Source organism: Vicia villosa, linkage group LG4 (genome assembly GCF_029867415.1).
Source record: "Vicia villosa cultivar HV-30 ecotype Madison, WI linkage group LG4, Vvil1.0, whole genome shotgun sequence".
Taxonomy (NCBI): Eukaryota; Viridiplantae; Streptophyta; class Magnoliopsida; order Fabales; family Fabaceae; genus Vicia; species Vicia villosa.
The window spans coordinates 167,564,299-167,627,842 of record NC_081183.1 but is presented as its reverse complement, the minus strand read 5'-3'; the positions used below and the strand labels follow the sequence as shown (position 1 = coordinate 167,627,842).

The following is a 63,544-nucleotide window of genomic DNA, read 5'->3' as shown; positions in this document are numbered from 1 at the left end:
TGGCGATATATGCTTGAGCTGAGGAGAGCTTCACACCCCACTTCTCAAATGACTCTACATTGAATCCTTTTGGCCTCATCTCAAGTGTATGTCTTAGGATTGGTATAAACTTCTTAGCTAGCCACTCAGTTTTAGCTTATTTATTCTTGGTTGTCCTACGACACGTGTGATCATTAGTCCGGCTCACTAACTGCCATAATTGATTGCCAACTCTTTTACTAAATCTCATGTGAAATGGACAATCCTTGTCACACCTGATAACTATTCTTTTGCTGTCATTTTTCTTGAAGTGCAATTTTTTTTCTCTCCATTGCAAATGTCTTCACAGCATCTCTAACAAACTGTTTTGTGGCGAATGTCATTCCAATCTCAAATCTCACTTTATCACCACCATCAGGCATTTTGAATTTAGGAAACCTATGTTCATCACATTCATCTTCACTTCCTTGAGGAGTATCAAGGTCCTCCGATTCAACATCATGGCCTTCCTCAAAATCAGCTACTATTATTGGTTCTACGCCTGAAAACTCATTGTTTGCATCATTAGCTTCTTGGATAAATGTATGCCTAGGTACTTCGTGAGTCCAATCCCAATCATCTTCGTCCAAGCCTTCAAATTCACTATCACCCAAATCATCATTATCATCCATCACAAAGTCTTCATCTTCCTCGCTGACTTCTTCTTGAACTTCTGCCATATCCGTAGCTTGGACATCTTCCCTATCTCCACCAAGGTCTTCGTCCTTATCCTCACCATGTACTTCATCATCTGAGTCAATGTTTATAGTTTCTTGTTGAGCTTCAACAAACTCGCTCACTTCATCTTCAGTTATAACAGTGGGTTCATCTATCGTATGCTCAACATAAATATCAGCACATTCATAGCTAGTCATGTCTTCTCCAAATTTCAAAACGTCTGTATCATTGTTAAAAGGTCTAAGCCCACGCTCAAGAGAAAAATTTGGATTGTGGTACCACATACATTTGATTCTTACATAACCCAACGACTTGATTACTTTGAGAATCTCCATATATGACATAAAATCGACACCCCATTTACAATTAATTTCACAAACCTTTCCATCTACATATAGCTTGCAAGGATCGTGAATCAAATTCCTTCCATGATTAATTCTAATTTTAACGGAATTTGTCTTAGCTGGCCTACACAATACCCAGATGAAAATACATACTCAGGTCAGAATCATAAAATACTCAGTATTCTTCAACTTTAAACAATTTCTTACTTCAACATCATAAAATACTCAATTCGACAAAATCAAACAATATCATAGTTATGAGTGGGAAAATTCAACATAACTTGAACAAAATTTTGGATCCTCCTTAGTCCAAGACGAGGGTGGACAAGGGAACGACATTTCACTACTCTAGAAATTAGGGATTCGTATCGGGCTTCCACTGATGAAAGATTTGGACATCAAAAAACAGCTTCACTTCCACTGATGTTGAAATTAGGGCTTTGTTTTAGGGATTTGCGGTTGGTTTCATGTTTTCGGGTTCGTCAATCTCGTCTTCTGAAGGTAGGATATCTCTTGGGTTCGTCAATTTGTTTTAGGGATTTCTGATTAATGTTATTTCATTATATTACTTTAATATTCCATAATAAATTCATAATTTTATTAATGAATAAAAAATAAATATTTCTCGTGCCACATCACCAAATAAAATGCCACATATTAAAATAGATGACAACTCAACGTTTCCTGGAGCAAAAGTGAGAAAAGGGCACCAAAACTGTTTAAAAAAATAGGGGGACTATTTCCGTGAGTTGGGACAAATAGGGGGACAAAAAAAAAATTCTTAATTCTATTTTCTGTAAGTTTTCTATATATTTTTTATTTTATCAATCCTTATCTAAATAAAAGAACAAAATAATTTAAATAATAAAATACATAAAAAATATAAAACAAAGAGAAAAGGGTGATGCACTGACAGTGTAAAAAAGTTTTACACTGTCAACCAATCACGACTTTGTTAAGCACCAAGTCATACTTTAAATCTTAAATTACTGATATGATGTGGCAGAATAAAATATTTTTATTGGATGACAGTGTAAATTTTTTTTATACTGTCAGTGCACTACCTTTTAACTCTAAAACAAATGGCACGTTAATTCTAACTTGGATGCTTATTTTTTTTTTTAAATGTAAACTTTATATTATAATGTTAAAATTTTATCATATAAAATTATTATTTTTAAATGTACGTTTGTTTAGCAATTCTAGAACTAAAAAATTAATTTTGAAGATAAAATTTATTTATGTTTGAATTATCTTTTGGAACAGTTAAAAATATTTTAGAGATGTAGAATTGATTTTAGAGAGATTTTGAAGTGTTTGTTCTTTTAAAATTGAATTGATTTTACTTCTAAATTGATTCTATATGAATTTTAAATTTTTTAGTTTAAATGTAATTTTTTATTAAAATTTATTATTCAACTCACTTCTACAGAAATTTATCCAAATATAAATTATTTTATTTTTAATTAAAATTAATTTTAAAAAATTATTTCATTTAAAATCAATTATTTTAATTGCATAATCAAACACACTTTTTGAATTTAAACATAATTTTTACCTTAAAATTTATTGTCATTTCAATTTTATATAAATTTATTCAAACATAAATCACAATGTAAGTATGAGTTGTTAGACTCACATTGTTTTAAACAATGAAAGTTGAGCATTTTATAAGTGAGAGAACTCGTACATCTATTACCATAAAATTTTGGATGAATATGTGATATTTCACTCGCTTGTGTGTTGCTCTTGATTGAATATGAATGTTTTCCTAAAAACCTAAGGTAAGTTACTTTAAATCGCAAGAATCATGAAAATCAATTCTTTAACTTAAAATCCAACTCAGGCTAATAAAATTTAAATTTTTTAGTTTTACATAAAAAAAATTAAGTAATTTATTTTATATTATTTCCCATTTTTTCTTCATACCAATATTAAAATATTTAAGTAGAATACACAATCAATATTAAAAATCTTTTATACGTTTAGTCTATCTTTGTAATGATGTGGCAGTTGATAGCATGATGTAATTAAGAGCATTGATCCTCTGCTGCCCTTTTCTCATTATGCTGCTCCAAATCAATGGTTGATAGACAATAATAAAAAATATTTTAGAAAATTAATATGGATAGGATGTAATCTAAAGGTTCACTTAAGGCAGAAGAGAAAGCAGTATAGAAACGGCTGCAGAGAATCACGTCCTGTAATTAACTATTTGTTTGACTGTATATAAAATATTTAATATATCCAAATTAAAATCCTACACAAAATATATATATTATACGTTATTATGAATTTTTGGACAAAAAAATAATAATTTATATTTAAAAAAAATATATTCCCCGTAAATTGGGTAAGCTTGAAATTGAAACCATTGATTCCGCGTAAAAACGCGTTTTTATTTTCATTTTTTATTTATATTAATTATTATATTTTGAAGAGTGCTTTCAACTTTTTTTTTCAAAGCGAAAACAAAAACCAAAAAGCAAAAACATTTGTTCATAAAAATCTTCAATTTCATAGTCACAATCACTGCAACAACCGTAAATTTCATCTCTTTCATTACACTTTACTCTTCAAACAACAACAACAACATCACACACAGACAGAAACACACTCTTTCAGTTTCAGCACAACCTTCAGATTCATCAATCTTAATTCAAGGTTCATTGAATACCCTTTTGTTTATTTTATTCAAAAGTTTAATTTTTTTGTTTTTGTTACTGTTTCTGGATTAGTATTGACTTGGATTTGTATGTTTTTTTGAACGGGGCCTTGTTGCTATTATTGGATTAGGTGAAGACATGTGGGGTTACAAAAAGATGTGTTTTTTTTCTTCTTTTTATGTGATTAGACATTTTGGGTGTTGAAAAGATTGTATTTTGATTAGTTTCCTTGAAGCTCACAAGAGTTGAGTTATTCAATTTGAATCCCAGTGTGGTGTGTTGATTAGTGTTTCAAGGTTTTAACTTTAATTCAGTTGTTCTTGTGTTTTTTTTTGTGTGTTTGTGTGATTTGAGAGAAACCTAGAAGTTTTGAATTTCACTTTTTGAATTGTTTTGTACTGCATAGTGAGTAGTTGATCAGTTTTCAAATTTTCATCTGTTTTTTTACCAGGTTTTATACCCCGATTGTGGTACTAGAGACATTGAAAACCATTATGTTGCAGCCTAGATAGCTGTCTTTAGTGTTTGGAAAAATCTAGTCTTTTTGGTGTTTGGCGAAGTGGAAGGTACGGCGCAGCAACTTAAGAGGTGAAAGTATAAAATGGAAGCTACGAGGCGTTGGTTTAGTAAGTTCAGGTCGAAAAATAAGGAAGCTACAAGCAAGGCGAAAGAAGGGTCGAAACCACCGATCAATGAAGATCCGCCTTCGAATGCAACCCAACAGAGGGTTGAAGCTGCAAAGCATTACATAGAGAATCATTATAAGAAGCAGATGCAAAGTCTGCAGGAGAGGAAGGAAAGGTATAACTTATATTTTGGGTCATAATTGCAATCCAATCAAATGTTGTTGAAGAGCATTTTACCATATAAAATATTTATTTTTGTGTAGTTGGTGTCATGTCTAAGCTGATCAAAATAAATTATTTCCTTATTGTCTGATACTGGATTTTAGAATATAGTTATGTGTCGAAATGGAAAATGTGTTAGGTCTAATAGTTCTGAATTTATTACTCTTGGCAGACGTAATATGCTAGAAAAGAAATTGGCTGATGCTGAAGTCACCGAGGAAGAGCAGAACAATTTGCTCAAGTATTTGGAGAAAAAGGAGACAGAGATCATGCGCCTTCAGAGACATAAGATGGGTGCTGATGACTTTGAGCCTATGACTATGATTGGGAAGGGGGCGTTTGGAGAGGTATACATATGCGTCCAAGTGAAATGGTTTTTATTGCACAGTCTCTTTTGGCGAGTATTTTTTTATTGTTCTCTTTTCTTGCTGCATAAATAGCTCACATTTCTGTAACAGCGTAACTTGAATATTTTAATGTTGCTCATATGTATGTTTTATCAGATGATCCGTTAAGATTTTGCAATTTCATCTTTTTGTAGGTTAGAGTCTGCCGGGAGAAGTCAACTGGGCATGTATATGCAATGAAGAAGCTTAAGAAATCAGAGATGCTTCGTAGAGGACAGGTATTGGAATTAACACATTGTTACAAAGCGTAAATATAAATTTCATATACTTATTGGATGCTTTTATATATTTTAGGTTGAACATGTCAAAGCCGAGAGGAACCTTCTTGCAGAAGTTGACAGCAATTGCATTGTAAAACTTTATTGTTCTTTTCAAGATGACGAGTATTTATATCTCATAATGGAGTATCTACCTGGTGGAGATATGATGACGTTGCTAATGCGGAAAGATATACTGACTGAAGATGAAGCTAGGTTCTATATCGGGGAGACTGTGCTAGCCATAGAGTCTATTCATAAACATAACTATATTCATAGGTAAACTTAAGCTGTAAGCTATAACACCTAATGGTAGTATACTTGTGTTGTCAAATAGCAACTATAGTGGCACTACAGCGTAGTGGAAGTTGAACAATTGCGAAATTTTAACAAACCCTTTATTTTTTGCCACCTGCATTTGACATTAATGCATTATACTTAATTTTATGACATGGATCTTGAAACACCCGTCTTACGGAGGTATTCTTGTTGATCAGAAAATATTTGGTTTTCTGATTTTCAATTGCATTTGCAGAGATATCAAGCCTGACAACTTGCTGCTGGATAGAAGCGGTCACATGAAGTTATCAGATTTTGGATTATGTAAGCCGCTCGACTGCACTAACCTTCAAGAAAAAGACTTATCTGTTGGAATTAGTAGAAGTGGAGCGCTTCAAAGCGACGGGCGTCCTTTGGCTCCTAAACGATCACAACAGGAGCAGCTACAGCATTGGCAGAAAAATCGCAGAATGTTGGTAAGTCTCTCAATAAGTGTATTCGTCATTAAGCATGGTTTCTTTATTCTTTATGAACCTTTGTATTAACACCCTTTTTTCAGTTTTAGTAAATAGTCAGTGCTTATTCTTTCATCTTGTTTGGACTTTGGTTCCCTATACAGTATACCATATTTCTGGAAGTAAACAAATAATGTAGACACTGAAAGATATTACCTCTGTTGTTTTGGTCCCCAAAGGATATGTGTGGATAATTATGTTATCTTGTTTTTAGGAATCATATAATCTTTGCAACCTTATCTTATTCTAATGGATTTAATTTCATCTTTAGTAAGTTATTTGTTCCCTTTCCTTATTTGGTTAGTATCTTAGATTCTAGAATTAACCTAATTCCAAGTAGAACTGAAGCTATTGCTTTTCCTTTTATAACACATCATTTACACCACATATCAATTTACTACTTTGCTCATTTGGAATCTCTATTCTCTTTTACCCCTCTCCTACCTTAGACCAGCATAGTATCTAATGAATGCCATCATCATTGACCTATATCACTATTGAGTTCCCTAATAATCTAGATGAGTCACATCATTGATGAATTCTCCGCAACTGTGATACATACCAGCTTTAGTTTCTATTTCGAAGTTACATTTTTCAACATTTTAATCTTCAAAATATTTCTCTGGAAACTTGGTCATAGCTATACATGATTACTTTCCTAGAAATTTTTTGTTGGACCCAAAGATTGCTCCAGCGATCTAATTGAGTTACATTTTCTGCAATTCTCTTCTCTCTTAACGTAAGCTATTTGTTCATTTATACATTAGAACTAGATTAGGCTTAAAAGTCTTGCAATTAACCTCAGTCTTAATATACATAGGGGTTGTTGTTATATCTTTTGTAACACATCATTTACATCATATATCATCTGCTATTTTTTCATTTAGAGTCTATTCTCTCTTGTGAGTGCATGGCTGCTCGACATAGATTGATCATTGATGGCATGTTAAACTTTTCAATCTTTGCATTATTACAGGCCTATTCTACGGTTGGAACGCCTGATTATATTGCTCCAGAAGTCCTGTTGAAGAGAGGATATGGAGTCGAATGTGATTGGTATAATACTATATGTTTTTAATTGCTTGTTTTTTGAATATATTCCTTCAAATATATTCTGATTTCGTGTCAATGCTTCCAGGTGGTCTCTAGGAGCCATAATGTATGAAATGCTTGTGGGGTATCCGCCATTTTATTCGGATGAACCAATGGCAACTTGTAGAAAGGTAATGTCCGGACTCTAGAACACCTCTTGATGGATGGCAACGCTTAGTTTATTTGATTGACTGGTGTTTAGCACATAAACTATTCATAATAATATAACAATGTTGATTTCCTGCTCGGATTCCTTTTATCACATCATTTTTTGTCAATATCGGTAATGGTAATGTTCCATCTCACTTTCGATATTCAGATTGTAAATTGGAGGACAACTTTAAAATTTCCAGAAGAAGCTAAACTATCACCAGAGGCAAAGGATCTTATTTGCAGACTCCTATGTAATGTGGAGCAGAGGCTAGGAGTCAAAGGAGCTGATGAAATAAAGGTGTTGTGCTGTGTTTTTTTCCCTACTAATTTCCGTAATGTACTTGGGATACTGTTGCATTTTTACCAATAAATTATTGATCGTTTTAATTCCAGGCTCACGCATGGTTCAAAGGCGTTGAATGGGACAGGTTGTACCAAATGGAAGCTGCTTTTATGCCCGAGGTCAATGATGAATTAGATACTCAAAATTTTGAGAAATTCGAAGAGGTATCTTATCTATTTTTTATGTTGATGGATATAGAAAGTTTATTATCTTTTGTCACGAAATAATATTACGCTCGATTTACTAATGATGTGTAGGCGGACAAGCAAACTGAACCTTCCTCAAAGGCAGGGCCATGGAGAAAGGTTGGTTTTTGTTATTCAAAACTATAATTCTACAAGAGTTTATGTAATTATACTACTTGTTAATATCACTGCTGGAGATTAGGCTATTATTTTTGCATTATATTATGGTTTTCAATCACGCAGTTAAGAGTTTCTATTTGGATTAGTTAAATTGGCCTCTTGCAAGTGCAAGATAAGCCTTTTTATTTTTGATCGACAATGGTTCTGACTCTTCCCTAGACCGTGCCATCGTTGGAAAGCTTTGTCGCACCTGAAATTTTACTGTTTATGGATTTTATTCTATTTTGGATCATCTTATTCCAATTTTGAATGGAAAAACTTGTTAGTATGTTTGTTTGTCATAGACGCTTAATTATATTTCAACAGTAATGGAATTTACTTTGGATGAAACTCAAATCTGACAAGTTTTGTCCTTCCTTTGTTGTAGATGCTTCCATCTAAAGATATTAACTTTGTTGGTTACACATACAAGAATTTAGAAATTGTTGGTGAAAGTGTAATACCTGGAATTGGTATGCTTATCTCTCTCTCACTCTCTCTCTTACTGTTATTTTCAATACATTATTCATTGCTATGTTCTTCTTAAGTAATTTGGGTATGTTTACTTTATCAGCTGAATTGAAGAAGAAAACAAAACCGAAAAGGCCATCTATTAAGTCCTTATTTGGTAAGAATATCATTTACTATTTTCCTATTCTTATGTCTTTTTTTCTTGGGTCAGTAGACAAACCACTAGAAACTCACACATAACCGTGATTGTCCAACCTAGCAACATCGGCTTCTGCCAGTTGAGCTAGGATTTGCGGACATTCTTATGTCTTTCTATCTAATAAAAATATTGACGAAACCATTGAAATGGTTTTGTTGTATGATGATACAGATGATGAATCAGCTAAGGCTTGTTGTAATCAACCTGTTAGAGGGAGCTTCTTAAATCTGCTACCTCCTCAGATGGAAGTTCCAGAGAAAAATGAATCACAATGATTCTAAAAACTAATACTATATATCTTACAGGTTTTATAGTAGAGACCATGACTTCTGATTTGGGTACATTCTTTGTTAGTTTGGTTCTGAAAACTTCTGGTTTTTATGGCTGACTGGGATATTTCTTGTGTAGAGAAAAATTGTTTAAGGTGTTTATTCTTTTAATACACCTTTTGTTAAGCTACAATATACTATTAAATATAGTTAATTTATTCTTGTTGTAACTTTTATTAGTCAAATGATGTTAAAAATATGCATTTGTATATTTTCTTAGTATTCTTTCTTATTTGGTATCTTGCATATTTTTGTGCAATGTATAGAGAGATTAGTTATTGGTTTGTAGGAACTTCTTTTTGGTTAGAACTGAATTATTTTTGAACTGGTTTTAAAGCTGTTTTATTGATTTTATTTAAAAAAAAAAATTTATTGATTTTAATTTGGCCATACAAATTTAAGATACTGTTAATTTGATTCCTCGATACATTGAACTAGTATTTGTTTAAAAACACTGATGTGAACATTATTTTAATGTCATGGCAGTGGGTGACATGTAAATATTTTCAAGACGATTCATTGAAAAAAATAAATAAATGAGGGAATTAGGTTCTTCAAATTAAAGTGCATTATCTTAAACTCCAAGACATTTGAAAGTCATGTTAGGTAGTTGGGAATTAAATTCTATCTAAAGTGATTTTCAAACCTTTTTATATGCAAATTCAAGTCAACATCACTATAATAAGTTCAATAAGTGGAGTAATAATGATGTCAAAATTTCCAGCAAAGTTTCCAAAGTAGCATTAGGCCTGTAGAATAAGTAAGCATCTTTGAAATTAAAATTTTTATAAGAAAGCTCATAAATAAGCCACATAAAGCATCATTACGACAAAAATCATGAAGCACTTTAATCTGAAAGTGAGTATCAATTTTCAAAGCAACATTACCCCGGATATCTTTGATTAATAATGTTGAAAACATTTGAGAAAAGACAAATGCAACAACCAATATTTCTACCTTGAATAAAATCTAAATCTATCCAAAGAGCAAAAGTAATCTTTGGCATGATAGTAGCAAGCTAGTCAGCAAAGTAATAGGTATGTAATGCTCCATTTTGATAGTACTCAAGCAATTGATCATGTTATTATGTTATTGTAAGTCATAAGAGGCAATAGTTTTTAGTACTTTAATCGACTTATTTATTAATAATAAAAAATATTTATTTATTTATTTATTTATTATGTTTGTTTTTCTAAAAATAATAAAGTCCCTAAAAGAACTTGTCTGTTTAATGAAACATTGACTGTGACTTAATTATGAGATTCTATTAAACATAAGAACATTATTATTAAAGTATCCAAAATCTAGCTTTATTGTGAAGTGGGATAACATTAAAACATTGAGACTTTTATGTGGATAGAATAATGATCACATCTCTCGGTCCAAGGTCGAAGAAACTAAGACCTAAACTAATGTCAATCAACTCCACATGACCCAACGTATAAAATCCATCACACGAGATATTCAAGATACACTTTCTGATCTTCACTTTTACTACACGCACTTTGAATTCTAAACTGACTTAGGTGTTAGAGTGCTAACCTTGCAGGTTCACCCCTGCCCCGCCATACCGCAGATCAACACCACCAGTTTATGATTCCTCACCATCATCATACACATAATTTTGGTTCTAGAACAAAACAGTGGCGCGGTTTGTGAGAATTTACTCCTAATTCTTGCAAAAAATCCACGAATAGATCGTCCAAGATCCAAAATAGGATCTCTAGCAATATTTGTCGAGAAATGGAAACAGTTACCTATAATATTACGTTGAGGATCTTCAATCAACCTTCTAATATCGTATCACCACAACTAAAGAGTGATATTGAATCAAGTAACAAAGATCGAGATGTACTAGGATACTCGAGAAACGAGAAAATAGGAAAAATCTCCAATACATAACTACCGGTGGTTTTGACAGTCTCCACCGTCGGTGAACCGCTTACGAGATACCTTGTCGATGATAAATTTTCCGTGATAACTTCCGATCCGGTATAGTGAAACAATCGAACCTCTGACAGTTAAATCTGAACATACAGGAGAGCGGAGATCCTCTGACCTTCAATAATTTAATAGCTTACTCTCACAAAATAACATAGATTGCATTCTCACTAGGAAAGAATAGGCGAGAGGAAGGTTCCTCGCAATTTTGATAACCTCAAAGGAAAACACCGTCCAAGACCCCTCCGATCGACAGTCTTATCAAGCTAAATGTCAGCTTCGCCAATTCACATACCAAGCACCACCCACAATGACTAGAAAAGACCTCAATGGATATGATCTTAAAAAACCTCATCCCCATTCAGCAACAATCTCAAAGTAAGCTAAATTCAACCAGATCACTGGGGATAAACTTCCATGTCCCAGACGAGCACACTGCTGACTGAATTTCAGAGCATTATGGAAAATGACGTCTATCTCAAAAATAAAACATCGTCGTGGGGTGTGAATGGTGTGGAAGACCTCATTTCAATATGCATTGTGGGCTGGAAGCAGTCAACTTTCTATCGCAGGACAACCATTACTCACATACATATCCTAGTGTCATACCAGACACCCCAACAAAATTACAACCAACAAAATCATATACCAAATCAACCAAAGAAGGTAGATTGGAAAATAACTATTCATGAAGAAAGCATTAATACTCAAAAAATACCTCAACGTCTATCAAAAACCACGATATACAAGGGAGACATATGGCTTGGTCAACAAGCTCAATGTAACATGACCAACACAACAATAAAAAGTCCAAGGGATCACAAAAATGTAAGTGTGGTGACAACCAAAAGCCAAAAGATTAATGAACCAAATGAAAATAAAGGAGAAAAGGAAGAACCACTACTAGAAGTAGATATGGAGGTTAATGTATGTTGTCATAAACTCTATTTGCTTAAACTAAATTCATTGAAGTTTCCATAAACTCAATTCACTTAAACTAAATTCATTGACGTTTACCGAAACTCAGTTCACAATCCATCTTTTAATTTTTAATTCTAGATCCTACAAAAACTCAGTTTAAATATATTTAGATAAACTCAGTTTATATACTACCTATAAATTTAGTTTCCTATCTTTTTACCTTAGTCTTGGACATACTTACAAACACATTCAAGAATCAACACCTGAATGTATACTTTTATACTATATTGCAAATACTAGAAATAAATAAGAAGTTTGAAACTTGGAGACAATTAGCTTTCAATTGAGTAGAATAGAAATGGAATATATGGAACCTATGCTTAACAAAAGGCAAAACACGCCAAGCTAAACAATAATACAGAAGTTTCGAATCACTTTTAACATCAATTACTGCATAATTAGCATTATCTTAAAAATGTATAACTTCATAGCTGCATGCAAAAACTTTAAACCTAAGGAGGCTCCAAACAACTTAGAAATTGAACAAAAGTTCGTTTCCACTTGTGCACTAATGTCATGGTTTAAAAATTAGGAGCCAAATGGTTCCAATGATGCAATGGAATGGAAGTGTGCAGAAACTTGCAAAGCATATTAGACCTTTGCAGTTTTTTTCCTTTGTCCAGCAGAAAAACATGTAGAGAATGTGTATTTATTACAAGTAGCTATCTCTCATGTATATAAACAAATTCCTAAAGATGGAAACTCTTCATGAATGGAACAATGCTTAGATAATCATGGAAGAACAAACATCTGAAGAAGCGTATGAGGGGTCTCTGCCAAAGCTTCATTGAGAAATTTCAATTAGCTTTTGGCATTGATTGGACCACAACACAGGATGGAAATATACCGAGTAAAATGAACAGGTGTGAAGGGCGGATGTCTCAAAAAAAGGATAAGACAATGCAACCATCGACAGTTTTCACTCATTTCCTTTTACCTGTACCAATTGACAGGAGCTCAAAGCTCTTGAGTGTATCATCGCGGCTACCTCGTGTCCCTGCGGTGGCGGCACGGGTGAAGGATGATTTGGATTCAAAACCTGGTTGAACCCTCTGAGTAGAAGATAGACGACTACTGCTAGAGACCAGTCGGCTAGATCGACCTTCACTAGGCTCCCCGGAAGAGCTTGGTCTGCTGTTAGATATCATAGGCCTTTTTGAAGAACTTCCATTACGAGTAGAACTGCGAGCCCTGTCAGAATCAGGTTGCTGCAAAGATTGTGTGTTGGACCAAAAAAAGATTTTTAGAAGTCGGTCACTAGTAAGAATAAATTGAACCAAAAGACAAACCATATAATAAGAAAATAATTTGAAGAGACACTAACCACATCTTTGGGAGATGGCATATTATCTAAAGACCTATGCTTGGAAAGATCCTTATGCAGTCCATGCCCAGAACCATTCCTTCTTGAAAATGCCCCCACTGCACCAGATAATCTATCTCGAATCTCTTGTCCGACTAAAATAAAAGGTATTAGGAGTTAGCCTATGATGAAAGGCTTTAGAATAATACTAAATTTGCAGTGTATCGTGTAAACGTCCAAATTATTTAAACAAGCGGATATAATAATACTTAATCTCAAACATGATATGAGAATAAAAACTACAAGACTAATGAATCTATGAGAAATCAAAACCATTAATCAAATTATCAGTATAGAAGTGAAATGCTTCGGAAATGAAACAGACTCCAGAACTGGCGATAGGAATAAACCTGAAGGCCGTTCTAATCGCTCTCCAGATGGTCCTGGGTTTAAGGCGGCTGGTTTCACACTCGGCTGTTGAAAATGCAACGTAAAATTAAATCAGTGAGAACAAGAATCATTACTGATAGATGAAGATGAAAACTATCTATAAGAAGTACTCACCCGTGTTCTAGAGCTGGATCCGGCTTGGGGATACTTCAATATAGTCCAATCAAATACATAGTCAAATTGATAACCTGCAAAAGCACCATTTCCAATAAGGTACTTTCAAAGGTTTGGAAGAAGTTCCAACTGAGGAAAATAAAGCTTATGCATCTACAAGATAACCTTCTCTAATGAATAGGTCCCGAAAGAGCCTCTTAAGATATGAATAATCTGGTTTATCTTCAAACCGCAATGATCGACAATAATGGAAATAAGATGTGAATTCTGTTGGATGTAACTTGCACAAAACCTGTTTCAGAAATCCATACTGTAAACTCTTTGCAAAATGCAACAAATAAAATTTGAAGAAAATAATCAATTAATTGATTAGTTTGCTGCTTAACCACAACTTAATTTAAGTGAAGATTATGGTGCCTAATGTTCTATCAAAACCATGATTCTATCCAACTCGTCAATCTCAAGATCTTTCCTAATAGTTTCTCTTATAGTTTTTCTAAGTTTTCCCCTACATTTAGTTGTTAAACTACCCTCCATCTGACCTACTCTTCTTACTAGATTCTCCAGATCTACTCTCTGCATGCTCAACCAACATAAACCTATATTTCACCATCTTTTCTACTAAGAGTGCTACCCCAACACTCTCAAATATTGTCATTTCTAATCTTATTTTATCTAGTCTTACCACACATCCAATGCAACATCCTCATATCTGCTACACTAAATAACCAATTATCAAAATCATCGAAAAAGAATATTTTTCATGAAAAGCTTCTTGCAAGGAAATACTGGTACCTCTATTGGAGTAAGCATCTTCTTTTCACTTATCTTGTCATATTTCTGCTTTTTAGTGCCAGCTTTCAAGCCTTGCCATGGAAGACTGGGGAAAAAAATGCTACCAAGTTAGAAAGTAGAATGACAAGGAAATGGAAGAAGCGAGAATATCGGTGTCCAACAAACCTTCCTCTCAAAAAGTACATTAGTACATAACCAAGTGATTCTAGATCATCTCTTCTGCTTTGTTCTGCAAGATAATCAAAACAAGGGATGTAAATGTACACACCCAATTTATTTAAACAAGAACATGAAAAGGAAAACAAAAAGGGAGCTTATTCATGAGTATCTAAATTAAATTGCATCACTCACCAACTCCAAGATGAGTATTAACACTTGCATATCGAGCAGTTCCAGTGAGGTTCTTGTTTTCCCTATTGAAAGAAAAATAGTGCAAAAATTCATGCAACAGTGGAAGAATGTGTATGACAATAATTATTGTTTTAATTTATAGAAAATAAAGAAATATAATTCTACAAGTAACTAAGGCATGTTAGAAAAAGTCGATATATCCATTATTGCACATTCATTGGCACATAGGTCAATGAAAAACTGGCTTTGAAGTTGAAACAAATGTAAAGAATGAAAATCTAGATATAAAGGAAGCAACACTTGACAGCAGTAAACTTCCAAAATAGCAAAAACAAAAGGGAATGCAATACAAAGTGTGCAAAATTTTAAAAAAATTAAAAACTTGCAAACTTTAAGGTAGCTGTAGAGAGATGGGGTACTTGTATGGTATATGCTTATGTGTCTGAAGATCACGATACTTTTTTGCAAGGCCATAGTCAATAATGTATACCTGTAAACAATTACAAGAAAATCAGGAAATTTGGCATAATAGCATACACAAGAATACAAAATATTTTAGTGAATGAGATTAAACAGTGCTGCCCGTTCAAACAATGGCTTAGCCAGTGGGAGAGGTTGGTCATGCTTAAAATCCCTAGTAGATACACCTGAATTACAATAAATACAGGAAAGTAATAGATTAGATACCTGATTTGCCTTGCGGCCTAACCCCATTAAAAAGTTGTCAGGCTTTATATCACGATGCAGAAAGCCCCGAGAGTGCATATACTCAACTCTGTTTATCTAGATAAAATGGTAAAACCATATTGAGGTAAATTTAGCTGTCTGTTAAATAATATGTTTTTTTTAATAAATATTGCTGCACTTACTAGTTGATCTGCAAGCATCAACACTGTTTTCAGAGAGAATTTTCTACTGCAATAGTTAAACAAGTCTTCGAGACTTGGTCCAAGAAGGTCAATAGCCATGACATTGTAGTCTCCCTCGACTCCAGACCATTTTATATGAGGTATGCCAGCTTCAAACAAAAATAAACACATTTATCAGATATATATTGTCAATTCTAAATTGCAGAAAACAGTGATTTGTTCAATTCCACTACGGTATATCCCTATAGCCACTATTTAACAATATTGAATAAAATGAACTCCAACTATGAAGTTTGCTTCATGAAAGTAAACAGATGCAGATTTTGGCTGTATGAAAAGAAATTGAAAGGGTATACATTAGGAAGGAAAAAAGAAAACTTACTTCCTCCTTGAAGAAGCATATACAATTTGGATTCATAGAGAAGTTGAGGATGTTTTGTCTTCACAGGTTCCTGAGAAGTTAATGAAAATATAAAGAAAAGTATTGGCACACGTAGTAAGTTATGCTCTTCTAAAAAAGAATTTGCGGTCACCCACAAATAACAATCATAAAGCACATAACCAACATCTGCAGAATATAAAGCAACCTAGTTTTGAGACAGCATCATAGGCTAATAGCATGCCTAATAGAAGTATGTAAATTTAGAAGCAAGGAAAAGAACATCAAACTAGAGATTGAAGTTCAAGAAGTGAATAGGGTCGAAGTCGAAGTCGAATAAATGACAAAAGAGTTTGCAAGGCTTGGGGTCTTAAGATTGAGTCTGAGTGGTCTTCGGTTTCATTTTTCAGAAATAGGCAACTAAGCCAAATGACTATGAAGCACAAACACCGGAAACATGACACCGGTAATAATTCGAAAAAATGAATAAATTAAACGTAATCACAAGTGTCGGTGTCGGTTTCGGACAGGTACACACCTTTTTTTCAGATGTGTTCTACAGAGCCAAATGATGGGTTATAGCCCACTCCCAACAATGCCACAATCAATCATTACATAATTTATAGTATCCTACCCAAACCCTACCCATCCTCATCCTACATATGGTCAACCAACTAGTAAACAACTACTAACACAATTTAAGTGAAAAATATACCATATCTTCACTACAACAACAATACAATGCATCACACATACACTATCAAATAAACAAAAACAATAGCAACATGAATCATAAAAATTCCAAAACATGCAAAACAAGAGTCCATAACTTCACTCACCAGCTTAACAGCCACTTCCTCTTGAGTTTGCAAATTAACACCTGAAAAAAAAAACAAATTACTCAGAAAACATACAATGATAAAAAAAAAAACAATTACAAAAAATCGATAAAGTGCGTACCCAAATAAAGCTCTCCAAATGATCCACTCCCAATTTTCCTCCCAAGTTTGAATTTTCCACCGATAACAAGATCCATCATACACAGACCCCAAAATTCAGAAAAAACTAAAAATCAAATTTTGATCAAAATAGGATAAATAACGAAGAATCTACACAACACCCATCACTGGTTGAATCGAAGCAAACACGAATCTGAGTCGTGAAAAGAAAAACCCCTATTACTTGGTTCTACTGCAGAGAAGATATTTAGTGAAAACGCGAAAACAGTGAAGGTGGAAAGGGAATCTAATGGGTGCAACGCGATTGTGGTGCAATTAGAGAGAGAGAGGAGTGATTTTGGAAGTGATGAGTTGGATCTGTGCGTGGAGACGAAGGAAAAGATGTAAGCTCCGAAATGGTAGAGATTTTTCTGTAAGATAGTGAATTATTGTATAGGTATGTACCATTATTATCAAATCATTATAGGGTTTTTTTTTTCTTGCACTATTATAAAACTATTGTTTTTATATTGTTTAACTATGGCTATAGATAGTCAATAAATTAATTGAAGTATTTAATGAAGAAAGTTAGATACAAAATTCTCTAGTTGTGATTTATAATTTTTTAATTAAAATATGATGAATATATTTAAATAGTTTTTAAGAAGTGAAAATAAGAAAAAAATTTATATGTATAAGAAAAAATTATATATTTATTATATTTTAATTAGAAAAAAAAATATAAATTACACCTAAAGAATTGTATCTAAATTTTTTATTTTAATTAAAAAAATTATTTAATAATTTAGGCATTCTATATTCTCTTTTATATATTATATATTATGTTTAAATTTATTTTTATTTAATAAAACTATATATAATATATATATATATATATATATATATATATATATATATATATATATATATATATATATATATATATATCACGACGAGTGATAGAGTAGGAGTGACGTGTTTGGATTTGGGCTTGTGTTTTCTCTAATAATTTATTTATTTTTGAGGAATTTAACTTGGCACGTCTCAAGGTGTACCTAGCAACCCCAAAACTCAATGAAAAGAATATAATATCCTTGCAAAATTCACTCAAATCTTGCGCAAATTTTAAAATGTTTTTAGTGATATTGGAAATTTATAGAATCTAAAAAAAATTGTTGAAAAAATGAGTTATTTACCAGAAATTATGGAATTGACGTGAATTTCTACGGAAATTATGGAATTTTTGAGTTTTTACTGTGAATTATAGAATTTCCGAAAGTTTTTACAAGGAATTGTGAAATTTTGAGAATTTTTGGAAACCATATTACCTAATTTTCAAAATTTCCGATAGTTCTAAAAAAAGTGAAAATTTTAGAATTTTCGGTACTAGCTTAGAAACTTGAAAATTGGTTGTAGTTCACTGATTTTAATTATTTTATCATTTTGCAGTGAGGACCGTGGGAAAGGACATGACCATTGTCGGCATGATCACTGATAGAGCGACAACTCGGGCTAGGGCTGGTGCGACAGAGTCTTCCCAGCTACGGGTTGGACGAGTAGCTCCAACAAATTCTCGCAGAAAACGGGTGGTTGAGCAACCCCAAGCCTAGTTATACACACTCCAACGTCGAGCGGTGAGATTAGACAAGAAGCCCAAAGCTGATGTTAAGGTTTTTCATGCTTAGAGGAAACAATATACCGTTGAAGTTGAGGACAGAAACAATGATATCCTTTTTGTATATGTGAGTAGCCTAGAAAAATACAGTTAAGAGATTTGATAGAGAGTTTGTCTTTATTTGGACTAAAATCATGAACAAAGTATGTGCAACCAAAGACCCGAAGCGGAGGTAAAGGCCATGTTGTGGATTCAAGATAAAGTATGGAATCTGATCTTGAAGGACCGGTGAAGTCATTCAATTGATAAGGTGACAGGCTCTCAGGAGAGGATCACCCAAAAAACGAGAAGGTACATTGTGGTGAAGTAAAAGAGTCTGTGCGGTTTCAACTAAATGATGATTCTTCTGTTCAGCAACACCATTCTGTTGTGATGTATGAGCACGTGATGATTGGTGAATAATTTCATGTGATGTTAAAAAAGATTGAAATTAGGATGACATATATTTACGAGCATTATCAGTGCGTAAAATTTTAATGGAAGTGTTAAACTGATTTTTTATTTTCAGCATAAAACTATTGGAATATATGGAAAACATCTTAACAATTTTTCATTAGAAATAACCAAGTACATCGTGAAAAATCATCGATGAAAGTTACAAAATAGTAATATCCTAAGGTAGACTTCCCACGACTAGAACCCCAAATATTAGAATGAACTAAAGCAAAAGATGATGCAACACATTTTTTTACTCGTTGACAGTAAGTACTACAGGTATGTTTGCCTAATTGACATGACTAACACTCAATAGATGAAAGCTTTAAAAAATCAGGAACTAAAAGACGCATTTTATTAAGACTAGGGTGACCCAAACGTTGATTTGTAAGGTCTTGAGAAGCAATCGAACCACATGCCAACTGTGGAGATAGATGGTATAATCCTCCAGATTCACTTCCTGCTCCAATCGTCTGACTTGTATGTCGATCCTAGACATAAAAAAAATTATTATTAAAATGACTGAACAGTCAAGAGTACGAATAAGCTTGTGAACATCTATCAGATTAAAAGAACAACTGGGAATGTAAACAACAAACTGCAAAGACAGGTTTGGAAGTGGGTGTGCCTAACTAAGGCCTTGAACTTTGATTTTAGAACCATCAGCCCCAGTGACAGAAGGCAAAGAATCAGAATAAGACAAATGAGATAAAAGGGATTTATTACCAATCATATGATCAGAGGCACAAGAGTCACGGACTCGAGGACTAAGAGAAGATGTAGATACAGAGGCTATAGGATTACCCAACTGAGCAACAACGACAGATGATGATGGTTGATGGGCTGCTTTGAATTGGAGAAAATGGATATGTAAGTCTATCTGAGTAAGCTTTATGCGTTAAAGGCAAATTTCACAATCCTAATGCCATTTACCAAAGATCCAACAACTTATGCTGAACAACAAAGTAAGTATTTCATGATCGTGACACTTGTTGGACTACCATTAAGCTTGATTCCGTCCCAAACCAGATTTTATCATGATCCAATGTTCCTAACTATGAAGCAGTTAGTGAACAACTATTGCATTTGGCTACACCTCACGCTTTTGGACCGCGCTCCACTCCAGCTTCCACTGAATCATCTGCTCTTACTTCCCATTATCATGGTCGTGGTGGACTAACCCGAGGAAAGGGTGGACAACATCATGGTATTCGTTGTAACTATTGTAAACATTACTGTCACATTGAAGCTGATTGCCGTACAAAGGCAAGAGAACAACAACGACAACCACGGGTCGCTGCCATCGATCAACCGGACAACACTAAAGACATTACAATTCCCTCCGCTGATTACAATGATTTCTGCTGATTACAGCGGCGAAAAAGTCGTCGGGAGCAGTGGTGCGCTCGTGCAGTGCCGTGAATGGTCGGATATTTTGCAGAAACGAAAATGAGTATATATTCACCAAAGCCTCCAACCCTCGACCATTTCATGCATTAGTAGTCAAGCTTGGCCTTGTGGATATCTCCCACCCTCCAGCTTGTGTGTGTGGTGGGATGGGGAGGGTTAACAAGAGTAGAAGATGAAAATGTAGCTTGACTTACTGAATAAGTTACCCGGTTTTTAGTTTTGGTTAGTTAGAATGTTTGTTAGCTTGTTATCTTAACCGACTTGTAACTGCAGCTAGCATCTATATAAATCTATAAAAGCTAGTTGAGTTTTCTCTCTCAATTGAATGAATCATTTGCTTCATTCATTCTAAACATCATTCACTCAATTTTACTGTTACGATCCACATCTAAGTATTTCATTGGAATTTTTTAGACAAACAACAAATTCAGTGAAATATTGATATATTGTTCTATTTGTTGTCGCCATAGATGAAAATTATCTTTAGTGAGTTTTTCAAAAATAATTGTAGTGAGGAATGAGATTCAGAGACAAGCTGAGAATTCAACTATGGTGACAAACATGGTGGTGACAGAGGGTAAGGTATTGCTTGATTGGTACAATGGGTTGTTAACACATTCCTATTTGCTAAAGGGCTATATCACTTATACTATGCATATAATTACTTATTATGCAAGAAATCATAAATCAAAATTACAATGTTTGAGTTACTCCCTTTTGTTCAACCTAGCAGCTATCATTGTAATTCAAACACGCCACTGTGCCGGTTAGTACTGTGATCTTTCAACTTTTCTTCACCATCCCTCTTCAGGCTTCCCTGTCCATGTTTTTGTTTTATTTTTAAAACCATTTTCATTGTAGCGGGCACGAAACTCTGCGACAGCAGCTACATCTGTCTTGTTGTTCTCATGAAATCCATCTTTGGCAGCCGCGACAGTGTTGTACGCATTTGGCCAGCTGCCACTCCCCATGGTACGGCCGCGATCGCGACACAATTGGCCGTGATTAACTTCCTAAGTTGGAGGTTACTGTTGTATGAGGAGGCTGAACTTTGATATATAATGATTAATTTGAATGATTTAGCAAATAGTTGAAAAAAAAATCATACATAATTGTCAAGCTATATTACATTTTACAAATATATTCTTATGCATGTTACATTCAAAACACCCTATAAATTAAAGTATTTTCTAATGAGGATTCCAATCACCCAAACCATCTAACTGTTTAACATCAGTTCTGACACTAAAACCTGTTGTTGTCCTCTCTTTTAGCCTTGTTTCAAGCACTTCTAGAGAATCCGAAACTTCAGCTCTATAGACATAAGATTTTGAAACAAACGTGAAGAAAATGAAGTTCAAGATATTTAGTATTGCCAAAAATGCATAGTAATAATCAAGATGAGAAGCATTAAGGTTGTTCAAAATCCACCCTTGTTGAGTATGTTTCTTGGTGATGTGTGAAACTGTTGAGAGTAGAGAAACACTGAGGAAACTACCAATGCCAGTGGTAGTTAAGGAATATGAAGCTCCAAGGCTCTTCATGCTTTCTGGTGCTTGGTCATAGAAATACTCGATTTTTGCACCTTCTAAGAGTGCTTCAGCTATTCCCATTAGTACAAATTGAGGAGCCAAAACAAATATGCTTAATGGAACCTGTCCTCCATTTTCGATTACTCCATATTCTCTGGCCACACAAAGTCTGTGTCTTTCGGCCGTATATGCAACTATCATTATCACTACATGGATTATGAATCCTATGCTCATTCTTTGAAGGAGAGTAATGCCTCTTGGATTCTTAGTCAACTTCTGCATAATCCGGACGAAGAAACGTTCGTAGAGTATATACGTGATAATCATCGTCAAAATTGTGATTGCGTTTAAACTTGATGGAGGAATATTGAAGTTTCCTATGGCTCTGTCAAGTGTAGTTCCTTGCTTAACAAAAAGTGTATTCATTTGTGCAATCATTGCACTTGGAATAAATGTTGCAACCCAAATGGGGATTAAGGTGAGGATTTGTTTGGTTTCCTCTACTTGTGTTATTGGGCATATCTTCCACTCATTACTAGTACTTGAACCAGTGTCCACACAAGCCTTATTAAGGAACCTACACATGTATTTGTAAATCAGCGCCGATAAAAAAACATCAGGTTAATCATGTGTAAAAATATGATTAATTCAATTGAGCAGATGATTAGTTCAATTCACGTTGTAAAATGTGGTTTATTCATATAGTTGAATTAACCGCAATTTTGATTGTGAATTGAAATAACCATCAACTCAATTGAATTAGCCACATTTTTTCGCATAGCTAACCCGACCCTAAACCCTAAATTGTCGCACGAGTGTACGAAAAAGGGGTGTACATGAATCACTTTCCTTTTAAAAATACAACAATCAACATTTCATAGTAAAACTATACATCAAATGTATGAGAAAGTAGGCTAGAACTTATACCTGAATGTTGTAGTCGGATCGATCTTGAATTTCCCTTTCTTGGTATACTCTTCCAAACTAAGCTCATATAATTCTTTAGGATCTTGAGGAACAACTACACTCCATTTCCTTATAGCTGCCACAATGACTTTAGCAATACTAATAATAGGACTCCCTGAAATTAATTTATGTCTATAGAAAGGCGTGCCGGCCAAGAATGTGATGATTGATATTGCAAACCCAATAGTTTGAAGAGCATAACCAAGAGACCAACTCACATTATCTTGTATATAAACTATAACTGTGAATGCAAATAATGACCCCATGACAATGCATGACATCCACCAGTTGAAAAATGAGAGCTTAAGTCCCTTCTCTTTAGGGTAAAAATCATCAAACTGGTCAGCACCAATGGTGGAAATGTTGGGTTTAGTTCCACCTGTTCCCACTGCTATTACATAGAGTGCAACATAGAACACAACTAGCTGTAATGTGGAAGCTTCTTCACATTTTGTTACGTCCATTTCATGACACTTTGGTGGCTTTAGACATGTAAGGGTAACTGATAGTGTAAGTAGACACATACCCTATAAAATCATAAAAATTCATTGTAGTTTTTTATCGATTTGGACATTAGGTTCTGTTGAAACCGAATCAAATCAGTCTGCGAGCACTCTAATAAAGAATAAAAGAGTAAGGTGAAATGCGTACCGATAAATATATTAGAGATGAAATGACAAAAGTCCAATAGCGTCCAAGGTGAACATCGGCAACATAAGCACCTAATATGGGAGTGATGAAAACAGTTCCAACCCAATTGTTGACACTGTTGGAAGAGGTAACAGTTCCCTGGTGAAGCTTCTTTGTAAGATATAGGATCAAATTTGATGATATTCCATAGTAAGCTACTCTTTCAAATATCCCATAAACTGCAGGACAGATTTAATTAATTTCACTCCTCCTTTTTCTATGATATAAATGAAATGAAAATAATTACTAAGAATTCATGCATACAACTCTGAGATCTCAGATTCTAACCCGAATAATAGTGACCAGCCTAATAATATCAGTATTTATCAATTGAACTAGGAATTACCTACTTTATTTCTCCTTACTACTTCCTTTATACAAATTATCAATGTTCGTTCTATTTACGGATTTAACATGCTTTCACTCAATCAAACTTATTAGATTATATACATATAAATTTCCACTTGTAAAATATAACAGAAGAAGAAGAAAATCAATAAGCTAACCAAGTTTTGCAAGATAATAAGATAAGTTGATGTGAAGCTTATTCTGTTAAGCAAATTAGTTGAATTTGTTTTAGTTTGTTTTGAATTAGTTTCAATTTTGTAACTGCCACGATGATGTTTTGAATTAGTTCATCTACTGCTGCACATTCTGTAAATAAAATGCCTAATAGTGTTCATTCTAGAAACATCATCGTTTTCTAAAACTATGGATCGTTATGATTTTGAAATCCCTTATACACAATAATAATAGATGAAGGATTGTCTAACCAATTCAAAACTTCTACATGTGTTCTTGTAATTTATGAACCCGAGATTCATGACCAATCCCAACCTACTTTAACCAACCAAGACTTGCCCATTATAGAAAAAGAAAAGATGAATAACCACAAATTGACCTCATTCCTCAAAAAACCTTAAGGAGGCCTAAAATTACCTCTACTTATCTAGATGAATATCTTTGTCAGTCACCCATAATCTCTTTATACCATACCACCTCTCTTGTAGACTTTGATCACATTAAAGTGTTATTCATTCTAAATTCTGCATTAAGATTCTATGACACTCAAATAGTTTCTAGGGCTTGAAGAAAGACATTCCTTTCAAGCATTTCAATCACCCAAAGAAATATTTTCTTGAAATGCTTATTGATTATAGAATGGATAATTGTAAGCCTTCAAGTACTCCATTAGACCCTACAGTCAAGCTACACTTAGACTTGATAGTTTCTTCTTCATTGGCCACTCCCTCATTTTATGAAAGTCAAAGAAATAAACCACCATTTACTCCTCATCTGCTGAAAGTTGAGTATCGGACCCTTGATACTTCCACTAAAGAATTGAAATAGATCTTATTTCTTCTTCATGATCTAGCTCAAACATGTGTTAGGTAATCTGCCTTGCATATAATTTCCAAGCTCATAAGATGAAAAGTAGTGAACAATCTTTGATAGCTCAAAAGATAACTTGCTATGCAAGTTATTCTGTAAAGAAAATTAGTTGAGTTAGTTTCAACTTTGTAACTGACATGTCACGTGGATTATGAGCTAGCATTGTTAGTTAATTAGAGCATCTCCAATTGTGCAATTCATTTTTTGATTCTTTGTGGACCCATTAAGACACATCATTTTAAAGCAACTCATCAAATTTTAACTTCAATGATGCAATTCTGAAGAATTCATTTTAGATCCCACAATTTTACTTTATTTATTAATATTTTATTCATTTACAATTTTATTTTAATATTAAATGACCCACAACTTCAATTTTTATCCTTTTATTATATTGGTGCAACGTTACTTTGTGATGCAACGGTTGGCTACGGTGGCCAACTCCAATGGTTCACAAAATGGAAAAACGGTTTGCCGGGATGGAAACTTTCATTGAAGTTACTCTTAGTTGACTCAAATTACGATAAATCACTATAAATAGTTTATTTGTAACTCTATGAAAATCAATTTCTTCACTCTTTCATTTCGACTAATGTTCTATGGAGCAATTACCTATATATAGTGTTGTGAATTCAATGCCAAGAACAAAGTATAATACAAGGGAAGAATAAAGGACAAGGAAGAAGAGAAACACAAGAATTGGTTATAACTGCTATTCTTTTACTTTCTCTTAAAACAAGATTACAAGTTTACAAGAATAACAAATAACCTCTCTCACCCTAAATTAGGATTTGCTGCTTAGCAATGATGAGAGACTAGTATGCTATTTATAATAAAACCTAACATACTAACTAATGGGCTTTTTCCACAAGGCCCATTACACAAGCCAACTTAATAAACAAACTAACTTAACAAATTAGGGTTTAAACACTAAAACCTAATTTAACATGCTAACAACCCTAGCATCTTCGACACAAGCATGTGAACAACCTTCGACTTCATGCTTAACCCTGTCGAACCAAGAAGCTATCCTTCGACCATACTAGAGTTCGATCCAATATCTCACATATAGTGATTTCATTTTAGTTTAAAATATGACGGGTTCAACATGAGATACTAAAATACACAATTTCTAAACGTATATTTATCAATGGGAGTCGTGAAAGGCAGAAAAAAATATAAATAACTGTCATTTATACTTATGATTTTTTTACTTTGACTACAATAAATTCTTTGATATTTATGATCTTATCGGTATAATTTCTTCTTAACAAAAAATATAAAAGCAATATTTTTTTGTGTAATTTTAATCCAATGAACTCTCAAATTGGTTATTGAAATAAAAAAAATTGTTGTCTCTTTAGTGCATTAAACGAGAGAATGTTTCTAAAACAAAATCAGTAAAATTGTAAATTTGTGACTCTTTTTGTTCCCAAAGGAAATTGTCACTCATTTTAGTTCAATATTTACCACATATTGTCAAATATCTGTGACTTAGTTTAACCCAAAAAATATATATATTTTTACGTCTGAATTTTATTTATCAATTTTATGAGAATCTTCTCGGATTCAATATGAACCTCTTGGAAAAGTCTTAAATTAAATTATTATTATTTTAATAAAATATTACTGTAAATAGGACTGGTGTAATTTTAAAAGTGTGCATAAAAAAAGAGAGAGAGAGGTAGAAGCTACCAACAAGGAAGGAGCAAGCTTTCCAACCACCTGTTTTTGATCTGAGGACAGGTTTTCCTTTAAGATCCATACTTCCATCTTGTGTGTACTCATTCACAATCTTATTCTCTTCCATTGGCATAGTTATTTTTTGGAAGATCACAAAAAAAAAACAAATATTACTTTTTTTTTGTTTTGTTTCATCAATAAAATTATATACATGCAAATAATAATTATAGTGACGGTTTCATGTTCCAGAGGCCAAATGATATTCTTGAATTTGATTAACATCAATAAAATTTTGCTGTTTGGCTTATCATAATATTGAGGGACTAATTAAAATGATATTTTTTTATGACTCGGGGTTTATTAAAATTGTACTAATATACAATACGTGGAATAGAAGTTTGCTCAAATATTCTATTGTATGTATATCTTACTAAACAATTGTGTTTCAAAATATTTAGTTTGCTCACATGACTATTTCACTTACATCATGCACTTAATAATGTACATAGGTTTTTCTTTTATTTTTTAGAATTGTGTTATTTGAACATGTAATTTGGTACACATTTATGTATACTATTTATCTCATATAATTTATATATAATTTATATATATTTTGCATATGCGCCAAGTATGGTTGTCCCTAGAGCTGTCAAAATAGGTTAGGTTCGAAAAATTATAGGGCTTTGGCCTTAAAATTAGAGCCCATATTTTTCAGGGTCTTTTTAGTCCAGCCTTAAAAACCCGCTACCCATTAGGACTAGCTCATATGGGTCCGGGTAGCCGATCAGGCCCGCATAATTATAAATTTAAAAAATATATATTAATATTTATATTATCTTACTCCGAAATAGCATATTGATTTTTCTCACTTCACTAAATTTTATCTTTATTTTATTCAATCTTTCTCTTTTAAATATTATACATTAATATTATCAACATTTTTTCATCGTAGTATATTAGTTTTTCTCTTATAATAAATATTCAAGTATTATTTTATACAATTTAGACATATATTGTATTTAGAAACACATTATAGTATTTATAAGAGATAATACAGTACTTAAAAATGTATTATGTTTAAAATAACATGATTTTTAATTTTATTTATAATAAATATTAAGGAGATTTATTTTAATTTTTTTAAATAAAAAAACCCTTTTAGGGCTGGATAGCCCTAAGCCCATCTAGGGCCGGGTTCGGGTAATAAACCTCGAATCCATATTACAAAGGACCTTTTTGGCTCAGCCCTGAAAAGCTCAGGACCCGCTAGGGCCGGCCCGTTTAGGGTCGGGTATCCCATGTTGACAGCTCTAGTTGTCCCTATTTTTTATGTCCAAATATATATTTTCTAGTACTGTTTTGCTTATGAAATAAATGGTTTTTATATGTAAAATTACGAATCTTTAATATATTAAAACAGAATTCATGTTTAGGCGCCAACTTTACACCAAAATCCCGCCTAAACACGTGCATCGCACGGGGTAAAGTACTAGTTTGAATTAAGTAGTAGAGCTTTTTTGGAAGGGAAAGAGAATATAGTTCCATTCGAATAAATGAATACGGCTCAAAACCATTTTTTATCAAAATTCAAAGATGTTGTCCATGTCTTGTAACATTTTGTCAAGGTCGGAAATAGAATTGCAAAACAATACTTGAAATTTTCAGGAAATAGTTTCACTATAATGTAAATGAAAGTATGACATCAAAGTCATTTGGAGGATTTGAAATAAAGTATTAAGATAAACGATCTAGTACTCCCGGATCACTACAAAGAGATAAGAAAATAATATTTCACCAAATCATTTCACATTTTCACACCCTCTAACTTTCCATGATTCCCTTTTTTTTTCCTTATGAATATTTTCGCTCATGACACATCGGAAGGAAGTTATGAATTCAAAAAGAGATAAACGTGATCCTTTCAAATGAAAACCAAAATAAGAAATTTTCAAGTTGATTAAGAGTGGTGAAAAGTCACGCAAAAAGATAAAAATCTCATTGGTACAATGATTAACAATTATGTATGTTACATAGGCAACAAAGCTTTCTTTCAAGAGATTTAATTTAACATTGTTGTATGTTCAACGATAGATTCGAACGCAAGACCTTTGTTTTAGTTGGAATAGACTTTTACCATCTCAATCAAATGTTCTTAGGTTACTTTTATCTTCTTGTTACTATCTATATTCAAAATATTAGTAGTTATAAATTACTTGAATAATAGCCATAATGTGTACTAATAAGAAAACACTATTTAACATGGTTTATAACGCATATGTCATGTTTCCAATTGAGATTAACAAGCCCAAAATACCACCACAAAAAAGAGATGTCATCATAGCTGTAATGATGAATAAATATGAAGAAAAAGAAGGCGATTTTGGAGAAAAGGATCATAGCCATGGTTCATGGACGAAACCTTCATGAGAGGATACAAACCATATTCTCACATTTGTCAATTCTCATTAAGAACATTCTTCACGAAGGAACCTAATAGAATCTTTTCAGATCTTGTACAAGAATTCTACACCAACTTGAACATTCTTGGAAAAATCCAAATATCCTCAGTAAAGAATGTGAAGATAACAATTTATAAAGAACAATTTGGAAGAATGTTTGAAACACCCTTCCTAAGAACACCCTACAAACCTGAAACACCCTTAGAACTCAAGAACTTCAAATGAAATGTGGCTCTAAACTCTCTTGTAACCAATTCCATGGAGAAAATAAGCTTTTCCTTCAAAATAACCCTACTAAAACCAAAAGTTCGGATACTCCACGATCTTCTTACAAGAATCTTACTTCTAAGCAATATTGATATCATGCAAATGTCTACTCGGAAGGAATGGAGATGAAAGAAGAACAAAATCAAATGTCTACTCGGAAGTAGGAGTATGGAAGTGAACATGCAAAGGATTGAATCTACCACTAGAATTTTTTTAGTTATCTGATCAAACTACACACCCAGAGAATACCTAAAGTTATGAAGAGAAAGAGAGAAAAATTTCTCAAGAGGGTAAATAGATAGGTCACCAAAGAAAGCGAAGCCCCTTCAAAGACCCAATAAATTTCCTCGAATGGTTTGAGTGAACATGATCATTCCCCACTACTAACGGTTGACATTTCTTTATGACTATTGAGTTGACACTATAGCACCCTAGGGAAATCATGCAATGACCATCAGAAGTATGAGACACTTGTCAGTCATTGTCCCTTTCATCGACATCTATTCAAAAACCCTTACCTTTTTCAAACAAAAATACAAGGGCTTGAAGGCAACTGTTTAAGGTCGATTGTCTGGGCCCAGTAAAACTCAAAGCCCAACATCAAAAAAGGCAAAGCACGACAAAGACAACAAAAAAAGAAGCATACTAGTTCCTTACGCGTGACTCCAGCTGGAACTCCAACAAAGATTGTTTGATTCATCCTGCGGTCTCCCGCACACTACACCCCTTTTTTTCGCATTTTAGTGGCCAAAAAATGTCTCTATAAAAATGGGATTAACGCGTTAATCACAAGTACACTCTGCTCCATTTGACATTTTATTATTCACTTCCTACATTAATTAGAGTGCTAATCTTGCAAATTAACTTCATCCACCGCATCGGATTCAAAGCTCAACCTTGACACAACACTCAATCCAACTTATTTGATCATCATCTTATTTTCGTGCAGAACAATTTTTATCAATGAATTGGTTCCGGAATTCAATGTAATTAACACATTAAGAGACATGACATGATACCATAAGACCTTGTTTGATAAAATAGTGGTTAAAACTATAATGAATGTGGCTACTAGACATCAATCATACTTGTTTCTTGTGGCGGCTAGACAAATTAGATTTCTCTTCTTTATTTAGGAAACCCACTCACTCAATAATAGATTAAGTGATATAACACCATACGACACGACAAGAACTTGGCTCATATTAATTCAACATTTCAGCTAATCTCATAGCATCAAACACCAAAATGGAACAGAACAAAGCAAGCATTGTGTCACAACTCCAACATTTGAAACACCATTGTGGTAAATCTTATACTCAGTTAGCAGAGGAAACAGGACTCACCAATGTCTATGTTGCTCAGCTTCTCCGAAGACAAGCGCAGCTCAAACCTGAAACTGCCCCGAAACTCCAGGCAGCACTGCCCGACCTGCCCAAACAACTTGTCGATGAGATGATGAAACCACCTTTGAGGTCTTATGACCCTAATATCATCCAAGACCCCACTATTTACAGGTACTTTTCACAAATCCCACTTTTTTTTTTTTTAAATTATTATTATTAGATTAAATTGAATTACCGATTAAGATTTGTTACGGAATCTAATTAAATCCCTGAAATTGAAAACTAGGGTTAGGGTTAATATTTTGTGGGTTTTCGTGATCTTGTATTTCGTAGGTTGAATGAAGCTGTTATGCATTTTGGGGAGAGCATCAAAGAAATAATCAACGAGGAGTATGGTGATGGGATGTAAGTTTTGCTTTATGTAAACATCATTTTTCTCCAAAACATGTGATAATATGTGAAACACGGACACCAGAAACACAATACCGACATTGACATCAATATAGGTAATAATTATAAAAACATGTCGGTGTCAAACAATAACACATGTTTAAACTAAATTAGAGTAGAGGTGTCGGTACTATAGAGTAGAGGTAAATTAAACTAGCCTATTTAAATTGACTTATTTAAACTTATGTATTCACTGGTATAAAAACTATTGAGATTGTTTGGAAGAGCATATGGAAACAACTTATGGCATGACATGTCCATATCAGCTTATTTACATAAGCTCTTCGGAATAGTTTATGAAAAGAGCTTATAACTTGTATAAAGCAGTTTGATTTTATTTTATCTCTTGTTATAGGTATGCATTTATATGAAAAGTGCTTGTATTATAAGTACTTAATTAATAGTTTGCCTAAATGTGAGTATGGATTAGATAAATACTTGCTCTGCATGATTAGTGCTTAAGATGGGCTAAGAAAGTCCTTGATTCAGCATCTTAGTATTAATTATTAAGGCGAGTTCGGGGAATGTTCCCATATATAAAATAACCAGGAACTTACAGAGAGATCATTGTATATCTTGGCTTATTTCTATTGTGTTTTGATGAAAAGACAATTTATTCAAAGAGAAAAAGATCATGCCCATCCTTCATGATGATAAACAGAAGATTTTTTTTCTCTCTGCTAAATTTATGATAGAATGACACGATTCATCAATCATACTGTTTTTTCTATAAATATTAACTTCAAAGATTTTCTTTCCTGTTATTTATGTATTTGTTGATTTTATGTTTAGCATGTCGGCAATAGATTTCTTCTGCTCAGTTGACAAAGTTAAAGGAGTTGATGGGAAGGAACGCGTGGTAGTAACATTTGACGGAAAATATTTGCCGCATACAGAGCAGGTCAGTTGCTTCTTAAATTCTTACAAATATTTTTGTTGCAACCTCTTCCTTCCAACCAATTCTAAGATGAACATCATTCTTGTTGCGGAAAAAAAGCCACCGAAATTTTATGTAATATTGTCAAAACTTTTCTTCTGTGAACAGAAAACAGAGCATATGGTTTCAAGAACAAGGCCACTGGTGAAACAGTGAGTATCTTCAGCCTAGACCAGCATCAAAATCTTCATGCACAAGATGCATTTGATCACTCTACTTATAAAAATAAAACAATAAGGTTTAAATAATTAGAAGTAGCCAACCATGACCATATAGACATTATAATTGTGTATGGCTTTGGGATTTCATGGCACTTCTGCTACCTTTGTGATGTCAATTTAAGACAAAAGATACTTGTGATGGTGCACTTTGTATTGTGTTTTTTATTTTTTTAATAAAATGTGCAATCGTTCATATAGTATATGTGGAAATGTTAAGCAAGTAATTTTTTTTTTCTTCCTTAAATTATATTCTTTCTTTCGGGAAAGGTTCAGAATACATTTATCACTGATTTAAGGGTTAAATATGTTCATTACAAAGAAAATATATAGTTTTTTTTTGTAGTTTTAAAATCTCTGTTAAAGTTTTATTTGTTTAGTACTATATGTAAGTAAGAGTTCAAAAGTTTAATGATTTTAAAAATAAAGTTTTATTTTTATCTCCTCTCTGGTTCTCCCCTCAAGTAGGAAGTGAGTTTCAATAAACCAAAATTTCTTCTTAGGTGATTTGACATCCCCAGAATCAATCTCTTAATTACATCTAAGATTATTCCAGGTCTTTATAAGGACCCTTTCAGCTTCGTGTCCTCGTCAACATAAGTCATTGTAGATATACTTCATGGGCCTTCGAGAAAAAAATGATCTTGCGTCTAAAATTTAGGAATTTTATTTGTGCATGGTGGAAAGGGAGGACCGGGGGAGAGCAGGAGTACTTTGGAGAAGAATACACTTCTCTCTCCGGACTCAACAAGATTGAAAAAGTTGCTAGAAATTGTATGTTCAGAGCTAACCCGCCGCCTTTCCATAGGGTAATCTCTTCATCATCAAAGGCCTCTCTTGGAATCATCTAGAGACTTTTGTAAGTGGCACGATTGAGGTGGGAAACAAAATAATAGTAGTACTTGTCTTTTAAGGTTTTGAATTTATCCATAAATACGTCAAAGAACTTGCGACCTTGCTTCAAGGAGAATTAACCCTAGAGGGAGGGTAATCAAAATTAACAAACTTTCTCAAAACATGAAACAAATGGAAGAACAACTATATGCACACCAATGTTGAAACACCTTCGCATAGGTCTACCCATAAAGGAAATGATCCAAGAAAGGTTGAATCACATCTTAGAAAACAAACACTTGTGCAAAGACCCGTTAAGATTGATCCAACTCATAGGCCTAATTCAACATATAAAACTTCATTTTGACGTATAAGTGGACTTTTGCTTCTTGTTGTTGCATAGGACCACAACCTCCTTCTTTATCACGACTATTGATCTTATCTAATAGTTGCCAACATTCCATGCTAGACAAACTCAGAATGCTTCTAATCACTTTTTGTATATAAGTGTGATTCCGACATATCTATGTAATCTTTTACACACACTTGCAAAGTTCCATCTCTTTTAAATATTGGCTTTAGTGTTGAAACACTAATCTTTTGCAGATATCTCCACCTGTTTAATGAAAAAATATAATTTTTATTTCGAAACTCTAACGTGACAACCATCTTCAACATTTCATCTATTCTTGATTACGATATAATTAAACGAAATTTCAATAAATTTGTATATATATATAAAAACAAAGTATTAATTTATAAAATAAGTAAAAAAATAAAAATAAAAGCCGATATGAGAGAGAAAAAAAATTTGCATTAATATAATAGGAAAATAGACATGAATTGAAAAAAAGGAAGAGATAAAAAAAATATTGTATTATTTTTTAAAAATATATGGATTAAATTTATAGAAAATATATGTATGTTACATATATATGAAAAGTATATTAATAATAATCATTTACTCTTACAAATATAGAAATGCAGGAGAAAATTGACATTCACAAAAAATTAAGTTGTTTTGAGCCTATAACTATTTTTATTGAAAAAAAGAGAAGAAAAGAATGAATTAACTTATTTTTTAGAACTATTTGAAATTCATTAATTTAATTCTGAAAATATATAAAAATTTGTAGCATTTTTAAAGTTTTGAAAATGTATTGTTTTTAAAGTTTCATGTTCGAATCAGATTAGTTATTAATAATTTTTATATTGGATTAGTTTATACAAAATTTTATTTTAGTTTTAAACAGGATTTCCACTAATAATCGATGATATTAGTTCTCTTATTAGTTGACCCTAAGGTTGGATATCAAAATTTAAAATAAAAAAAAGTAAAACCTTAATTGTAATGACTAAAATTGAGAATTGGTAAGTAACCACTTATCATATCTAACATAAAATAAAATTAAAAAAAAAAAAACTACATTTTGCTAAAACCAAACGTACCCTAACAAAAATAATGTAGACTGCAGTTTAGAAAGAAGTTGAGATTTATTTATTTATTTTCTTTCATTTCTCAAAACCCTGATATCCACTAAACCTCATCTTCTTCTTTTTTGCTTTGTGCACGACGGAAACCATGGCAAGACTTCTTTCTCTCTCCACCCTCCCTTCCTCTCTCCTCCCCCCTAACCGTCTCCTTTCCTCCTCCCGCCTCCCCTCTCAAGCATCTCCATCCTATTCCTCCCGTTTCACCACCATCCGATGCCGACTGAACCGTGCCGGAAATTCCACCTACTCCCCACTGAACTCAGGAAACTCCAATTTCAGCGAGCGCCCACCCACGGACATGGCCCCACTCTTCCCTGGCTGTGACTACGAACACTGGCTTATCGTTATGGATAAACCCGGTGGTGAAGGTGCCAATAAACAGCAAATGATTGATTGCTACGTTCAAACCCTCGCTAAGGTCCTTGGAAGGTGAAATTTCTCTCCTTTTTTTAACCCTTAGGAATTGATTATCTTTTATCGAATTGGGTTTTGACAATGGTTGTTGTTGTTGTTACTTGTTAGTATTGTTTGAGTTGAATTTTTCTTATCTGTTTTTAGTGAAGAGGAAGCTAAGAAGAAGATTTACAATGTTTCATGTGAGAGGTATTTTGGATTTGGATGTGAAATTGATGAGGAGACATCTAATAAGCTGGAAGGTCTGTGTTTGGAAATGTTTGTGTCATTATTGTTTGTGCTTGCTTTTTGTTGCGTTTGTGTTTGACATATATTTGTTTTTCTTTCATTAGGGTTGCCTGGAGTTCTGTTTGTTCTCCCAGATTCATATGTTGATCCCGAAAACAAGGACTATGGTGGTGAGAATCTAACGATACCTTGGTTTAATTATTGAGCACTTGGTTCTCTTTCCTTTTAACATCTATTTGTGTATATCAACTTTTATTTGTGTATATCAACTTGATTTCTAAGAAAATCGCAATCAAGTGTAGCTCAAGCAGCATCAATTGTGGCTGCATTGCTTCCCTAGAGACATAAAACCTTGATCTCACAGGCCAAATTGCGTTTTTAAGCCCTGCATACTAGGCTTGGCTTATATGTATGGAGTATGGAGATGCATCAAATATCTTTCTTTAACTGTTTTGTGCTTTATTTACTATGTGGTGTGGAGATAGAAGGCTATCCCATAACCCATTAAGTAATAACTTGTTCTTGGTAATGTCTAGCTTTGAATGCTAATGGCCTAATAAGTATTTGGTGAAGACTCTGGTACTGGAGTTTAGTTGAGTACGTATTTATTATCTAATCGTTCAATGTCATTTCATTATTTTATATTAATTTAGTTGCCTCATATTTTCTCTCCTATCTTGTTTTGTTCGTTGCCTCATCAATCACATAGTTGCAGAATAATCAGAGTTCATACATCGAACCAGATTACATTTCCCTGCAATCAATCTTTCATTATACATGCAGTTCTATTTTCTGCTTGATAAATGAGAGTTCCAATATTTTCCTTGTACAAATTTCTCATTTCAACATTGTGTTCATCTTCAGTGATGTAATTTGGGTTTTTCTTCTCTTCAGTCCATACTGTACTTGATTTTTAAGGTTTTCTCTATTTCATTATCATTTAATAATACTGGGGGCTTGCATCCAGTTGTAGATAAATAGATCTTGCGTGATTGCTACAGGAGTGTAACACTGGGATAGCTCTTTCTATCGTTCTTCTATATTTAGTAGCCCATCTTGGCAAAAGCTAATTACTCTTGCCGAGTAATGTCTAGCTTTGAATGTTAATGGACTTGCATAATTTTTCTCTCCTCTCTTGTTTTGTTGCATCATAAATGGTGTAACTGCATAATCATTGAACTCGATACATCATTTGACATACACTCATATTCACTTCTTCAATAGGCCAATAGTGTTTCTCTGGTTTGAGAATTCAGAAGTCCAGAACAATCATTTATCTGTACATAAATCTAAACCTCGTAATTTATTATATTATACTCTTCACTTCTGATACTATTCATTTGTTGTTTATCTGCAATCCATCCATTACCATAGTTAGTTTGGTATATATTATAAAGACCATTTGGCTTTGTTTTTCTGCTGCATGACTAATATTATGATATTTATATTCTTATGTATAGCTGAGTTATTTGTGAATGGAGAGATCGTCCAGAGGTCACCTGAAAGACAGAAAAGGGTGGAGCCACAGCCACAAAGACATCAAGACAGACCGAGATACAATGATAGAACCAGGTATGTCCGACGCAAGGAAAACACAAGATGAGGTAGTTTTCGATAACAAGGGCAAGAGAGGACATGCTCTGAAAGAGTGAAGGCTGAACTATTATAGTCCAGCAATTACATGCTAAAATATATTTGTTCGATGTTCTATTGGTAAATAGATATGTTTGTAGTTGAACCAATATGAATATAAACTTTATTATGTTATCAAATGCCTTGTCCTTAATCACTTCTCTTACCAAATGTCTAACATAGAATATGGATGTATGAATTGTTGTTGTTTTCATTGATATACTATTATTTATTGTTATCAGATTTGATTTGATAGAATCATACTTACGTAGATTATAACTCAAATTAGATTCTAGTACCTCTCGTGTATACAAATACATGCATACAAATATTTGTAAGGAGAAGATTATACCTCTCATATATACAAATACTTCTAGAGAGAGGAATATTAAAATTCATGTTATGTAGAGCAAGGTTTCTCATCTTAGGTTCAACCACTCTTATAGTCACTCTTTCTGACGGTAATCTCTTGAATCTTAAAAGGGCTCTTATCATTATATTGAGTATTGTTCAATATATAATCTCTTGAATCTTAAAAGGGCTCTTATCATTATATTGAGTATTGTTCAATATATTAATATGCTATAATTTACATCTAATCAATTTAATTATATTCATCAAAATAATTTTGTCATATATGACTAGGGTATAGTAAGATTCAAGTCACGCGGTAATATGATTCAAATCATATGAGTTTTTACATCATGGATTTCAGGCATGTATAGAATGATTCAAATTGACATTTTTTATAAAGTGATTCAAATTCATGTTAAGTTTTTGAATGTTACACTATGTACAATGGTTTATGGATTTAACACCCTAATTTTTTACTTTTTACACTCCACATCATCTTCTCTCTTTTCCACCTAATAATTCAATATTCATTCAACTTTTACTCAGTACAATGATTTCTGTTTAATAAAATTCAACATCCTACCCCACCACTTTTATTTCATATTCATATTTTCTTTTATGTTTTTGTTTTTGTGATTATATATTAATAATAATTATCAATTGAAATTAAATTAAAATAATTAAGAGTTAAATAATTTTTTTCTAATTTAATAACTTATTTGCATTTTATTTTTCTAATTTTATATTTTAGTAGAATTTTGGGTGTTAAAAGGTTATTATTGGGATCTATTTTACTAAAAAGATTGTTAGTGCTACAAACAAGATTTTACTTGAGGTTAAATAGAAAAATTAGAGAGGAAAATCTCAATTTTTTTTCGTGTCCAAATCTAATAAACCAAGTCTCTATTTATAGAGGAAAAAATAATAAATTTTGATGAAAACGAAAATAAATAAAAAAATTAACTTAAGATAAAATAATTAATCTATAATAATATAAGAAAAGTAATGGCTGTGGAAAAGTCAAAAATATCCTTATTTATTTTTTTGCCACCACATTAAAATTGTGGTTTTTTGGTCTTTACACCATAAAGTTCTTAAATTTATTATTAAAATAATTCAACTCATATATTTTATCAAACTTATCAAATCTCTCTACATTCTCTATTTTTTCTCTCTTTCATCACTTTCTCACTTCTTTCTTCCACAAAAAAATATTATTGATATATATTTTTTTATTTACGAAAAATGATATTTATGATCAAAATATTTTTTAGTCAAAAATGATATACGGGAAAAATTTATTCAAAAAATCTATTATTGATCTAAATATTTTTATATGCCGAAATTTAATATTGATCTAAATATTTTTGTAAATAATACCTAAATAAAAATAATATTTGTATACGGAAAAAATATATTATTTACAAAAAATGGTATTTATTATCCAAATATTTTTTGGGGTTAAGTATGTTTTTGGTCCTTATAAATATCTCAAATTTTATTTTTAGTATTTTTATGCATGCAGTTTTAGTCCCTGTTATATTTTTAAATTTTAAAAACTGTTTAATTACCCTTAAAATTTTATATTTTTGAATAATTTTTTTGTATACGTGTTTAGAACATTATAAAATATTTCTTTACCAAATTATAGAATATTTTATAATGAGAAGAATTAAATATGAACTTTTAAAATTTTAAAATATAATGATAAAATTAATACAAATCTTGACATAGAAATTAAATTTTGAGTTTCTTTTTTTCGAGGACTAAAATAATTATTTAAAAATATACGTCGTTTTAACAGTAGGGAATGAAACTACGTGCATAATAATTTTATGGGGACCAAAATATGTCATTTTTCAATAAGGACTAAAAATAAATTTTGAAATATTTATAGGGACCAAAAGCATACTTAACCCTAATTTTTATTCGAAAACGGTATATGGGAAAAAATCTACTATTGATCTAAATATTTTTATATACGAAATTTACTATTGATCTAAATATTTTTTGTAAATGATACCTAAACAAAAATGAAGTTTGTATATGGGAAAAAAAATCTATTATTGATCTAAATATTTTTATATACGAAAAATTTTATTTATGATCCAAATATTTTTTATTCAAAAATGGAATAGGCCAAAAAATCTATTATTGATCTAAATAATTTTATATACGAAAATTTGATATTGATCCAAATATTTTTGTAAATGACACCTAAACAAAAATAATATTTGTATATAGAAACAAATCTATTATTTGCGAAAAATTATATTTATGATCCAAATATTTTTATTCCAAAATGGTATACAGGAAAATAATCAACTATTGATCTAAATTATTTTTGTAAATGACACCTAAACAAAAATGAGGTCTGTATACGGGAAAAAAAATCTATTATTGATCTAAATATTTTTATATATGAGAAATGGTATTTATGATCAAATATTTTTGATCCAAAACTGTATACGGAAAAAAATTTATTATTGATCTAAATATTTTTTTATACGAAAATGTAATATTGATCCAAATATTTGTGTAAATGATACCTAAATAAAAATAATATTTGTATAATTATTTACGAAAAATGTAATTTATGATTCAAATATTTTTTATTCAAAAATGGTATACGGGGAAAAATCTACAATTAATGTAAGTATTTTTATATACCAAATTTACTATTGATCCAAATATTTTTGTAAATGATACCTAAACAAAAATAAAGTCTGTATACGGGAAAAAATCTATTATTGACCTAAATATCTTTATATACGAGAAATGGTATTTATGATCAAATATTTTTTATCCAAAAATGGTATACGGGAAAAAATATATCATTGATTTAAATACTTTAATATACGAAAAAATTTAGTATTGATCCAAATGTTTTTGTAAATGATACCTAAACAAAAATAATATTTCTATACGGAAAAAATCTATTATTTACAAAAAATGGTATTTATGACCCGAATATTTTTTATTCAAAAATGGTATACGGGAAAAATTTTATTATTGATATAAATATTTTTATATACGAAATTTACTATTGATCCAAATATTTTCGTAAATGATACCTAAACAAAAATGAAGTCTGTATACGAAAAAAAATCTATTATTGATCTAAATATTTTTATATACGAGAAATTGTATTTATGATTAAATATTTTTAATCCATAAATGGTATACGGGAAAAAATCTATTATTGATCTAAATATTTTTATATACGAAATAATCAATTATTTATCTAAATTTTTTTATTTATTAACATTTTTATTTAAAATAAATTATGTATCCAAATTCGCGTAATCGAACAGAACCCGTGGGTATGCACGTGTTTGTTACTAGTTTCAAATAATTAAAGTGAGATAAAATCTAAACAATTACAACAACCAATAAGATTTTACAAAGTATTATAGTGACCCTCACTTCCTCCTCATTCAACATGTTGAATGTTTTCAACACAAATTAATCCACATCATTTTCAACACTTCATTCAACACTCCATTGCAACTATTCAACTATTGAATAATTTTTTCAACACCTCCATTGTACATAGTCTTAAGTAAAATCACACATTTGTTTTAACAAAGGATTTGCCGCCAACTTAGTTGATTTGAATCATTGTGAAGATAATTTGAATCACGCGATTCAAATCATGTTGCCTTGGATCATGATATTCGAACCAAATATATGTGATTCAAATCACTTTATTAGATGCCTTGGATCATGAAATTTGAACTAAGTATATGTGAATCAAATCATAAGTCTAAAATATGAAACCCAACTTGTGTTGATGACTTGGATTCATGTAAATAATTTTAAATGTTAGTTTAAATCATCTAATAAAAATATATATTACAATGTTGAATCATTATTTTATCTACCATTGCAAAAACAATTACTCTCCACTTTTTTCATTAAGAAATATTTACTTTTCTTTCATATCCTCCATATTTTTTTGAATTTTTAATCAATTTTTTTTTGAATTATTTCATAAAAATCCGAATAGCAAAGAATAAAATTAGGTATTTTCTGAAATAGTAGGTTCTTCGCGGATTTCAATTGGGATTTCAATTGGGTGTAATTGAACATCTAAAGGTAAAATATTGAAAATGTTTTCACCTTCAAACAATTGATTTTGGGAGTATTTCCTGCTCAAGTTGTTAAAGATAATTGAATCATCATAAACTTAAGATTAGAGAAATCCATGAGTTTGGATTGTTCACAAAATCGAGGAAACATGTGAAATTTTAGATGAGTCTTGAAGATAAATTTTGAGGGTTTCAAAATTTGAGAGTTTTGAGTGTCAATAAAAAAGATTAAAGGCTACAAGAATTTAAGGTTACATTAATCGAAGGAATTGTCGAATCATAGTATATCTTTTAAGTATTGAATGAATTGTCGAATCATAGTATAGTTTCTAACTATTTGATTTGAGAAACACTTAATTTAAAATAATCAAAATTTACTATCTGCACTAAATACAGATATACATTTTCGAATTTCTTACGTAGAAGAAACTTTAGGAGATTCATCTCCGAAACAAACTAACATTTAACAAAAAAAGATGCGTCCGAAAATAAATCTCCAAAATCTGAGGGCTGTTTTAAAAATTATATAGAGTATTTTTCTGATTTATAGGGTTACTTAAGAAATTCCCAATTTAAATTTAGGAATCTTGCATTTTTAAGGTCCATGTAAGGCTCTTTTAATAATAATATTTGTGTTTGAAAAATTCTCTTTTCACCAGCAATAAACTCGTGTATGCGCATAGGTTCTGGTTTGGTACGCATATTTGTTTACATACTATATTTATTTTAAATCAAAAACAAAATTTAAAAAAAAAATTGGATTATAAATATCATTTTTCGTATATAAAAATATTTAGATCAATAATAAATTTTTTACCCGTATACAAATATTATTTATGTTTAGGTATCATTTACAAAAATATCTGAATCAATTGTAAATTTGCGTATATACAAATATTTAGATCAATAATAATTTTTTCCCATATATTTTTTTTAATAAAATTTTTTTGGATCATAAATATCATTTTTCATATATAAAAATATTTAGATCATTAATAGAATATTTCCCATATTCAAATATTATTTATGTTTAGATATTGTTTACATAAAAATATTTAGATCAATAATATTTTTTTCCCGTATAACTTTTTTGAATAAATTTTTTTGGATCATAAATACCATTTTTCGTATATAAAAATATTTAGATCAATAATAAATTTTTTCACATATACAATTATTATTTTTGTTTAGGTATATTTACAAAAAATATATGAATCAATAGAATTTGACTATAAATAATAGTAGTATAAATAATAGTAGTATGTTATAATTGAATACATAATACAATTTTTTTCCGTAGATATATATATATTTCTCCTATTTACATTGATAACATATATTTGTGAAATGACATCAATAACGAATACTTTTTCTAATATTTAATTGTGGAAATATTATTTTAATTGTATAAAATTCATTAATACATATATTAATATAATAATATTTTGAATCATATAAATTAAAATTAATGATAACTGACACACATTTTTGTATTTTATCTAATAACACACCTTTTCAAGTATATTTTAAATTTTTTTAATTAAAATAATTTTTTAAAACTAAAATTATTATTATTTTCTTAAAAAATATTGTATCTTAAAATAAAAATTATTTCAAATTATATTTCTTGGTTATTAATATTCAATTACTAAAGTTAATTTTTAAAAATTAAATACTATTTTAAATGTAAATTAACAATCCCCATAATAATTTTTTTATTAAAAAATTATTTATTAAAATAATATTAATAAAGTAATAAAAAGTAAAAAGTGAAAAGTGAGTTAGAAAAAACCAACAAAAAATATTTTTTATCCTCAAATTTATAATTTAGACTAAAATAATGAAAGACATCAGAAAAAAAATCATTTTAAAAATATCAATATTAAAAAGCTGAAATATTTGAGGTGATAATAAAATTTCTCTTTATTAGTATCAAATGATTTAACAAGTTCTGAATATAAATTCATTACTTATCAATTATTTGTTTTTTTAGCAGTCTTAAAAAAAATTGGAGAGAAAAAAAAAATTAAAAAGATTAATCAACAGAAAATGTATTTTGCTTATTTCTTTTTAACGAGTGACGAAAACGAGTCTTTTTTTGTTCAAAGGCTGAACAGTGGAGTGAAGTATTGATATATCGATATGGCGACTGCTATAGGCTGAGGTTCTGTGCTCCGTTCCCACTTTCTTCGCCGCTGCTACTACCGTCACCATTCTCACCCTTCTCTCTCCAGGTTCTCTCTCTTCTCTTCGCGTTTTGACCTTGTATTACTCATAAAATTAAGCACCTTCACTTTAGGGTATGAGATTTGAAATGTATCACGCAATTTAGAGGGAAACGTAAACCCTAGTTAAATGGATTGAGGAGTAATGCAATTCGGATTTAGCATATGGAGATTATAGTTTAGGTCATTGAAAATAGAACAGTAAATAAATGCTTCTGTAGCTTCGATTTCTGAATGGAAAATAGTACTAGCAGTTTGTGTGCTTCCTGAAATGCGTGTAGGAACTAGAGGCGGCTTAAAAATGCCTCGGATTGGTTCAAAAAGGATAAAACGAAAATGAAGAACTAGTTAAGTGCTTATAGTAAGGATCTTCTCCATTTATTAGGCTTTATCTGGATTGGAAACTTAATTAAGTGCTTATAAGCATAAGGGCTTTGTATAAACTATTTCTATAGCAAAAGATAAAATAATGTCTGGATGTCTTCATATAAGCTATAAGTTATTTTTCTAATCTAATGCCGGAGAGCTTATGAAAATAAGTTGAAAACAACTTATGGACATGTAATAAGATGTTACCATAAGCTCTTTCAAATAGTCTCACGTGTATATGAAATGTAATGTAATTTCAACATTAAATGCACTAGCATGACTAGAAGGCTTTAATAAAGAAGGTCATATACCATACCACATGTTAGAAACCTTAGGTTAGGTCCATGGTTGTCGGGATCTCGCTCTAACTCCCAAAATCTTACAATCTTACGCTCCGGAAACAGGCGGCCGATTTAACTCCCAAAATCTTACGATCTTATAGCAGTGCTGTTTAATTAATTGCATGCCTATTGTGCATTTTGCATTACTTTTGACAATCGTCATCTGGATTCTGGATTTTAAGTTTTCTATCTCTTTGTTGCTAATTTGTCCATATATAACTTCCCCGAGAATGTAACCATATGAGGAACAAATATATCTTTTGGATTCCTTTTGTTGTTAACCTTCTCTCGATAACATTTCAAGAAGAAATTGATGAACATATTCTTGAAATGGAACTTTTTGCTTTACATTTAGTGATATAAATCATTGTATATATTAACTTATTACGGTCAACATCATTTTATTTTTATTTTGTACTGTCTCTTAGGATTTTGGCATTTTTATCTTGGGATGGACTTGGATCCTCTCCTTCCCTTTTTCTCTCCATTCCTCTCTATCTCTCTCTTAATCTCACTCTCTCTCTTAATTATAAAATCATTTTTGTTTTAGAGAGAAAATAAAATTAAGAGAGAGATAGAGGAAGGAGAGAAATGGAGAGAAAAAGGGGAGGAGAGGATCCAAAATGATCTTGGGATAGTTTCAAGAGTTCAACATGTCAGTTCACTAATGCTCTTCTTAATCTCTTATATTAAAGTGATTAATTTCTTTTATCATTTGTTTATATCATACAAGATGAGCAGGACTGACCGTTTGAAGGAGAGGGACAGAAAAAGTAATAGGCTTTCTGTGGATAATTATGAAGATAGTACAGCCCACACAAGACCTGGTTTTGAAAAGGCTATGCATAGAAGAAGAAATAAAGAAGTGCCTGAAAATGTAAAAGACCCTGCCAAGGAAGTGAGGAATATTTCACCTGAAGGTTCTTTAGGGAAAATTGCTGATCATTTTGAGTCTCCAACAATCCATAAACATCATAAGCTTCCATCCTTTAGCATGGAGAAACATGCTTCAGAGGAAGTAGTGAATGTAAGTTCTAGAAAGAAGATTAAGAGCACCATTGTAAAGGAAGATGATTTAACTGAAGGGAGAGATAGAGCAAGCAATAATTTAGAAGCCAAATCAAGTGCTGGTTTAAGTAATAAAGGCCGGATAACTGAAGAAAAGACTGGAAAGGAGAGGCGTGGTTGGAAAAAAAAAGAACAAATGAGTAAAATTTCTGAAAATAAAGCCGGGACTAAACATTCTAGAGATTCAGTTAACAAGGATAGTTATGCAGAAAAAGATAGATCAAAATCTGAAAGGAAAATAAAGAAAAAGAACCACATTGAAGGGGAAGATAATCGTAATGAGTATCATACAGAAAGGAAGCATGACAGAGATAGACATGATGGGGAGAAAACAAAAAAGTGGTTAAGCAATGATTTTGAAGAAGTACCTGAAAAGAAGCAACATAGAGACTCAGAAAAACATATTCATGTAGAGGGTAGAGCAAAAAATGAAAGAGAAATCAACAGGGAAACAAGAGCGAATTATGAAAGAGAAATCAAGAGAAAATATCGAAGTGGAGATGATGTAAATCAGGACAAGAATGCATTAAGGAAACAAGATATTGCAAAGCATCATAAGCCACACATTGATGAAAGGAAGAACAGGCAGGAAAAGGTGAAGTCACATTATGAAGAATCAACCATGAAGAGGAGACGGTCAAGAAGTCAGGAGCGTGAGGATAGAAGAAGGTCTCCAAATACTTATCAAGATGGAGATCGTAAAGACTTATCTATGATTTCTCTGACAGATATTTCTAGAAAAAAGCATTCTGATGATAAAAATAGAGTATCAACTAATGCTTCAAGTAGACGGTCAAGAAGTCGCGATCGTAAGGATAAAAGAAGGTCTCCTTCTTTTTCACCAAGGGCACACAGAAAGACTAATCAAGATGGAGAGCGCAGAGATTTGTCTATGTCTTCTCTGACAGATAGTTCTAGAAAAAAGCATTCTGATGATAAAAATAGAGTATCAACTAATGGTTCAAGTAGACGGTCAAGAAGTCGGGATTGTGAGGATAAAAGAAGGTCTCCTTCTTTTTCACCAATGGCACATAGAAAGACTAATCAAGATGGAGAGCGCAAAGACTTGTCTATGCCTTCTATGACAGATAGTTCTAGAAAAAAGCATTCTGATGATAAAAATAGAGTATCAACTAATGTTTCAAATAGTCACCATCGCGGATATCGACACAGTGGCTCTACTAGTGGACTTGGTGGCTATTCACCAAGAAAGAGGAAAAGTGAAACTGATATTAAGACACCTTCACCTTCACCACCATCTAAGCATTCTCCGGAGAAGAAACGTGCTGGATGGGATCTTCCTCCTGTAGGGACAGATCCTTCTCCAGCTATTGTTTCTTCTGGTTTTCAATTATCAAATAATAGTGTGTTGTCCAGCATGCATGATTTAGCTTCCGCTACTTCGCAGAATCCATCCATCGTGAAGCCTCTACCAGTGTCATATTTTAATGTGGTATCAAATGGGAAGAGTGCCACTATTGATTCGGTCCAACTGACACAAGCTACCCGCCCTTTGAGAAGGCTTTATCTGGAGAATTTACCTGGTTCAGCTTCTGAGAAAGTTGTGATGGATTGTTTCAATAACCTGCTTTCTTCCAGACTAAATCATATCCAACAAACTAGGCCATGCATCAGCTGTATTGTAAGTTTGCAGCACAAAACATGGAAGTTAGTTTCCCCCCAATAAAGTAATGGATTTTAATTGTTTGTTGCATATCTTTGCTGTAGGTGCATAAAGATAGGGGCCAAGCGCTTGTGGAATTCCTTACAGCTGAGGATGCATCAGCTGCCCTTTCTTTTGATGGAAGTAGACTATTTGGCTCCATGGTGAAAATTAGACGTCCCAAAGACTATGTTGAGTTTGCAGTAAGAATGAGAATTTTGTATATATCCCTTTAATCTTTTGTATATAACTTATCAACATAATAACTATTAAAAGTGTTTGACATTTTTTTCCCATAAAATTCATTTTTGTTTTCATATATACTACGGACTATTATTTCCACTACCAAAATTTAATTTTCTCAAAAGTCTAAGCAAGGGCATTCATAACAAGTTTATGAATGAAATTGTCTGACCACTTATTTTTCTATTTGTCTTATTTGTTGTTGCAATCGTTTTGCAAATCGTTTATGATCTTAATTGGTAATCGGTTTGTATATTGATGTAGTGATGATGGTGGTATTTCAATATGAAATTGCTGAATTCCACCTATATATATATATATATATATATATATATATATATATATATATATATATATATATATATATATATATATATATATATATATTTCTAGGATGTTTTTGTTTTAAATAGATCATTAATCATTTAATATGTACTTGTGGATTCTTTTGAATGATACTCCCTCCTGAATGTGTTATAAGCAAATTCTACATCATAGTTTTCAAAATGAAATGTTAATTACTTCTCCCGTATTTAAGGATATCTCTGAAATACTCATTTAACTTTTTTTATATTTTCAATTAATAAATTTATTAGTCATAAGGATAGTTTAGACAATACACCTTTAAAAAAAATGGAAATTGCAAAAATTAAACGTGATCAACTACATTTTTAATATACATAGTTTGATCAAATTTTGCTTATTTTTTAATTCTGGAGGGAGTATATGATTGTTACTAATGTAAAGGGAATTTGTCCATATAAAAGAGAAATGAAATATATACAGTGCTATCTGTTTGACTTAATATCTATGTTTATGTAACATTAGTATGGCTTCTTGAATCACAATTATAAACTACTATATCATTGAAAAATACCAACACAAACTTCTGAAGGGAAGGCTTAAAAATCTGGTTCATTAGAGGCTTAAAAGGTTGCTGGTGCAATTATTAAGCCAAGCCATAAAAAGAACTTTTGATGCCCCTCATGAGTTGAAAAGACAATCTTGAAAATGTTCCCATTATAATCTAGTGATACCCAAATTTTAAATCTAACTTAGAAAGATATTGTGATATCCATATATTTCATGAAGTAACTCATCAACAATAGGACCAGAGAACTTCATAAAATTAGCAAGGATACTGATATTTTCATGTATAGTAAATTAGTAACCAATTAAGACATTTTTATGCTGCGTATGATATTGATTGTATTTACACATGGAGTTCTTGAATGAATAAAATTTCATAAATTTATAATACAGTGGTTACTCAAGTAAGGATATTGATTGTAAGGAATATAATTTCAGTACATTTATAATATTTTATGTTTTTACATTCTTGTTTGCTATGTTACTTATGTCACTCTCATTCTTTATCTTAAACTAAAGTTAATGTTAACTGGTCTCTCTTTTTATTTTATTATATTACTCACTTATTTCAAGCTAATGCAATTCATAAGCATTGCAATTCTAAGGTATATTGTGGTTATCATCCATGAACAGGTTTTCAGACAATTACTATTTTCATGCAGACTGGTGAACCAGAGCGATCAGTGGAAGTTGCTGTCACAATAAGTGATGTTGTAGTTAATTCACCAAACAAGGTATGCCTGCAAAACTATCTTGAGTTGATAATTTTATATTCATACATGCAAGTGTCAAGCAAGCCAAATCTTGAGCATGTACCGTTTTCTTCTGATAGTCTTTAATTACTGGTTGTATTGCCGAACTCTTCATACTACATGGCTTAATCTTTTCGTTGTGCAGTGGAATACAAAGTTTCAATGCAGTAAATAGGTGTATATAACGTTATGTACAATCTCTATGCAAATAGCATATGTGATTCAGTTTATATAGTGCCCAAACATCAATTTATATGTAATTGTATATAATTCTAAAATTGTTTTAAAGGAAGCTTATAGAAAAGATATGAGAAAACCTAAGTATAACGTCAATATATCTTTTTGTTTGCATATAGCGATATGTAAAAGCTATATGCAAATAGCATATTTGATTCAGTTTATAGTACCCAAACCTCAATATATATGTAATTGTATATAATTCTAAAATTGTTTAAAAAGAAGCTTATAGAGAAGATATGAAAAGGTATATTGCTTTTATATAGCATATGCAAGGTTTGGCATAAAAGTTAAGATGCAAGTCATAAGAGCACCATTATTAGTAACAATGACCACCACTGCCCCTGGAACCAGTTAACCGGTGTCCACCTTCAGCTTGTTACAAATGTCATCAACCTGCTATCTGTTATTTTGAAAGTTCTTTGGTTAATCCACGTACATTCACTCCTCATTATTCACTTCCTCTTCTCGCCCAGAGACCCATACCAACATATTAATACAATCCAAATTCAAAACCATTTTTTGTTTTTCTTTGGTATTTGCTCTAGAGCATGATTCTTTGGGGATGACTCTCCACTGTCTCTGCCAGAAATTTAGTCGTTGCCGTGAGATGGCAGTCTTTAAAGTATCTCTTTAGCCTGTTATGTTGACTTTTCGGTTATTGTTTCTGTAATTCATAGCTTCAAGTGTATTATGGGTTTTGATTTTTGACAAGGACTCCGCTAATTATAATCACATGTCTTTTTCTCTATTTTTGGGTCAATTAATTGTTTGTGTACTGATTGTATTTTATTTGTTGTGGCAGGTCTTTATTGGTGGAATTTCAAATCACGTTTCTTCAGATATGGTAATCATTAAGAAACATAAAAGTCCTTTTAAGTATTTAATCTTGAATATTCCTTAAGATTTTTTCAGTGTCCTTATAACTTCTTGTTACCAAATCTACTACCTACCTTTTGTATGACTAAGGCTGATTTTATTTCTTCTTTAGCTTATGGAGATTGCTGGTGTGTTTGGATCTTTGAAGGCTTACCACTTTGAGGCTAGGGTCAGCAATGGATGCGCTTTTGTTGAGGTAAGGTTGCATTTCTTATTTTTCCTTCAGTAGTTTTGTATTACCCCCTTAATCTGGGGGTACTCTGATAAATACTGTCATCTTATTATTCTTTCAAATTTCAACAGTTTCTACAATGGAAGTAGTATGATAAAATAGTTCTATATTATTTTCTGTTTCCTTTCTGCCTTTCAGTTAGTCTTCTTCTGTAAGTAACACCATGGCTGTCTATTTGGTGGGATCTTATGCTCCCTGTTACAATTCTACTATTTATGTTTTTTCTATACCAAAATGATCTTTGGTTGGGGTCTTATGTTTGAAAACCATAAATAACACAGTCATCTAAGATGATGTTTCATACATCCCTAGTCTAAGCCAATTGAATGGTCATAGAAAACTTAAATCAACAACTGGACCATTTCTTGTTATTCCAATCCAGAAGACAAGCTAGTTAGTTAAAAGTAATCAAAACAAACTTCTGACTTTTGGTTGATTTATCATCCGTACTACCAACTTACTGTATGCTTACTTCTGTGTTACACATTGGAAACCACTGTTGAAATTATTTGGTTTCATCCTTTTGGGTGCCGACTGCAAGTGATGTTCTGAAAATTAAAATACTAGTCCCTATTTATTCTAATACTAAACTCCTAATCTTTATTAAGCAAGGAAACAAACCGGGATGTGTAAACAAATATAGAAACAAATCTTAATTGATAGTCTCGGCTACTTTAAATTACTATAGGAAAGAGTAATGTGATGATATGCTTTTTAAATATTCTAACACTCCCCCTCCAGCTTAGATAAAGCTTTAGCCTGTAACAAATCAAATCTTTAGAATAAAGAAAAATCTTCCAACGTTGTAATCTAGGATTGAAGACTGGTGGGATCAGGCCATATTAAGGAAATGTGAAGATAAATCCCTAAGAGATAATCTAAGTTCCTCTAAATTCCTGATAGAATAAAAAAGGTATAACAATACTTACTGTCACAGTCTCTTTTCAATACTCTGTCATTTAGTGAAATTTATGTAAATTCCACTATTTCACATGAGACACATTCCATAAGCGGTAATATCTATAGATGTATTTCAACCACACAAGAAAGGGAGTGTAAGTGTTGCAGCACTTTTTCGATAGAATACTGATTTAACGAGATATGTTTAAATATATTCTAGCAATAGTAACTGAACTGTTATATGTAGAACTTCTCACCGGAATAAACCAATTTGTTGCAAAGGATTTGATCCTTTTGTACCTTGGATAGAAAAGCGTTATAATTATATTTATCGGAAAAGTGTTATAATTATTGATTGGATAATTAAGCTTGTAGATTTTCTTATAGGTTCCTTGAATGGGAATTACTCGTCCTTGGATTTTATTGATAGCTAAGAAAAGATATACCAAGGAATTAGTCCCCTTCCACTAGAGCATTCTCTAGTGAATACAAACTTAAACAAACGAATTCCTGAAAACAAAGGGAGGGACCCTATTTATAACCACAGGATCAACTTATAACAGCAAAATAGTTCTTATTTACTACTACTAATCTGCAGCTAACTAACAACTAATTTACATCCTTTCTCTTTTTTCGTATATTAAACTTGGAGGAGTTTATTCTTTGAATGAGAAATATGATGTAACTTAACATTTTCCCTATTTATAAATATGGGGCCAACTTTCAACAGAAAAACAGTTCTTATTGACTACTCCTAGTCTGCAGCTAACTAACAACTAATTTGGGGTCAGCCACCGATTTCACTCGCAAGTTGCAATAGTTAAACAACTTGATGAGATAGTGTTTAAATTTATGAATTTTGGCAGAGTGCAGTTTTCTTCCATTAGTTATCAGTTTAAGCCCTTGTTAGGTCTTCTAAAGGCAATTATTCTTTCTTTTCAGCATCCTTTCCAATTCTAAGAAAAAATATCTCAAAGCCAACATGCGTCTTTTTATTTAGTTTTATTGGATTTTGGCACTTTTTCATCCTCTTGTTTTATTTCTCCCCCTTTCCCATTGTAGTTTTTATTTTTGTTATATTAACACTGACTTGAAAAACTGTCAGTATGTGGATCACTCTGTTACTGCCAAAGCTTGTGCGGGTTTGAATGGAATGAAGCTGGGAGGGGAAGTATTAACTGTTGTTCAGGCTATGCCTGATGCATCACCCATGGTAACATTCCCATCTGTTCATTCTTTTAGTCTCGATTCAATTCTTGGATGTGGTTCATTCCTTGTTTGCCTTTGAATCATAGCTTTTACAATTATAACTGGATATTGGTACTTTCTAAAATGGAAATATTCCAGGAAAATGATGGCAAACCACCATCTTATAGCATTCCAGAGCATGCAAAGCCACTGCTCAGCAAGCCAACAGAAGTACTGGAGATTAAAAATGTGGTACAGAATTTTTTATTATTTATGAAATTAATTTATGTTCCAGTTCAGTCTCAGTGGCATTCTTAATCCCTTTCTACTATTTAAGTCTCGGTCAGCTTTAAAACATATTTTTGAGGGTAAGATGGATTAATTTGCATTACTCCTTGTACTGTTATCATTTTTATTAAAGTAGAGAAATTTTATCAAAACTTTAAAATTTGTCTTTCAATACACTATTGAAGAGTGAAATACATGTGAGTTTCACCACATTGAGAATTATACACATAGTTAAATTGAATATTTTAATGGTTAGATTTTGAATTCTATTTGTTTAATATGACCAGTTCACAGTGGAGTCTATATTGTCTTTATCTGACACTGGAATCGAGGAAATTTTGGAGGATGTACGATTGGAATGTGCAAGGTCATTAATAATTTTTCTCTGAAGTTTCTATAATATTGATAATGGTAAATATTTGTTATATGAAGTCCTTACTGTCTTGCAGATTTGGGACTGTTAAATCAGTTCATGTAGCCAGGCATAGCGATGACAAGGATGTTGCAACCAAATCAGAAGAAATTAAAAAGAATGACAAGAATGTTGCAACCAGATCAGAAGAAGTTAAAAAGAATGCGGGTTCTGAAGAAGCTTCTTTACTCACTCGCACTGTTACTAATAATGCAGAATCTACTTCTTCTGAAGAGGCTACATACTCTAGTTCTATGGGAACAAGTGGAATGGAGCTCCATTATGAAAAAGATCTAGAAGAAGACAAAGATGATAATGATACAGATGTTAATATTGATAAAAATGCTGAAGTTTTTGATAATACTGCATGTGAAGAACAAGAACATCTTGCAAGTGATGCAACAGTTAAAGATACTGACGAGGGTATGCCTAGTCGTACCATTCAAGGATGTCCTGATCATCATGATATATCCTTTGATGCTCCAGAGTTGAATGCTAACATGGTCAATAACGATATTGATGTTGAAAAGATAGTGGGTGACAATATGGACTCAAAGAACACAGTTTGTCCATTTCAGAAAGGCTTTTCTGAATGTGATACTAGTTCCGAGTTAGTTGGTCCTAAAAAGGACATTAAGGAGGAAGATGAAGGTGAATATGATACTAACAACATTACATTTGAACCAGGTTCTGTTCTTGTTGAGTACGCAAGAACCGAAGCATGCCGTTCAGCAGCTCATTGTTTGCATAGACGTTTCTTTGACGGCAGGATGGTGACAGTTCAGTATATTGCCCTGAGTCTATACAGAGCAAGATTTACAAAATGAGCATTTCAAAGTGAGGGGTAACATTTGGTTATAAGAACATAAAGAGCCATGTGGAGTGCAAGAACTGATTAATTAGTCTGATGGGTTATATCAGCATGTTTCTTTGGTGTAAGATTTGTGAGAAAGGTATTTTTTATATTTTAATTGGTCATTTTAATTCAGTTTCACTTTGGCATTGGTCATGCTAATTGGAGATATTCTTTATACAAGTTTTTTTTTGTTGTTTTTTTCTTTCTTTTCATTTTAAACTTGTTGTATTATTATTATCAAGTATTTTTAAATGTTGGTTAACAGGGTCACACTTTTCTCAATATTAGCTGAGGGTATTAGTCATTAATTACTAGAGCATCTTACAGCCTTTTAAACTATTGTCTTTATTTCTAATAGTTAAAAAATGATTCGTTGCTCTTACATATAGGAAAATTTACAACTAATTTTGTTTTGGATGTACCTATTTACATCAAATTCATGCGTAAATGAGCCATGCCTTTATTTTTGTTAAAAATTAGTTCGAAGATGCACTGTCGGATTTATCCTTTATTGCACCCAAATCATTCCTAGATGATTGAGACACCAACATTTTTGATGTAATTTAGTCTAGAGATATATTTCTGTATCAAATACGGATATATACTTTCATATTCATTATATACATAATAAATGCTAACATTTTTTCTTCAAGAAAACACCTGTGTAATAAACCATCTATGATAACTATACTATGATAATTTTTTATCAATTAAGCCAAGCACTTATGTAATGAGATGAAAATGCCCTATATTAATGATAATATTATCCATTATACACTCAAAATAACAAACACTAATACTATCCCCAATTTCTAATACAAATCCAATACTAATAAGTATATTAGATCCCCTGTTCCTTCGTTGTATTTTGTACTGCAATATCGTCCGTGCCTTAATAAGAATGACATCTATAATGGTCCTTTCAGAACTGCATTCTAGAAAGTCTCTTTTGTTTATACCCTTTCGTGCAAGATCTATAATACGACAATATATAAGCAACACATCAACATGATTTGTCCTAACTTGTCCCTCTCTAATATCTCTTGATGAGCTGATCTAAATGGCTCTTCCTTAACATATGATGTCATATAAGAATGTGACACTCTAAAATACCACTAGAAGTAGTCGTATGCACAACTCCAGTCGCTAGGAACTACTGTACCTCGTGCTTCAGCCGGTACCAGATGATTAAGGAATATCTATAAGTGGGAGAACCTACTCACCTATCACATTAAGGTTTTATGTGGACAAGTGGCGTGTCTCATAGAAAGGTACGTTGTTCAAAGGAAAGTCCCACAAAGTAAGAACGCTCCTTGCTCGACTCTCCCATGATTGTTGTGCTAACAAATGGTATCACGAGCATTTGGTTTCGAGAAAGGGACCGACTTACTTGTATAAAAAATTACCCCACATGGTCATGGGTATGCGTCCCCCATGTGAGTAAAAAGTATCCCGTTGAAGAGAGTCAATGACAGTAAAAGTGCGTGTGGAAGGAAGAGTTTCCACTTGAGGAGAAGCATTTTGTCGACTCACACTTGAGGAGGAGTGTTGAGAATATAGCAAGTGTGAATAGTATGGGGGAAATAGTCCCACATTGGATATAAATTTGGTGACTTGATCATTTATAAGTGTGAGAACTCACATATCACCTTAAGGTTTTAGGTGGACAAGTAATGTGTCTCCCACAAAAGTGTGTTTCTCAAAGGAAAGTCCCACTAAGTAAGAACACTCCTCTCTCGGCCCTCCCCCGACTGTTGCGCTAACATAAGCTTGTGGGAGAATTTTGGTGGAAACGACTTAAAAGAATAAGTTGTTATGGAAATGCACGAATTAGCTGTTTCGTGGGCGTAATCGCCTACGGTGTTTTCCGTAACCGATTACGAGCCAGTGTTTTGAGCTTTTTGGCTTGATTTTAAGTTGTTTTGTATCCCACTTGTTGTGTTAATATTGTTTATATATCCCTCAATTGTAATTTGAAAATTTAATGCTATTTGCTATAAATTTTCTCCTCACTCTCAATTTACTCTCTCTCTCTCTCTCTCTCTCTCTCTCTCTCTGTGTCTCTCTCTCTCTAGTTATTCATCCCATCTTCTCCAATTAACTCATTTAATCCATTGATTCACCATAGAGTTTTGTGTATGTTCCAACATTTGGCAGCAAGAGCCTTGGTTCCGATCCATAATCTGCTGCAAAGATGGCTATCGTTTCCAACAACCGAGTCCCCACTAATCTTCCAACTTTTGATTCGAAGAACTATGATAAATGGTGCATAGAAATGAAGGTGTTATTTGGATATAAAGATGTTCTTGAAGCGGTTAATAATGAAGTTAATCAACTTGAGGAAGAAGCTACAGATGCTAAGAAGGCTACACACAAGGAAGAAAAGAAGAAAGATTATAAGTCACTCTTCTTGATTCACTCTTGTGTCAATGGTGGAAAATTTGAACAACTTGGCGATTACGATTTGACAAAGCAAGTGTGAGAGATCTTGAAGAAAGCTTATGAAGGGGATGATAAAGAAAATGTGGTGAGGTTACAAACTCACAAGCGACAGTTTAAATTGGTTCAAATGGAAGAGAAGGAGAAAATCAACGACTATGTAATGCACATTACTCGTTTGGTGAATCAAATGAAGTCTTGCAGGGAAACTATTTTGGAGCAGAATGTTGTGTCGAAGATCTTGCGTTCTTTAACGTCAAGATTCGACAACATTGTAATGGCAATTGAAGATTCAAAAGACCTTTCAACATTGAGAAAATAAGAGCTTTAAAGATCTCTCGAGGTTAATGAACAAATGATGGATGAAAGAGGAAACAACAAAGCTAAATAGGAGATTGCGTTGCAAGATTGGTTCAACGAGAATAGTAAAAGATCAAAGGGAGAATGGCCTTCTGATAGGAAAGGAAAATTTCCAGAATTTTGGTGGAAAAGATTCAAAAAATTCAAAGGGTTCGATAGGGAAAAGAGGTGAGATAAGATCCAAAGGTAGTGGTTAAGGAAACTACACTTAGGGAATTGACAAGAGTAATATGAAGTGTTACAATTGTAATAGACTTGGTCATTTGCAAAAAAATTTAATGTGAAATTAAGGGAAAATTAAAGCAACGGAGCTAAGGTTGCTCGACAGGATATGGATGAGGATAACATGCTTCTGGTCATGATCACAAAGGAGAGATGGATGAGGATAACATGCTTCTGGTCATGACCACAAAGGAGAGATGGATTAGGATACCACGCTTAAGGTTGCACCAATTTGAAAAATGCAGTAGAAACGCGTCAGAGAAAAACGTGATGGTAACAGTTCGAGATGGATTCCAAGGCAGTGATGAGTGGTACTTGGATTCTAGTTGTTCAACAGATATGAGAGTTATAAAGTATTGGTTTGTCAAAATCAATCAAGCCACGAATAATTAAGTGAAATTCACGGACAATACCATTTTAGCGGCCGACGGGGTCGGTGATGTTTTAATCTTGAGAAGGGATGGTGGGAATTCCTTGATCAAATATGTGCTATACATTCCAGGAATAAAATGTAATATCTTGAGGATCGACCAACTTCTTGATAAGAATTACATGATTACGAGCGGAAAACAAGATTTTGCGCGTTTTGGACCAAAACGAGGTTTTAGTCCTTAAAGCGCTTATGGCTGCCAATAGGAATTTTAGATAGAGTTGAAGGTGATGGAGCATACATGTATCGCTACAGAGGCAAGTCGAGAAGAATGATTGTGGCACTACCGTCTCGAACATCTCAACTTTCGAGACCTCGACACGTTACAAATGGATGAGTTGGTAACCGGGTTACCAAAAATCAACGTTCCAACTGAGATGTGTGAAGAGTGGGTGCAAGGGAAGCTGCACAAGAGTAGTTTTACCAAGGGTACAAGTCATATGACCAAACTTCACCTTGAGGTGGTGTACTCTGATGTGTGTGATTCAATGCAAGTCAACTCGTATGGTGGAAATATGTACTTTGTCACCTTTATCAATGATTTTAGTAGGAAACTATGGATATACCTAATCAAGAGAAATGATGAGGTATTTGATTTGTTCAAAATATTAAAGTCTATGGATGAGCAGCAAAGTAGTCAGAAACTCAAAATTCTCAAAACAGATGGTGGAGGGGAATATACCTCAAATGAGTTTGGTAAGTATTACGGTGAAGAGGGGATAATGCATGAGACTTTGCCACCCTAATTTCCATAGTAGAATGGTTTTGCAAAGAGGAATAATCGTTCAATAATAAACATGGCTCGAAGCATGTTAAAGGGAAAAGAATTGCCGAAGGAGCTATGGGATGAAGCCGTTCCCGCAGTCGCTTATTTGTTGAATAGGTGCCATACAAAGAAGCTTAATAAAGTTAATATTGAAGAGGTATGATATGGATTTAAACCAAGCTTAAGTCATTTGAGAGTTTTCAGTTTCATAGCATTTTGACACGTTTTAGGCCAACTTCGAAAGAAGTTGGATGACAAGGGTGAAAATATGTTGATCCTTGGTTATCATCCTACTGGAGGTTATAAAATTTTTAATGTTGCAAACAAGAGGACCGTGATTAGTCGTGATGTTGTGGTCGAAAAATTAATGCGTTTTGATAGCAGAAAAATTGGTTTGACTGGTCCTGTAATTGATTACTAGAATGGCGTAATCGATTACGGGTGCAGTTTTCTAATACTGGAGGCTACTAGAATTGGGTTTGCAGATGACATAATCGATTACCAGAATCCCGTAATTGATTATGGCAATGAAAATGCATAAAATTATGTTGCAGGAGGTTCTGCATAACAACCTGTCAAAAACGAAATCGGGGAAAATAGTAGACGACCAACTAGGAAAAAAGGTTCGCCTCATAGAATCCAAGATTGTGAAGTATTTCGGGATAATGAGATCATTGATGATGGTGGTTTCATTCACTTTGCGCTTATGGCCGAATCTGAGCCCGCTAGCACATAAGAGGCATTAAATGATCCAAAATGGGTGTGCGATGAAAGAAGAGCTGGAATTGGTTGAGAAAAATAGTACTTGGGAGTTGGTTAATCTACTGGAACGAAAGAAGTCAATCGGTGTGAGACGAGTGTATAAAATGAAGGCAAATCTCAAAGGTGAAATAGTCAAGCATAAGGCTCGACTAGTTGTGAAGGAATTTTTGCAAAGAGAAGGTATAGACTTTGATGAGGCTAGTTGTTGGCATTACAAATTGCAACAATTGGTCAATTTATCAAATGGATGTGAAATATGTATTTTTGAATGGTCCACTTGAGAAAGAAATTTATGTAGAACAACCCCCTAGTTTTGTTGTGACAAATCAAGAGGGAAGAGTCTACAAATTGAAGAAAGCAGTTTATGGTTTGAAACAAGCTTATGGAGGTTGGAACAATCATATCGATGGTTTCTTAGTTAATGTTGGCTTCAAGAAATGTGTTTTCAAGCACAGTGTCTATGTGAAGACGGATGCAAGTAAAGATGTGATCACACTTTGCTTATATGTTGATGATTCGTTGATCACATGTAGTCATGGGTTAAGTGTCTCTAAGTTCAAGAGTAAATTATGGAAGAGTTTGAAATGAGTGACCTTGGGATCATGACTTACTTCCTTGACATAGAGTTCCACAAGTCAAAAGTGGGATTGCTCATGCACCAAAGGAAGTATGCACTTGAGATCTAGAAGAGGTGTGATATGGAGCATTGTAATGCTGCCAATACCCCAACTGAAGCAAGGTTACATCTATCCAAAAGTGAAGATGAGCAGAATGTGGGTCCAACACAATATGGAAGATTAATTAGATTATTGCATTACTTGTGAAATACACGGCTAGATTTGACGTTTAATGTTGGTATTGCGAGTAGATTCATGGATAGACCAAAGGTGTCTCACTTGGCAGCAGTTATGAGGATCCTAAGATACATCAAAGAAACTCTTGGCTATGAAATTCTCTTTTCCGCAGTAGATACAAGAAGAAAACGCGATTTGTCGGGCTATATCAATTCCAATTGGTGCGGAGATAAAGATGATTAAAAGTCTACAGTTGATTATATCTTTATGTTCGGAGGAGCACTAATCTCTTGGTATACTAAAAAGGAACTGGTGGCTGCATTCTCTTCTTGTGAGGCCGAATATATTGCTGCATCATTATGTGCGTGCGAAGCTGTGTGACTTATGAATCTATTGAGAGAGTTGGACAACAATGTTGGAGAAGCTGTCACACTCTTGGTTAATAATGTTTCAGCCATCAACCTTACTAAGAATCCCATTGTACATGAGAGGAGCAAGCATATTGACATGAAGTTACTTGAGGGATATGGTGTGTGAAGGAAAGCTGATATTGGGATACTGTCAAAGCGAAGAACAAATTGCGGATTTGTTGACAAAAGGAGTCATAAATGTTGTGTTCAAGAAGTTGGTGACGGACTTGGGCATGAAGAACCTGAAGCATTTGAATTAAGGTGGTGTATTAGAAGTACATAATAATTCAAATGCATGATATAAGATTTTGGGAGCTGTAATACGGTGAACTGACTTTATTGAAATGTGCGGTAAGCAAGAGTCGCAACCGACTTTTATTTTATCCAATAAGAAAGGCTAAAAGAACAGAAAAAGACCTTTTAAAGATTTTGAGTTCGGGGGGTAAGGGAAGGTGTAAAGCACCCTTTGCATCCATGGTTTTCCATGGGCTCTTAATTGCTTAGCTCACTTTGTTTTTAAAAATGTTTGAATTGTTTGAAAAGTAGGGCGTGAATAGAAATTTAAATAAGAACTTTAGCTTGTAAATAAGCGTAGTCTTTTTGAAAAGATATTCGAAAATTAGTGGGAAAAAGAGTTTGAATTTGAATTGAGCAAGCAATTAAAAAGCAATTACCCTTAAGTTAGAAAAATTGTTCTTTTAATCTTTCGGGCGAAAGGATCTATCTATACCATGAGAGGGCAGGAAGTCTTTCAAATGGATGTGAAAGGGTCATCGAGAGTATCGTTCGCCATAAGACTGTCCCTTGCCATAAAGAGGGCAGGTAGTTTAAGGGAAGGATAAAATAGTCATTTAATATTTTAGGCATCATGCGAGGATACCTTAGCAATTGGGACAATTATTTTTTATAAGGCAACCTCGAGGGAGTTTCAATAACTTTAAAGGCAACATTGCTTTAGGTATCCTCGGAATCGAGGGACTTGACTATTATTAGGCAACATAATTAAGGCAACAAGGCAGCAAGTAATAAGGCAACAAGGCAACCAGGGGGATTACCCTAAAGGTGTGTGGGTGCACAATCACGTGGTTAACTTCGATGATATTTATCTTGTAAATTAGTGATCTATATTCAGTTAATAGTCACTCCCTAAGATTACTAACCACGCAGTTTAAAATTGCAGAAATAAATGGCAGAGAAAAATAAAAAGTCCCACGCTATTACGATAAACACCTGCGGGAAAGGGGAAATAAAGGCAAAGAATAAGAAGGAACAATAATTAATCAAAATCTTAAATGTCTTGATCTTCCTCGAATCCTTGATCAATTCTGAAAATTAAAAGAAAATAATAGGGGTGAGTGTAGGAGGAATTCATTGACTATTCGAGGCAAACCCTATTTTAGGCAAAGAGGCAAAATAAAAATAAAAATGATATTTTAACAAGAAAAGGATTAGAAAAAGAATTAGAAACTTAGCTTTTTTTCGATTGGTATGGCGCGTGGTCGAGGATCTTTGATTAACCTCTGAAAATTAGGCATGAAGAAGAAAAATGTTAGTGCATTAACGATCTAATGACTATAGTGTAACATATAAAAAATTAAAATGGTAATAATCTAGGCAAATAAAAGGCAAGGCAAAAGGCAAACCCCGAAAGGTACAAAAGTTAACTAGGGTTAATGGGCAACACCTACCAGTAAACCTAAGGCTACTAGGGTTTATAAATGAATCGAAGTTAACAAACCTAAAAAGTTAATTATTAGTTTTCAACCTAATTAGTTGATTAAAAGCATGTTCAAAAATAATAATTTTTATTGCTACAAAACAATTTTTGATAAAATGACAAAAAGTCGAATTTTCGATAAAATATAAACAATTATAAAATTAACATTGTTTAGTAAATATAAATTTTTTAGAAAGATAATTTAATAAGAAAAAGAAAAAAGAAAAGAAAATAGAGAGAAGAGTTATGTAATTAAAAGAAAATTAAAAGAATAAAAAAAAAGAATAGAATAATAATAAAAAAACTTAGCTCTGGATCTGGTATGGTGAGCTTGTGGACCATATGATAGGCCTTCAATCCAGGTGTGTTAGATCCATAGTGTTGATGATCTACTGGCTGGACGCCGAGGGCATATTGTAAGGGTTCATGAGGGTGCGCGCGCTGGATCCGTCATAAGAGCGAATTATCTAAAAAATATTTGTCATGCGTAGGGAGTTGGGGATCGATCCCACCCCTTTTGAGTCACCCAAGAGTCTTCAAACCAAACATTCTGCACATGCTTTCTGTAAATTTATCAGTCCCAATAAAATAAATATAAAACAAACTGGTTAATGGGAGAGTCAACAAGCCAAGTCAGAACTGGGCCCACGAGGCATTGAACAACCAATGAGAATAAGAGAGAGGTGTTGAATCTGTTGACCAGCCAATCCCATCTTTGCGCGCGTGATCAAAGGTCTTCCCATTCAAAAGCAACGAATCACCACGTGACACGTTCCCCCCCTGAATCCTCGCAAACCAGAGACGCCAGAGTTATTCCGGTCGTCTTCTTCGACGACGGCACCGCTCCTAACCTACAAAACAACACGAACTGAACTAGGAGATTAGACCTACCCCCCCTAAATCGATGTCTGCGAAGCCGTTGGTGGCCTTATTTTCCATTGAAATGGTCTGCACAGCGAGATATGGGGCTTCCATTCGTGATGCCCTAACCATGGCAAGTGGTTGTTCCGGCTTCGTACCTTCACAATAACGGTGTTAAACGAATCCAAACATGATCAAGAGCATACATATGGGCATAAAATTCATTTAAATGGCATATACATGAAGATTTAATTTCAAAGAAACTAGGCAAACCGGTGTTACTTGGAGATGATGATGAGGGGGCGCTACGATCCTCGAGGATGGTTGGAATGCGTTCCTGGGAGTTCCTGTACGACAATTGAGTGTTTGGAATTGGTTGAAACGTGCTGAAAAAGATTCTTGGTCAAGCCCTAGTTTGTGAAGTTTATTGCAACTTAGAACCCTAGCCACCTCTTGCCAAAATTCGTCCTCTAAAATTCTGAACATGTTTAGTATATATAGGAGCATGAATTAGGTTAACAAAATTGGAAGGAGATCACATATCTTGGCCCATGGAAATTTGATTGAAAATATGTGTAAAAACCTTCTATTTTAGATTCAATCATATGCCAATTAAATCTTAATGAGTCCCTTCGTCCTCAATATCCTATTTGATTGATTATATTGTGATTCATGCATTCAACCAGATT

At 32.7% G+C, this 63,544-nt stretch overlaps 5 protein-coding genes and 1 pseudogene across 7 annotated transcripts; 4 read left to right on the top strand and 2 right to left on the bottom strand.

The window, feature by feature from the left end:
* The first annotated feature begins 3,482 nt into the window (after positions 1 to 3,482).
* LOC131595809 (uncharacterized) lies at positions 3,483 to 9,113 on the top strand. Of its 2 annotated transcripts, none has more exons than XM_058868289.1 (14): positions 3,483 to 3,704; positions 4,158 to 4,507; positions 4,727 to 4,901; positions 5,096 to 5,179; positions 5,256 to 5,497; positions 5,754 to 5,973; positions 6,989 to 7,068; positions 7,151 to 7,235; positions 7,424 to 7,555; positions 7,651 to 7,764; positions 7,858 to 7,905; positions 8,333 to 8,417; positions 8,519 to 8,572; positions 8,786 to 9,113. In XM_058868289.1, the coding sequence occupies exons 2-14, from the start codon at positions 4,308 to 4,310 to the stop codon at positions 8,887 to 8,889; spliced, it is 1,623 nt and encodes a 540-aa protein (XP_058724272.1). In that variant the 5' UTR covers positions 3,483 to 3,704; positions 4,158 to 4,307; the 3' UTR covers positions 8,890 to 9,113. The 2 variants fall into 2 exon arrangements, with proteins under 2 accessions (XP_058724272.1, XP_058724273.1); XM_058868290.1 differs by lacking the exon at positions 3,483 to 3,704 and adding an exon at positions 3,736 to 4,002.
* Positions 8,785 to 17,534, bottom strand: LOC131595810 (casein kinase 1-like protein 10). Its single transcript, XM_058868291.1, has 14 exons — positions 17,087 to 17,534; positions 16,966 to 17,006; positions 16,130 to 16,199; positions 15,748 to 15,896; positions 15,566 to 15,661; positions 15,298 to 15,368; positions 14,879 to 14,940; positions 14,693 to 14,756; positions 14,528 to 14,612; positions 13,898 to 14,024; positions 13,733 to 13,806; positions 13,579 to 13,642; positions 13,190 to 13,323; positions 8,785 to 13,073 (listed from the first exon to the last, which is right to left on the bottom strand). Exons 1-14 carry the CDS (start codon positions 17,163 to 17,165, stop codon positions 12,789 to 12,791), a joined length of 1,401 nt encoding a protein of 466 aa, XP_058724274.1. The 5' UTR covers positions 17,166 to 17,534; the 3' UTR covers positions 8,785 to 12,788.
* Positions 17,535 to 21,664: 4,130 nt separating this feature from the next.
* Positions 21,665 to 27,051, bottom strand: LOC131595808 (protein NRT1/ PTR FAMILY 5.2-like). The gene is made up of 4 exons (XM_058868288.1): positions 26,860 to 27,051; positions 23,734 to 23,951; positions 23,044 to 23,609; positions 21,665 to 22,693 (listed from the first exon to the last, which is right to left on the bottom strand). The coding sequence occupies exons 1-4, from the start codon at positions 26,978 to 26,980 to the stop codon at positions 21,775 to 21,777; spliced, it is 1,824 nt and encodes a 607-aa protein (XP_058724271.1). The 5' UTR covers positions 26,981 to 27,051; the 3' UTR covers positions 21,665 to 21,774.
* Positions 27,052 to 30,733: 3,682 nt separating this feature from the next.
* Positions 30,734 to 32,727, top strand: LOC131600195 (cyanate hydratase). The gene is made up of 4 exons (XM_058872390.1): positions 30,734 to 31,090; positions 31,253 to 31,324; positions 32,162 to 32,270; positions 32,415 to 32,727. The coding sequence occupies exons 1-4, from the start codon at positions 30,822 to 30,824 to the stop codon at positions 32,460 to 32,462; spliced, it is 498 nt and encodes a 165-aa protein (XP_058728373.1). The 5' UTR covers positions 30,734 to 30,821; the 3' UTR covers positions 32,463 to 32,727.
* A 2,131-nt stretch (positions 32,728 to 34,858) lies between these two features.
* LOC131600194 (multiple organellar RNA editing factor 2, chloroplastic-like) lies at positions 34,859 to 37,340 on the top strand (annotated as a pseudogene).
* Positions 37,341 to 43,634: 6,294 nt separating this feature from the next.
* LOC131595807 (uncharacterized) lies at positions 43,635 to 54,292 on the top strand. Of its 2 annotated transcripts, none has more exons than XM_058868287.1 (10): positions 43,635 to 43,805; positions 45,248 to 47,216; positions 47,303 to 47,440; positions 49,013 to 49,084; positions 50,145 to 50,186; positions 50,331 to 50,414; positions 52,456 to 52,563; positions 52,698 to 52,790; positions 53,114 to 53,193; positions 53,276 to 54,292. In XM_058868287.1, the coding sequence occupies exons 2-10, from the start codon at positions 45,348 to 45,350 to the stop codon at positions 54,063 to 54,065; spliced, it is 3,276 nt and encodes a 1,091-aa protein (XP_058724270.1). In that variant the 5' UTR covers positions 43,635 to 43,805; positions 45,248 to 45,347; the 3' UTR covers positions 54,066 to 54,292. The 2 variants fall into 2 exon arrangements, with proteins under 2 accessions (XP_058724270.1, XP_058724269.1); XM_058868286.1 differs by having other exon boundaries at positions 45,240 to 47,216.
* The last annotated feature ends 9,252 nt before the right edge of the window (positions 54,293 to 63,544 follow it).

What these genes read in the sequence shown, in the direction of transcription:
- LOC131595809 (XM_058868289.1), top strand. Translation starts at nt 4,308, where the DNA reads ATGGAAGCTACGAGGCGTTGGTTTAGTAAGTTCAGGTCGAAAAATAAG. An exon ending in CAATGGCAACTTGTAGAAAG is followed by an intron (nt 7,236 to 7,423) that starts GTAATGTCCGGA and finishes TTCGATATTCAG; the next exon opens with ATTGTAAATTGGAGGACAAC. An exon ending in AAGGAGCTGATGAAATAAAG is followed by an intron (nt 7,556 to 7,650) that starts GTGTTGTGCTGT and finishes TTTTAATTCCAG; the next exon opens with GCTCACGCATGGTTCAAAGG.
- LOC131600195 (XM_058872390.1), top strand. Translation starts at nt 30,822, where the DNA reads ATGGAACAGAACAAAGCAAGCATTGTGTCACAACTCCAACATTTGAAA. An exon ending in GAGGAGTATGGTGATGGGAT is followed by an intron (nt 31,325 to 32,161) that starts GTAAGTTTTGCT and finishes TTTTATGTTTAG; the next exon opens with CATGTCGGCAATAGATTTCT. An exon ending in ATTTGCCGCATACAGAGCAG is followed by an intron (nt 32,271 to 32,414) that starts GTCAGTTGCTTC and finishes TTCTGTGAACAG; the next exon opens with AAAACAGAGCATATGGTTTC.
- LOC131595808 (XM_058868288.1), bottom strand. Translation starts at nt 26,980, where the DNA reads ATGCCAATGGAAGAGAATAAGATTGTGAATGAGTACACACAAGATGGA. An exon ending in CATCTCTAATATATTTATCG is followed by an intron (nt 23,610 to 23,733) that starts GTACGCATTTCA and finishes ATGATTTTATAG; the next exon opens with GGTATGTGTCTACTTACACT. An exon ending in GATCCGACTACAACATTCAG is followed by an intron (nt 22,694 to 23,043) that starts GTATAAGTTCTA and finishes ATACATGTGTAG; the next exon opens with GTTCCTTAATAAGGCTTGTG.
- LOC131595810 (XM_058868291.1), bottom strand. Translation starts at nt 17,165, where the DNA reads ATGATGGATCTTGTTATCGGTGGAAAATTCAAACTTGGGAGGAAAATT. An exon ending in TATGCTTCTTCAAGGAGGAA is followed by an intron (nt 15,897 to 16,129) that starts GTAAGTTTTCTT and finishes TTTTGTTTGAAG; the next exon opens with CTGGCATACCTCATATAAAA. An exon ending in ATGTACTTTTTGAGAGGAAG is followed by an intron (nt 14,613 to 14,692) that starts GTTTGTTGGACA and finishes TTTTTTCCCCAG; the next exon opens with TCTTCCATGGCAAGGCTTGA.
- LOC131595807 (XM_058868286.1), top strand. Translation starts at nt 45,240, where the DNA reads ATGAGCAGGACTGACCGTTTGAAGGAGAGGGACAGAAAAAGTAATAGG. An exon ending in TGCCTGATGCATCACCCATG is followed by an intron (nt 52,564 to 52,697) that starts GTAACATTCCCA and finishes GAAATATTCCAG; the next exon opens with GAAAATGATGGCAAACCACC. An exon ending in TACTGGAGATTAAAAATGTG is followed by an intron (nt 52,791 to 53,113) that starts GTACAGAATTTT and finishes TAATATGACCAG; the next exon opens with TTCACAGTGGAGTCTATATT.